Source organism: Azolla caroliniana, unplaced genomic scaffold (genome assembly GCF_043228905.1).
Source record: "Azolla caroliniana isolate FFs.n. ecotype wild unplaced genomic scaffold, voAzoCaro1.0.p SCAF_8, whole genome shotgun sequence".
NCBI lineage: Eukaryota > Viridiplantae > Streptophyta > Polypodiopsida > Salviniales > Salviniaceae > Azolla > Azolla caroliniana.
The window spans coordinates 16794618-16866440 of record NW_028230443.1 but is presented as its reverse complement, the minus strand read 5'-3'; the positions used below and the strand labels follow the sequence as shown (position 1 = coordinate 16866440).

General features: G+C 38.6%; 6 protein-coding genes across 7 annotated transcripts; 3 read left to right on the top strand and 3 right to left on the bottom strand.

Annotated features, from left to right (window-relative positions):
* Positions 1-16403: 16403 nt before the first annotated feature.
* LOC147861123 (UDP-glycosyltransferase 85A5-like) lies at positions 16404-19488 on the bottom strand. 2 transcript variants are annotated; one of them, XM_087323381.1, is made up of 3 exons: positions 19384-19488; positions 18453-19229; positions 16404-17464 (listed from the first exon to the last, which is right to left on the bottom strand). In XM_087323381.1, the coding sequence occupies exons 2-3, from the start codon at positions 19072-19074 to the stop codon at positions 16527-16529; spliced, it is 1560 nt and encodes a 519-aa protein (XP_087179507.1). In that variant the 5' UTR covers positions 19075-19229; positions 19384-19488; the 3' UTR covers positions 16404-16526. The 2 variants fall into 2 exon arrangements, with proteins under 2 accessions (XP_087179507.1, XP_087179508.1); XM_087323382.1 differs by having other exon boundaries at positions 18453-19093; positions 19384-19482.
* A 1807-nt stretch (positions 19489-21295) lies between these two features.
* On the top strand, positions 21296-24081 carry FTA (farnesyltransferase A). Its single transcript, XM_087323984.1, has 6 exons — positions 21296-21321; positions 21489-21748; positions 22620-22729; positions 22803-22923; positions 23126-23221; positions 23561-24081. The coding sequence occupies exons 2-6, from the start codon at positions 21497-21499 to the stop codon at positions 24002-24004; spliced, it is 1023 nt and encodes a 340-aa protein (XP_087180110.1). The 5' UTR covers positions 21296-21321; positions 21489-21496; the 3' UTR covers positions 24005-24081.
* A 2672-nt stretch (positions 24082-26753) lies between these two features.
* LOC147861121 (uncharacterized) lies at positions 26754-29470 on the bottom strand. Its single transcript, XM_087323656.1, has 3 exons — positions 29205-29470; positions 28274-28640; positions 26754-27097 (listed from the first exon to the last, which is right to left on the bottom strand). The coding sequence occupies exons 1-3, from the start codon at positions 29425-29427 to the stop codon at positions 26920-26922; spliced, it is 768 nt and encodes a 255-aa protein (XP_087179782.1). The 5' UTR covers positions 29428-29470; the 3' UTR covers positions 26754-26919.
* Positions 29471-43826: 14356 nt separating this feature from the next.
* On the top strand, positions 43827-47205 carry LOC147861120 (protein IQ-DOMAIN 9-like). The gene is made up of 6 exons (XM_087323398.1): positions 43827-43934; positions 44617-44724; positions 44920-45099; positions 45233-45457; positions 45568-45681; positions 46553-47205. The coding sequence occupies exons 2-6, from the start codon at positions 44659-44661 to the stop codon at positions 46862-46864; spliced, it is 897 nt and encodes a 298-aa protein (XP_087179524.1). The 5' UTR covers positions 43827-43934; positions 44617-44658; the 3' UTR covers positions 46865-47205.
* On the bottom strand, positions 46557-49773 carry LOC147861119 (pentatricopeptide repeat-containing protein At1g08070, chloroplastic-like). The gene has a single exon (XM_087323397.1). The coding sequence runs from the start codon at positions 49604-49606 to the stop codon at positions 47621-47623; it is 1986 nt and encodes a 661-aa protein (XP_087179523.1). The 5' UTR covers positions 49607-49773; the 3' UTR covers positions 46557-47620.
* A 4239-nt stretch (positions 49774-54012) lies between these two features.
* LOC147861118 (Cwf18 pre-mRNA splicing factor) lies at positions 54013-55999 on the top strand. Its single transcript, XM_087323258.1, has 4 exons — positions 54013-54230; positions 54653-54779; positions 55070-55184; positions 55651-55999. Exons 1-4 carry the CDS (start codon positions 54061-54063, stop codon positions 55710-55712), a joined length of 474 nt encoding a protein of 157 aa, XP_087179384.1. The 5' UTR covers positions 54013-54060; the 3' UTR covers positions 55713-55999.
* Positions 56000-71823: the final 15824 nt, after the last annotated feature.

Here is a 71823-nt window from a genome sequence, read left to right as displayed (position 1 = left end):
ACGGTTTGAGAAGAGAACTATGAAAAAAACCGAATGTATCTGTAGTTGCGAAGGTAGATCGAGACAAAAAGCGACATGATTAATTTTTTCGATAATATAGAAAGGACCTAATTGCCGATAATCCAATTTATCGCATGGTCAAGTAGTCTTGATGTGTTGTCGTAATAGCCATATCCGATCTCCAATGTTAAAACTGGATGGAAGCCGATGACGATCCGCATAATCCTTCTGTGTTTGTTGAGCTTGTTGTAAATGAGTAGATAAGTCTACCGGTATCTTGCGTAGCCGCTCCAAACGATCCTCTGCAGAAGGATTTATGGGTAACTCCGGAGTTTCAAATACACACAACCGGGGATGATAGCCCACATAAGCATAAAATGGTGTAACCCTAGTCGATGAGTGGACAGAGTTATTATACACAAATTCTGCAAAGTGGAGAATATCCACCCAATCATCTTGTTGATAGATTAGAAAACATCGAAGATACTTTTCCAGCATTTGATTCGTTCGTTCTGCTTGTCCATCTGTTTGTGGGTGATAGCCGAAGGAGAGATTACAAGTGACCTTGAGCATTTTGAAGAGATGCTTCCAGAATTTTGAGACGAATTGGGGTCCACGGTCGGTGATGATGCTATCGGGGAGACCATGATGCTGACATACCTCTCGCATGACAATTTCGGCGGTTTCTTCACTAGTGATTTCCTTAGTACAAGGCAGAAAATGTGCCATCTTCGTATATCAATCTACTACTATTAAGATCGTATCGAATCCCTTTGAAACTGGAAGATCTGTGATGAAATCTGGAGAAATGGATTGTCACGTCTTACCTGGAATTGGCAATGGTTCCAATAAACCATATGGATGATGTCTTGGCATCTTTGCCCTACAACATGTATCACATGTCCGAACATAGTCTTCGACAAATCATCGCATATGAGGCCACCAAAATTATCGTTGTACTAAATCCAACGTTTTAGTACTACCGAAATGCCCAACTGTATATGTTTCATGAAAGTTTTGGATTACTCAAAGGCAACCTGAACCATTAGGAACATCAAGAGTTTCTTAAAGAATAGTAATCCATCATGACATTCAAATTTGGTTGTTGCAACTGTGAACAAGATGCCCGAGAGGGATCAATTTGTGCTAGAATGGCTTGTCACGAAAGCATCTGTCTTCAAGTCCTCACGTATGGTATCAATAATGTGGGAATCCAATGGCATATCGAAAACACGTGTTGCTTGCAGTCATGTCGGTCCCAGGATTACTTGTTTTATCGAATGCTAGCTCACCGGGACGCGGTGTTAGATACGAGCGTTGTGATAACACATCTGCCTTCCCTTGTTGTTTCCCAAGACGATATGTAATTTTGAAGTCGAAACAAGTGAGGAATTGGGCCCACCGAGCTTGATGTCGATTTAATACACGAGCATTCTAGAAGTAGGCAAGATTTTTGTGATTACTGAATATGGTGACTTGATGAGAAGATCCCTCTAGAAAATGCCTCCATTGCGTAAAAGAGTCCACTATTTCTAATAGCTCTTTATCATGAATTTCATAGTTGATTTCGGCGGTGTCAAACTTGTGCAAGTGGAAAGCCACAAGGTGTAGCTTTTCATCATCGCCTCGTTGTGATAGAATACTACCCAAGACGAAATCCGACGCGTCTACCTCAATGATGAACGGTTTTTTCGGATCAACATGGACTAGGATAGGAGCTGATGTTAATGCCTTCGTAAGACTCTCAAAAGCCTTGTCCACTTCTTTAGACCAAACAAATGATTGCCCCTTCTTGGTAAGTTGTGTGAGAGCCAGAATAAGCTTTGAATAATCATGTATAAACTTGCGGTAAAAATTGGCAAAGCCTAAAAAGCATTGCACATCTCGCAACGAACGTGGAGTCTGCCACTCTACCACAGTTTTGACCTTAGCTGGATCCATAGAGATGCCTTCCGAGGAGATGACATAGCCTAGAAATTCCACTTGGTTGCACTCGAAACTACATTTTTCCAGTTTTGCATAAAGACCATGTTCTCAAAGTTGTTTTAGTACTAACAGTACATGAGAATCATGCTCTTCTTGGGTCTTCGAATAAACCAGTAGATCATCCAAATAGATGATCAAACAAACATCCACGAGATCTCATAATATATCATTTGCCATGTGTTTGAAGACTGTTAGTGCATTAGTGAGACCGAATGGCATGACCGTATACTCAAAGTGCCCATATCTAGTGTGAAATGCGGTCTTCCATTCATCTCCTAGTCGGATCCGTATGAGGTTATATGCTCCTTGTAAGTTTATCTTTGTGAAGAACCTTGCACCATTGATCCGTTCTAAAAGACTTGAGATAAGGGGGAGTGCATACGTATTCCTGATGGTGACCTTATTCAAGCCACGGTAATCTATAACAAGAGGAAGTGATCCATCCTTTTTCTTGACAAAGAAAATGGGTGCGCCAACTGGAGATTTCGAATGTCAAATGAAACCGTTTGCCAAATTCTCCTCTATATAGGCTCGAAGGACTTCTAGCTCGATTGGTGACAAGTTGTAGATCGGTCCCCATGGTGGCTCTTTTCCGGGTTGTAAATCGATGGGACAATCATACGATCAGTTGTGAGGAAGCATATTGGCTTGTACCTTATCGAACACATCGGCATAATGACGATACTTCTCAAGAAGTTGAACTTTGGATTCCTCTTTAGTAGTGTTGGAAGGTTTTACTGATACCGCGAAGACGAACATTGTGTCCTTCCTCACGCAATTGATGTAGCGAAATGGTTGCAATCCTATGAGTAAATCCTCGGGTTTGTCGATACCGGATTTCTCTTGTTCTCCAATCTATGTCTGGGTTATGTAATTCGAACCATGGTAATCCCAAAACAATGGGATGTTATGGACTACTAATTATATTAAATGATACTACACACGCTAAATTATCTCGAACAATATTAACTGGCTCTGACTCTTCTATGATATTTCCGGAAGCAATGGGATGACCATCAATAACTACTCTTGAGGCTGGACAAGGGAGTTTTCTTAGGGATATCTGATGAGCTTGGGCAAAATTCCTATCCATGAAGCAAGAATTAGCTCCGGAATCTAGGAGTGCTAAGACAAGTACCGGAGGGTTACTTTTAGTATTAACTATTACTTGAGCTAAGAACACATTGCTAACTTGCTTAGAGGGAATGGAACCACTAATGGGTTGCACAGATCTAGGGTTGTCCAACCAAACGGCTCCTATTTTGGCTAGACTTAGTCGTTTAACTCTTCTTCTAACTGACTAAGGACATCAAATTTGTTTGATAGACTTGGGCTATTAGTACTATTAGGACTATTAGACACTCCTACCGAAATAGACTCGGGTTTAGTACATGCAACTATTTGATTTACTTGTCTTCTTGGCCTATATGGACAGTGTATTGTGATATGCCCTGGTCCTCCATAGTAAAGACATAATCGATTTACTCGACATCATTGCTTTTCTTCTTCCGACAATGGTCCATGACGACGTGTGGTGTCAATTTCCATCGGTGTTGGAGTATTTGCCGGAGATGCATGATATGACTCCCTTGCAAATGGTTTTTGCTACAACCGGGGCGTATGTGGGCTCCGACTTGGTCCTTGGCATTTGTAACTGGCGTTTCGAACGTTGTTAGAAAAGCCGGTTATCGCATCTTACCGCTCGACTAATTGCCTCTATGAGTGATTTTGGTTCTTCGGAGAAAGTCAGGAGTAAGTCTTTGACATCATTTCGTAGGCCGTATCGAAATTGCTCCATCAATGCTTGGTCTTCCTAGGGGATATCGGAAGCGAGTAGACAGAAATTTGCAGCGTAAGCGGAGGTTAGACGATCACCGTGATATAATCATCAAATTTTGTTGGTTGCCATCCTTATGCTATCAGTATCTCCAAAACAGGCTTTAAACTCGCTTATAAACTCTTCAAAATTATCTAATAAGGGAGAACTTTTTTCCAACAACAGAGCGAACCATGCCAAAGCTGAGACGCTCAGTAACATGCTTACTAGACCCACTCGTGATGCATCAGTGGGATATCGGGAAGAATGCATTTGAATGACTAATCATACCTGATTAAGGAATCCTCTGAACTGTGATCGCGTTCCATCGAATTTCATAGGAAGGCCGATCTTGGGCTCTTTATTAATCCCTTGATTACTTGATCCTTGTTGTTGCAATGCTACAATGGTTGCTTCAAGTTGTTGCACGCGTAACACTGACTCCCCATGTTGTTGTTGCAACTCCCCATGTTGTTGTTGCGCTTGCTACTTTTGTAAACAGATTTGTTGAAGATCCCCCAACAACCATTGATTTTCTTGTTCCAATGCAACAAACCTTTCTTTCAAGCACTGCAGCTCTGAGAAAACATATTGGTATTCTTGAGCGCTAACAATTGCCATAGTATTGGAGGAAGGAAGGATAAGAAGATTAGTATGAAGGGGAGGGACATGAACCTGAAGAGGAAAATCAGTTCAAATTGTCAGGGATAGTACTAGAGGCAAGGAGAAGAATGAGGATTAGTACTAAGAAGGGAAAGAGTGTGTGAGAACCATGTGAGAGGAGAGAGAGAGAGAGATAATGATGACAACAAGAAGTATATTATATTATAAGAAGAAAGATACAAGAACAACTAGGAGGCTTACGATTGACGTTGAACTGATTTGGTTCTTGTTAATGCCATGTGCCTCTTTTTATAATGGCTTTAGGAATACTCTTGACATTTCTAGAATGTTCCAGAGAAATCTAGAATATACATGGATTTCTCAAGTAAAATAATAAATGGAAATAATATTTTTGTATTACAACTTATAGCTTAATGGTAAGGCTTTTGCCCATGTGCCACAAGCTCATGGGTTCAAATCCTTTTGAAGCCATACCATGCTATATCATACTATATTATGACAACTATATTCTATTATGGAGACAATACAAACGGGATAAACTCCAAATACAACCACAAAACCAAAGAACTACTTGATTTCCTATCACCCAAACTCACATCTTTCATTCATTATTTTTCCATCATCTCTTTCTTTCTTCTACTATTCTTGTTCTCACCTCTTCCAACTTTCTCTCCCCCCTTCTTCTATCATGCCTCTTCTCACTTCTTATAATCTTCTTATTCTCCCTCCTTCCTCTCTTTTTCACGCTTTTTTTAGAAGTTTTTTATCTCTTATTTTTAGCTATGACACATCGACCTTCTCATTGACATATCTCCCTCACTAAAGCTCCAAATTTAGAGATGTAAAATTCTAAAGATAGCTCTCTTCACGAGCTTTCAAACCCATATTTGTACATGATATTTGGGGTTCAAAAGAAAGAGTTATAACTGTTATTTTCAGACTGTTTTTAGGTGGCCCGATTTTTCTCCTTTTACTTTTCTTCATGTCTCCTGCTTTTAGTTTAACTTCTCCTTAAGATCTTGGTTCATGTTCTTGCCCTCCAAAAGTGAATACCCCATAACTTATATTCTCCTAGTGTTCAATAGCTTTGATTCTAAAAACACTTTCACAAATATATTTCATTTTCTTGTTCTTGCATTCAATGTTCTCACATAAGATTGAAACTTGCATGCAGGCTTATTGGAGGAAGTTGTGGGCAGCTGACTTGCCTGATAAATGCAAATCCGTTCTTTGGCTTATTAGCCATAAAGCCATCCCGGTTGGTTAATGTTAGGAAACAAGTCCCTTCGGATGGGGAGAACAAGCCTTGGATGGGGAAGAGCACAAGCCGGATCGAAAGGGTTTGAAGGAGAGAGAGTTGGAAAGGAGTCCAAAGAACAAGAGCCGAATTGGCCGGAAGGCATCCGATCGGATCCAGAAGAGGCTACATATGTAAATATGTTTTGGTGCGCCAAGGATAAGCCATACTTGTAAATAGCCCATAGTGTGTATTAGTATAAATACACCTAGGGCAATTCACTTATAATGATGATAGGAGAAGTTATAGAGAGTAACTAGTGTATCAGAGTGTAACTAGTGAGAGAGAGAGAGAGCGAGAGTTGTAACTCTTTCTATGGAAAAAGAAGAGCTCAAGGTCATTGCCTTGGAGTTTCTTGTTGTATTCCTCCTACATATTGATTTGTTCTTGGATTTTGTGGACTCCCGTGGTTTTTCCCTTTCAGGGTTTTCTACGTTAAAAGATCTTGTGTCTCTATACTTTCTATTTTTCTGTTGTCTTGATTTCTGTGTCTCTCATTCGCATGTGTCGACCGGTTGTCACCGGCTTCACATTCCGCAATATTTTGTAATAGTAAAGGGCTAAAGTGGAGAGGCAAAGATGGTGCATGTCGGAGTTGCAACTACAATTCAGAATCGATTGAACATTGTGTGTGGTCCTGCACGTACGCAAATATGATTTGGTAAAGAACTATTCGCATTCTGGAGGCTTGCGGCATGAAAGGCTCTATTGCATTTGGTTATGCTATATGGTGGTTTCCGCAAAAGAATTCATGGATTTGTGGAGTGTAGGACTCCTCCCTAACCCTCATAGTGCACAAAACCCACTAGAAATAGACAACAATTGGATGTACACAAATGTGGGGATCATGAAATCTACAAGAAGCATGGTCAATTGTGGCATCAATTAGGTGGAACATTTGGAAATACAGATGTCTCAATGGTACTTAGGGGAAACACACACAATTGTAGATGTCATCATAGCTATATAGACTGATCTAGTGGTATCCTTGCATGCACAATTCAAAAACTTGACATTCAAAGTCCTAGAGTTGGCACGAGCACAATGTATCTCACTCTATGAAACCACACCATTGGTGGACTTCACATTAGGAGATCCAAAATGGTGCTACCAACCACCTCACTGGCTCTACCCCCTAGCTAGCAAATCACTTGCTTTTGATTATATCAATGTCTAGATGCATTCAAAAGCTTGATAGTTGTGTTTTGATGCTTGTTGAAAAATAACAAGTTTTTTCATGCAACCATTTGTTGATATGTGGAGATCGATTACCCCCCCTTTTTACCTAAGGCATCACATAACGATAGCCAGATATATATGAAAGCCACTTGTAAATAATAGAGTATCTATAGATACTTATATATACTTAGAGTGTACATAGCCTTATCTATATATGTGATTCACCTAACTAATGAGAAGCAGGTTTTTTTCTCAGGAAAAAAAAAAGATTGACAATCAAATGAATGAAACATTCAATTCACAATTTATAAGAGACAATAATGTTTGCTCACTCTTAATTGATAAGCTTCCATTTACATTTAAAATAACAAAGTTCTTCTCTAAATGCACATTTGAGTAGAAAACATATATATTGCAAGATTTTATTACAACATTGTAGAAAAGCATATTGCAATGTTATAGCCAAATAGCATGTTAAATTACATTGCAACTTCCACCAATGCAAGTGATAAAGCTAAAGTGGAATTAGGTTGTCCAGAGGAATGCACATTAAAAGGTTCTTGGGGGCAACTTATTTCATGTGAATCCATGGAAAACCAAGGCCAATGTAATAACACTTGAATTTGTGAATGATGAAGATTCTGGATTACATTCTTTTCTCGCATTCATTCTCCTTCTTATTTATAAAAGTCATGCATTCTATGAGATAAAATAGGGGAATATAGAGAGTTAATTTATGGGGCGACATTGATATGTCATATACCATTGTACAAGAGTTATAAAGCAATGGACATAAATAGATTATGAATGCCTAATATTGAGAAAATATATAATAAATAATGATGAGCTTATGAACACCCTTAGATTTTCATGTTGAACCTTATGCCTATAGTTGCCGCATTTTGCCCAACCACATCTCATCTCATAGAACCATAGCTCATTCTTCAATATAGCATTCTACACTACCAGCCCATCCAGTTTGGTAACCTTACCTTCACACTGCAAATTATGATTCATAAGCAATAACAAATTGAATAAATACTAGTCTTAGTAAGAATGGAGGCAATAGATCTAGTTATTTAGTCTTTCGAAGGAATATGCAACAAACGCATAGTAAGACAAAGACAACAAGGACAACAATGGTGATGAGGAGGCCTAGACCAACACCACCCACACCACCATGACTAGCATTGCCTTTAACGTTGATATTACCACCACTAACATTATTGCCACCAGTACCACCACCTACATATCCATATTCACCACCACCAGTGCCACCTCCACTCCATCCGTTACCTCCTCCAGCACTTCCCCCACCTCCTTCCACTAACATGATGGCCATGGAGAGAATGAAGCTCGCGACAAACCATACAAGCATTACCTCTTGACCAAGCTTCCATGGCCTTGAGTAGCTTCCATAGCCACATCTTGAACTTCTTCTTCCCATCTTTGCCCTTGTGTTGCTCACTCCTCTCCCTCTACTAGGTGCTTACATTTCCTTAGGATCGTATCCTTATTATTATTGAGACCAATCAATTTCTTTTAAGAGAGTTACCCTCCCCTCCCTTTATCCTTTTTAGGCTCCATCAACTTTTGTTTTGTTTGTTTTATTTTTGTTCCTTTTTTTAGACTCTTTAGGCTCAATAAACTTTCATTTTGGTTGTTGTTCTTTATTTCTTTAAGACCCTTTATCATTTTAAGGGGGGGCCTCTTTAAAAAGTTCTTTAACAATAAAAGGGGAGATTCCCAAAGTTCCTTTTTCACTAGTGTTTCCTCACTATTGACTACTGAGATTCCCAATGTCCCATTTCACCAGTGTTTCCTCACTATTGACTACCACACCCCATACTTTATGACTATTTATCTTCGTATCAGTTGAGATGTCACGATTGACAATTATCTTTATGTGTATATCATCATTAAAGAATGCCTTATTCATTATAAAGTTGGTTTGTATGCCTAGCTATGAACTCAAACCATCGATCAAATTAAATATCATGCAAGCAATCTTGTCTCCTTAAATAATTTGTGTGTGTTTTGCATAATTTACCGAATTGGCATGGGTTGTTACACCTCTCTCTCTCTCTCTCTCTTCATAGCTTTGCTACTTGGCCAGCAATGGTATTGTTTTCATTTTTTTTATTTTGGAAAATGTGTTCATGGCAATGCTCGAACAATCATTTTATTAGGATAGGCCATGCATGACCTACAAAGCTTCAAATAATAAGAGTTTCAATACTATCAAACCCATTGCCCAAGGCTTGAACTGACATACCTTAGTTACAAAGAATAAGTTTTTCTCATTAGCACCACCATTATTTATCTATTCACTCTTAGATTAGTAAAAAGATGATCTCGTCCATCTATGCACAATAATCCATTTTTTTTAAAGACAACTATGGCATTGTACTTTCATACCAAATATGTGACCAAACACTTTGATTCTTTTACCTTTCTTGAAGCTCCAAGTTTTATATATCACATAGATTATAAAGCAAAAAACTCACCACGTTGAATCTTGTTGAGGAAATCAATTCATTTAAAAGGGTTTGGAAGCATTTACCTAACACAAAGTCATAAAAGTGTAGAATAATTTATTTGAACCAACTAGTCATGAATGAGTCTATTTTAATACTACTCGGGATTGTGTCCCTAATAATGAAGGAACATGAAAATAAGGCCTAAGAGATATGAAAGAGCATGAGGACTATATATGAACGAACGGCATGTGTGAGTTCATGGGAATATGTCCATTAAGGCTATTAGAGAATCCCTACTATAGTAGCATGATGAACCCAAAGTAATCAATCCTTGACCAATGGAGTTGCATTTCAATCGTCATGTTGCCAAGAGATGGATCCATGACCGTCTCCACCCCCCTCCAATAAGAGAAAGTAAGTTATATGCACACAATTATTTAATGGTTTGCTATGGCAAGCATTCCAAAGTAATAAGAATATTAAATAGATACTCCATCAAAACAATATTGCGGAAACATTTCATAGAATCGGCTATCTATTCTTCATATAAACTCCATTAACAATCAACTCATGTTGAGAATTTTTTGTGAAGGGAATAGTACTCAACGGTATGAAATAGGAAATGAAAACTTTATTATGCATGATAGTCCGACCGCCCAAAATCCACAAGTTTTGGGTTCATTCATCTCATTGTACTATTCTTTCAATCCCTAGATTGTGGAAATGAATTTTTCTAAAGCTTAAATTGCTATTGTCCATGATTTTAGAACTAAAAGATGAAGAGTCTTTATGAAGACCGCAACTCTTAACCCATTGCTCAATATCTAAACCCCTGACCTTAATGTTGTCAAGTCATAACCTTGATTACAACATCATGTTTCTACATTTTAAATATTTCTAGGTAACCTTGTAAAGCTATAACAAATCATTCGTCAAGATGTTTTTTAGGCTCACATGTTATGCACAAAGGCCATGCTTTCACGTTGTGCTTTACCACATGCGTTATCTTCTTGGCTTCATTTTGATGATATTTAACAACAAATTACTTCCTTTTAACATCAATATTGAGATTTAATTATTCTCTTTGGATTTACCATGGGCACATAAACTATCGTTTATAATCAATATGAATCATTTGATACATTGGAAAATTTGTTAGGGGATATGTTTTACGGAATTAGGTTTAAAGGCTGAATAAGAAATTTAAAGTTTATGTTGAATGGGACACTACACTCATTCTACACTATAGATGTTCACACTTGTTCTAATGTGTGTCCAATACATTATGTTGTTGGGTCAAAAACAATAACTTACCTTGAAGATACTTAGAATATTTGTAAGTTTTTAGTTTTGCAAGGCGAAAATGCCCATAAGTGACTTAATGTGTCTAAGCTTCTAGAAATTACCCAACTCTCTATGCTCAAAATTATTAATTACAATCCAAGCATCCCTTAGGATGGAGTAAAATGTGTAGGCTTTAGATTGTCAACAAAGAAAGATATTGCAACTTAGTGTCCAATTTGTAACAACATTATCAACTACCCTAGGTTCCTAGAGTCTTATTGGAGATCGTGGCGGTGTGAACACTACTATTGTGAGCGCAACTATAGCTAATAACCTAATAAAGCAATAAGCAAGAGTTATTCTAGAGCATGAGCATGAGATAAAGGTCAATGATTTGAATGTGAGTTTACATATGCGGTGCATAGTACTTTAAGGGTGATCTAAAACCAACAATTTCAATTAACCCATCATATTGTAGACTTAATCATGTGCAATTTTGCCAAAACCAAGATGTGTGACAAAAATATAGAAAATATATAGCAAATTAGGAACCAAATTGTTCTAAGATATCGTGGTGAATTTTTGCTTAACATGTCTAATTAGTTCAATTTAATCGATGAAACTAAGAAAACATTGAAACCAATGTTTATTGTTGTAATGCAATAAATGTATCATGTATATAAATAAAAATAGCACTCATTCATCTCACTTTAAAATTCAACCTATATTGTAATGAGAATGAAATCATACACACAAGATGGAATGCAGAAGACGATGTTGTAAGCTAATTGAATTCTATAATAACATGTTACATAATCATGATGTCATTGTTGGTACACTAAATGCTATAATACCTAGTGATAAATGGAATGTCATAGATCGTGCATTAAACTACAATAATAAAGCGAATGACCATATATAGGTCTTCGTCTTAAAGCCTAGTTTTTAAAGTGGTTTATGAGAGTTCATATTATCACATGGAGCATTTGTAAGGTATACCCTTGTCCTCAACAACCTTGTCCATAGGCCAGCATTAGGTGGATACAATGATGCCCAAATTTATGGTGACAAGAATTTTTGGAAACAAGTACCAATCAACAAAGACTTAGTTTGAGCTGAACTGAACGACATAGAACACAATTTAACAGTTTTAATGGTTCAGTTCGGTTTGATTGGGTTTGAGCATTTGTAAACAGTTTTGTTTGGCTTAGGGGTTCATGTGTTCAACTTGATTTGGTTGATCTTTTATCAACAAAATTGTTTGCAATTTGAATGGCTTAAACAGCTTAAAGGTTTAGGGTTATGAACTTTTTGTAATATTTATTAAATATGACTTATAGAGTTTTAATTAAGAACTTAATAGCTATAGCTTATTGATACAATAAGTTATAAAATTTAGGTTCAATATTTTCATTATTTTCATTTAGGGCCTAAGGTTTAAGATATAGTGTTTAGGGTTTGAATTTAGTCTCATCTCTTGCCTTTCATGTTTATCACGTGATATTATTATTTTTCAAAATCTTCAAGTTTAGGTGAATTTATTGTTTGTTATGCTCCATATTTAGTTAGTGGTTTAAACTTTAAATCATTTGACAAATTGAATATTTTATTAATATAAAGTATCTATTTGATTTTAATTAGTGGTTTGTTAAAAATATGATTTAAGTGTTTGTTAATAATAATATAGCTTTGAAATTTCAAGTGAATTGTCATCGACAATTTGGTTTACACCAAACCGAACCAAAAAATCATGAATTAATGACTTAATGGTTTGTAAATTTCTTGAACCTTTGGCTTAAACTTGGAAATCACTCAAACAAATTGGTTCGACTGGTTTTAGTTTGAATGATTTTGGTCTAACAAGTTTTGTGCTTTAGTTCAGTTTAAGTTTCAATATGGTTTGTTTTGAAACAATTTGAGTTTGAGACCTCCAAATTGAACCGAACCTATTGTCAATTGCTAGAAAGGAGCTTTGATTTAAGTATCATTACATAATGATGATTGAATGGAAAAAATACAAACTTGGGCATTTTAAACCTAATATTAATTAGAATTATTCATCAAAATGTGATTAGAGCAATAAGACATTGCAAGACATTGCAAAGTGACACAATTCTAAGAGTAGGGAAAATACAACTAGTTGGGCATTTCAAGCCTAGAAACACTAGAATGAATCAATTAAAGGAAATCAATTCGTGACATAGTATTTTTTAATATTCTCACGAGGTTAGATGCATGACATATGAGATCCAAAAGGAGCCATCACATGACGAGTCTTCCTGTGTTGATGTTGAGAGTGTACTAGCGTATGTGGCTTGTGCCTTTTCTTAAGGCTATTCCCATGCTTAAGTAGAGAGCATATAATATTTGTTAAGACAATATGATGGGTCCCCCCAACTTTTGAGAAGTTGTATCAGGTTGGTGCATTGGTTATTTGGTTAAGATGGGAAAGCATTATCAAATTATCATAAACATGTCACATCATAACGTGTGATGCTCCCCACCTCCACCTTGAAAGAGAGATGGACAAATGGATGGTTCTAGAATTCCTTGATTTTGAGCGTGGCGCATGTGGAGATGATGCAATTTATATGTCGGTTCTCTTCATTTTCTTTGCAAGGTTATATGTTGAAGTCTTTGTTTTTGTTGGTGAGATTTTGATTTTTTGTCATTCATGTGTCAATTCTCTTTTACTCAGCTTTCAAGATTAATATATATGAAGGATATTGAGTTAAACATGTTTTTTTGTTGATAATTCAGATTCTTCATTATGCTTTCTTGCATATGGCATTGTCTTTTACGCATAGAAGGTGACATGTGCATGTTCATTATTTTTTGTAATGGAATTTGTGTTTATGTGTTCTATAGAGATCCTTCATGACTTGGGAGTGTGCAAACTTTGATGTTTTTTACCTTTATTTTTTGTCTTGCATCTGACATTTCTACTCATCATCTTCATCACATGTCCACTTAATTTGGAAATTTGCCTTGATTGTCAACTCTTAATATCGATATCCACGCAACCAAACACAAGTTGTGTTTAGAAATCAAAACTTTGGGACAAGTTGTGTTAGTTGAAATGCTAGATTTTTATATGGTGAATTGTAATGGTAGCATATGGATCTCTTGACATTAAAGTGCTTGTCAATTTGCGTTGTTAGCTTTTCATGTGTTAGAGACAACGTGGATAACGTACTCATTGTTCAGAGCTAAAGGGCTCATATATGATTTATTTATCACAAGGATCCTAGACACAATAAGTTAAATTTAGCCATTCAATTAAAGATAACAAAGGCCATTTTTAAGTTTTAAGTGGTAGCTCCATTGCCAATTGTCTGAATTTGTGTAACGTGATTGAATTATATAATTTATCTAAACAAAGTGTGTTGTGTTTAGCTTTGATTGCCTTAAAAGAGCATCACGATAGGAGTTTGGCCTTTGGACAAACTTTGATTCTTAAAGCATAAAGTAGGAATCGACAACAGTTTGGTTTCAACATAACTAGTTTGGCCTTGTCCAAACCAAACCGGTTAAGCTTTAACCGGTTTGGCCAAACTAGTTAAGCCTAAATCGGTCTAGAAACCAATTTCACCAAACCATTTAAGCCTTAACTGATTTGGGAACCAAGTTGGCTTGCGCCTTGCCAAACCAAGCTAAAGCCTGAACCCAACCAAACTAAACAACCAAATCGTTTAAAAAAATGTTTAACAACTCGGTTCAGGTCTGAGCCAAGCCATTGCTGATTCCTAGTATCAAGTATATCTACAAGAGACTTGAGTGTCAAAAAGTGTTTTAATGTTTAGGTTTGGTTACCTTAAACTTATCGTGCCAAGAATTTACATTTGAAGACTTGAGGAATTATTTTTATCGGGTAGATTGCAAAATGATTAAGAATAGTTTTGTGTTTATTGTGTGGATACTTTTTAATCCCTCAATACATCTTCTCCCTTAGTGAAAATTGTGGGATTAGTGGAGTGTTTTTTCCCCATAATGGCGTGCTAAACTTGTTAATACAAAATCAAGTGATTTAACTAGCAAACTTTTGGTTAAAACTTATGTCAAATAGACATCCAGATTATCTATGCAAAAGCAATGTCATATAAGCAAAGCCACGTGTATTAAAGCAAGCTTATATCGATATGTCAATAGCTTATATCGATATGCATTGATAGTTCCTTTAGGATGATTGGATTGTTTACTAACATTACTTATTTGTCATGATGTTGATTACAATTGTTTCCATTGTGTCTTAAAATTTCAAAATGAAAAGCCATATTAAGAGAATATACTAGATGGTTAAGGTAAAATATATTATGATGAAAGATATAACATTCAAGAACAAGATAGTAGATGGTTGAGATATAAATATTTCGATAACTAAGAAAAAGAAGGAACGCTAACTAACATACTATTTCAGAAAAAGAAGGGGGAAGGGTTTGGTTAAGTATTATTCGGCATCCTAGTGTTGTGTTTTAGTATATATTTCCCTAGTGTTTTAGTGGAAATCCCTAGTGTTTTAGTGGAAAATGTACAAAAGCTTTCATGAATGAAGTTATTTGGTTAAGTATTATTCGGCAAAACTTATACTTGAGAAGGATGCAAGACAAGGTGCATATGGAGAGTTCAAAGGACCAATCATTGCTAGTTCTGATATGGACAACAAAATAATGTATGTTGATGTTAGAGTCTAACAATCGTTTAAGCAAATCATAAGGAATTATAGACCAAATAAAGAAAAAAGGGTTGCCAACTACCCAACAACACCCTAGCAATGGTTTGAGATGAACCTGAACCTCCTTGATGTCCCATACCATAGAGTGTTAATGTGATCCGTACCTTGGGTTCCACGAAGATCCCACACGTTTAGCGAACAAGAGTCATAGCCATACTTAACATAGTTTCAGCATAAGTCTTCTTATGTAGGCAAAATTCCTAGGCCCTTGTTTGTTTACGAACTTGACTACTTCATGTAATGTGGTCAAGTGATAATGCACTTAATAGTCATCTCACACTATAGAATTGTAATCCAATTCATACCCATGTTCCTTTTCAGCATTAGGCCACACTTACTCATCATAAGATTAGGCAAAAGTATGGAAAACCTATTTCATGATCATTTATGGTTATGCATGTAACGACCAATGCATTGCAATTGCTCGAAATTTTCATTATCTCAAAACCTCCCCAATTTGAGTAATATAGGTACATCTTTGTTGAATTTGGTGAAGGACAAATTGTTTACACTATTCAATGTACTATTTGTAATGTTATTCTATATACTATCCCTTATACAATTGCTCTTGCAATGTCTGCTTGTTACCTTCTACTTATGGCACTAAGTGCAATGAGATGTTCTTTTATGTAATACTCTACAACATCTTTTGTTAGCTATGTTGAAGGAGTAGACATTGCTTAATTGGCAATCATTTCATATACATGACCATCTAAACTACTAAACAAGCTTTTAAGAAGAGAGTGAACAAGAGAGCTGCATGCTTTCTATGTAAGAAGTTAGAACAAACTTGGAAAACTATGATTGCATTATTGATTATTTTTCACAATAAAAGAGTTCAAAAGTTTATGATCTCAAAATGTTTGTAAAGCTTCCAAATCTCGTGTACTTTACGTGAAACTAGCCACACAACGCAACAAGTACTAAGAGATCTTCTTTCAGTCTTTCACTTATGCAATATTCTATTATGTCTTTTGTTGGCTCTTCATTGAATGTGTGTAAATGTTGCTTAATTAGAAAGCATTTCATAATATTACCATTCAATTTTACAACACAAAAATCTAGGAAAAGCACGATTGCACTATTGATTGTTTCACACAGTGAAAAACATTTCGACAGATTATGAATCTAGGAATGCTTGTAAGGCTTCAAAACCTCATGTAAATTGAGACAAGACGAGCCATGAGGTTGCATTGCCTCTTTTGCTAAACAACTCAAGGCCCGAGCTCGAACCCTCATTTCTTCCCCTTCTTCGTCTTCCATTAGCAATCTCACAAGCCTCTCCACTTCTTCTTTGCTCACCATCCCATCCTTCGAAGCCTTGAAACTCTTCCCAACCTTCCATTCATCCACCATCCACTTCCGATTCATCATTTGATCAGCAAAGTACGGCCAATTCAATGTCGGAACTCCCATGCTTATGCTCTCCAAAGTAGAGTTCCAACCACAATGTGTTAAGAAACCGCCCACACTCCTATGTGATAGAACAAGAGCTTGAGGAGCCCATGATGTAATATAAACTCGACTCTCCTCTTCGCTCTCTCCACCAAGGAAACTTGGTGGAATCAATGGAGAAACAAGCTCTTTTATATCGGGCCTAATAGCCCATAGAATAGGTCTTTTTGAAGCCTCTAGGCCAAGCACAAGCTCTCGGAATTGATCCCGAGATAAGCTCGCGATGCTTCCAAATGAAATATAAAGTACCGAAGAGTCTTTTTGTTTATCAAGCCACGATAAACATCCGTCGTCCTCGGCCCAAAGTCCAGTGCCAGTTCGGTCATCGTCACCACGAGAACCGCCCATTGACAACAATGCCGGAGGAAGAAATGGACCGGCTGGAAGGACCCGGTATTCTTCTTGCAATGAAAGCAACAAGTCTTTCTCGAGGTCATAGAATGTGTTGATCAAAATGAACTCCGCTTCTTGTAATCGCTCGAATGGCCGAAGTTTGAATTGAAACATGTAATTAGATGCATCGGAGGTGGTCTGGAAGAAGGATGGTAGATCGTATGGGTCTAGAGGAGGGTGCCCGGGTATGCTTGTGATAGGTTCTTTTCTTGAGACTTCTGCTCGAGAGCATAAAAGTTAGAATAATCACCACAACAAAAATGCCCAACAAGGAATGAAAATCCTAAATTGGAGATGGCCTTTTTATTCGAGGATAATCAAAGAAAAAACGACTAACAGCTTGCAGTGATATTTGGTGCTCATGGTTAGGAAATGTAAGAATTTATAGTGAATCGAACTAATGACCCCATGATCTCGACTCTCGAACATGATTCTAATTTTGTTGGTCTCTTATAGGGCATTTCTCTTTTCATTCATTGATCTTCTCTCCATAATCTCTCTTCGATGTATTCTCTAGTTTGGTCTCGTAGTTCATTTTGAGATGGGATCGACCAAAGGAATTCTGGGAAATACCTGAATGCGAGTCTCATACGGAAAAATGATGAAACCACAGGGGCATTCCATAGGAATGGAATCGGTTCAGTTTCGGCTTAACTTAACCGGTTTGGGAGTTTTCAAACTTGAAACGAACCAGCTCCCAAACCGGTTAAGCCTTGACCCATTTGACCAAACGGGTTACGCATAAAATTTGTTTAGGAACCGGTTTATCCAAACCGATTAATGCTTAACCAGTATACACACACCTATTAATCTTTAACCGATTTGGGAACTGGATTAGCCCATAATGGTTCGGTTCGGCTTGTGCCATCTCCCAAACCGGTTAAGCCTTGACCCGTTTGACCAAACGGGTTACGCATAAAATTGTTTAGGAACCGGTTTATCCAAACCGATTAATTCTTAACCAGTATACACACACCTATTAATCCTTAACCGATTTGGGAACTGGATTAGCCCATAATGGTTCTGTTCGGCTTGTGCCATCTCAAACCGAGCTGAACTAAACCGCAAAACTGTTTAGAAACGGTCGATCGGTTCAGTTTAGGCTTGAGTTGAGCCAGTGCCGATTCCTAGGCATTCGGGAAATGCCCTAATCCTGATAATACAAAGACAGAAAGAAAACAAAAGAGGCAAAGGGAATATAATTGCCTGTGATAGGTATGTATCCATCGCGAATCAATGCCGGTACATGAAGATTGACCGCGAAGCTCGCTGCCGACTGAAGCCACACAGCGACACGAGGGAGCCCCAATTTGTTGGCAATGTCTTGGGTAAACAACATGAGAACATCCGAAACGATACACACCGGAGGATTAGGGCTGGGTTCAGTAGGGTTAGTACAGTTTTCAGGGCTATGATTATCAGGGGAATTAAGGTTTGGGTCATGGTTATCGACCAAATTAGGGTTTGGGCTTGCGATCCGTGATTGATGGAGGAGCTGAAGCATTAGGGCTTCGAAAGGTGCGGGCATACGCCGATCTATGGCTTCCGAAAGGCGGCCGAGGTCGGACATCCGATCATAGTCATCGGGAAAGCCATCAGGTATGTGAGCCAAACGTATGTCTTCACAAATTAGGTTTTTCGAAGAAGACGAAGAAGAAGAAGCGGAGGCGAGAATCCGATGGTGATTATGATCTGTATTGAGGAAGGTGATGGTGAAGCCCTGAGAGACCATCTGTTTGGCTAGCTGCATGAAAGGGTTGATGTGGCCCTGTGCAGGGTAAGGAACCATGACCACATGAGGCTTAATTAGGTAATCTGAAGAACCCATGAATGACCTAGTCTTTCTTCTTCTGCTGCTTCTTCTGCTTCTTCTTCTTCTTCTTCTTCTTCCTGCATCAGCTGCTTATACTCTATCCTCTCTATGTATCTACACTTCCAAAGATTTGGGCATTTTCTTACTAATCTGAAGAACCCATGAATTACCTGGTCTTTCTTCTTCTTCTTCTTCTTCTTCTTCTTCTTCTTCTTCTTCTTCTTCTTCTTCCTGAATCAGATTCTTCTCCTCTATCCTCTCAATGTAACTACACTATCAAAGATCTGGGCATTTTCTAACAGATCTTTAGAACCCATGAATTACCTGGTCTTTCTTCTTCTTCTTCTTGTTTCTGAATCAGCTTCTTCTCCTCTATCCTCTCTATAATGATCTATGACTTCTCTTTCAAAGATTTGGGCATTTTCTCACCATGATTCTCCTCACTATACATATTGCTTGGCCGCGCCCAAACACGTCTACTCCGGGGGCAACAGAGGCTTTTCCACACATTTGTCCGCCCGGACAAGGGCCATACGGATCGAGGGATCACACAGGAGCTTGCCAGCCTTCTACAGTTATGAAATGGTTGTGGTGTAGTTGTTTTGAACCGGGCTCTAAATGATGGCCGAGAAACTCTCCCTGTCCCACAAAGATACTGCTCATAGAGCTGAAACCACTCGAGGGCACGAGGGACCTCCCTCCCCGATGCACCTCGCCTAACAATTGGCAACTATTCGGTTCGGTTCTGTTCTGTTTGGTTTGAGAGGGTCAAACTTGAATCGTTTAAAAAAATCGAGACTCAAACCGAACCGATACAAAAAATTCAAGCTCAAACCAAACGGTTTTATAGACTCTCAAACCTTTAAACCGCTAAATTGTTAAAATCGCGGTTTCACAGTTCGGTCTTAGTTTTCAAGCTAGGTCAATTTTCAAAATTTATTTCCTTAAACTGTTTGAACCACGGTTTCAAAGCGTTTAAACCGAAAACCGTTAAATAAAAAAAGGCTTGAACCAGACTAGTAAATCCCCAAACCGAACCGAACCATTTACACTATTACGTTGCGGTTTGGGTTCAAACCGAACCATTGCTGATTGTGAACCTCGCCTATAGATATAGATAGGTAGCTTGTGTTTTGAGCATTGCTTGCGAAATGAAGCAAGCTCATGATGGATGACTTTTCTAAAGGACGGGTTTATTTAGTAAGCTTGTGATGGACAACTTTGCTAAGGGAACCATGAGTTTATTAACATGGGTGTTGTATCCACAACCCTAGGGTTTAATCCCCACCTAACCCCTTTCATTACTTGCCTAATACATGTGTAACCCTTACTTGTGAGAATCTAAACAAACACATTGAACAATGTGGGAAAATACTATAAAAAAGAGGACGGGCCCCAGTACATGTAGAGAGAGGTTCATTAGGTTAGTTGTGAGCCAAAAGGAGTTTCCAACCCGGAGGAGTGTCTGTGATTTCAATTTTAGGGTTTAAGGAGAGGTCGTTAGTTCATACATTAGTACCATTCATGCAGCAAAGCTCTAACTTCATACACATGTTCCTCCTTCTTCAAACCTAAAGTACGATTCATGCCTGAACTTGGTGATATGGGACACTAATGAGGAGCTCAAATCCATCTCTCTCACCTTCACCAGGGATCCTTTCTTCCTTATTTTCCCCCTTAATTTTGCTTAATATTAAGGGAAAGGTCAATGTGGGCGGGAAGCACCCACATACAACTTTTGCCTTGTTAACACTAAAAATAGCATCTCAATGAACACTTCTATTTGGCACTGCTTCCAAACCCATCTAATCTAATATGCTTGCCTCTTGGGAGCTTCCATTTGGCAATCCTTCCAAACCCATCTAATCTAATATGCTCGCCTCTAGGAAGCTTCCATTTTGGCAATGGCCACGAAATCCATCCATGTCATTTGCCAGCCAGCCTCCCGGAAGCATCCATGTGGCAAATGCCACGGAAGCCATCTCTTCCTCGGCTGGGATCACGGCTTGGAAAGGCGAGATGTAGGCCCACGTGTTCGGAATGTATGCGAAGGTTTTAGAGATGTGGGTCGCAGGTTCGAGACTTGCCATCGCCCAAATCCTTCTATTCTTATTCTTATTCTTCTTCATTTGTTGTTGTTGTTGTTCTTCTTCTAAGGCATACATTTTAGGTCATAGGTTCGAACCCTGTCATCGCCCAAAACGTCTTCTTCTTCTTCATTTGTTGTTGTTCTTCATCTAAGGCATACATTTTAGGTCACAGGTTCGAACCCTGCCATCGCCCAAAACGTCTTCTTCTTCTTCTTCTTCTTCTTCTTCTTCTTCTTAATGCATACTTTTTAGGTCACAGGTTCGAACCCTGCCATCGCCCTAAACGTCTTCTTCTTCTTCTTCATCATCTTCTTCTTTGTCTGCTTCTGATTTCTTCAGTCGGCGCCATGTCGTCCTCCGGATCCGATTCCGACTCCGAAGGATCGCCATGGATCCCTCTCAGCCAGAGGCCCGAGTGGTCGGACGTCGCCCCTCTCCCTCAGGACGACGGCCCTCACCCTGTCGTCCCCATCCTCTACACCCCGCAGTTCCGTGAAACCATGGATTTCTTCAGAGCCGTGCTTTCCATGGATGAGCGTAGCCATCGCTCCCTCCTCCTCACGGAAGAGGTTATCTATCTCAATGCAGGGAATTACACGGTATTTATCTCTCTCTCTCTCTCTCTCCCTCTCTCTCCTCTATTTTTTTTTTTCCCATTTCCATCAGAAGATTATTGTTTTTGGAATGCCCAGGTAATGGTGTTTTAGAATGGATACGATAAAGTTGTATTTCTTTTCTCTCGAGGTTGAAGAGCTAGAAATGTATATGTCTTTAAGTTAATGTTCTGTCTCTGGTTGGAGCTTTGGTGCTAGGGAGCTTGGTAACAAAGTCCAGCTGAGTGTCTTCATGATTTCAAATTCTGTTGCACTATGGCTATAATGTCTGAAAATTCAGAACATGTATATTGCTTGCTTTCCTGTGTTTATCTTGAATGGAACTTTTTTAAGTGCATAAGATCGTGACTGTGCATGGAATTGGTGGTAATAAAGAGACAGGCCTTCGTTGCAGCCTCTGTATTGTGTTTTGTAAAACTGCACTGGTTCATTGCATTGCATGTCAGAGAATCTTCTTGTTGCATGAGAATGAAACCTCAATGATTATTATAGAAAATGTGGGAGGAATCTGCAGGTGAAGCCTTGATGGTAGTGATAGCAAGTTCCAATTCAATGTTTTGTAACGTACAAGGAGGAACTTAGGGTTTGTGCTTGCTGTCGAGCTTGTATATTCTAGCAATAGCAGATATACTCTCCATAAGTATGAGAGAACATGAGTAAAGTATAAGTAAAATATATGCTTGTAAAACAACGTTTTACTCTTATCCATGAAATAAATTTGTGCAATGAGTTTGGGTTTTAGATCAAGGTATGTAATTGTCCTAGCCTGTTGCTATCAATGTGAGTTTTATTGTTGAAAAAAATATTAATGATGTTTCTTCATCATGGTCAACATAGCTGACAAATGTTTTCCCAGGTTTGGCATTTCAGGAGGCTTGTTTTAGAAGCGTTGTCTTATGATCTTTGGAAGGAGATGGAGTTCATTGGAAGAATAGCGCAGTTAAATTATAAGAATTATCAGATTTGGTAACCCCTAAAACTTGTCTGACAACTAGAATGGCTCTAATTCACAGATTAATGAGCTATACGATATTTCTAGGCATCATCGAAGATGGACAGCTGAAAAATTGGGTCCTGCAGCTAAAGAAGCTGAGCTGAGCTTCACTGAGAAAGTGTTTCTAGATGATGCAAAAAATTACCATGCATGGTCTCATCGACAGGTTTGCAAAGCTCTTTGGCTGACAAACTAGGTTGATAAGGATTTGAAATTTAAATTTTTAGTTGTATAGACAATGTTGTTAAGAATGGATTTTAAGTGTGACCTGGGTAATAGGGGTTTGAATATTCGGGATACTTTTATGGAAGCATTTGTAAACATGCAATTTGGAGATTGCTGAATATGTGTCTTCTATTTGCATGCAGTGGGTACTTAAAGCTTTAGGAGGATGGGAATCAGAGCTAGATTTCTGTGGCAGGTTATTACAAGAAGATATTTACAACAATTCTGCTTGGAATCAGGTGCTATATGTATTCTAATTTGTCATATTTGGTCCTCTATATGTTTTATTTTCTACTATGTAGAGCATGCACTACAACCACCACTGGTCTCTCTTATTGTCTCTACCATTTTGTGGTAGAACTGATCTATTAAGCTGATCAACTCTGCAAAAATAGAAAAGATAATGCCTGCAGAATAGGTCTACGAAAGACGAGGCTTACAGATGTTTTAAGTCTGGATGTATTATGATCTAGTTATGGCAAGCCTAAATGTTTTTCATCCCTATGAAAGAGTGACTTTGAAATGGAAAGGAACAATGTCAGTCTATAGTGAGCTAAAGAATTTCACTTCCTTCGCAGCGATACTTTGTTATAAAGAATAGCCCATTGCTTGGTGGATTAGAGAGCATGCGGGAATCAGAATTGAAATATTGTGAAGATGCCATAGCTATCGATTCTGGAAATGAGAGTCCATGGAGATACCTCAAAGGACTTTACAAAGGCGACAATGTAGAGCTTGTCAAGAGCAAGGCTATTGCGAATATTTGCATCCATGAACTAAGAAAGAATAGTGCTTGTATATTTGCATTAGATCTTCTTTTGGATCTCATTTTGTTGGGATATGAAGCTTCTCGTCATGACTTGTGTGGGCCACTTGGTTTAGATGATGAGATCTCTAATCCTTATGAGATTGCTTGTTTTGTGTGTTTGCGCTTGAAAGAGATCGATCCTATGCGTACTCTTTATTGGAGTTGGCGTCGAGCAACACTCCCTTCTACGCTTTCAGGTGGACAACAAGTTTAACAGAAGAGTCTTTAAATGTTGTTTACTTATATTACTCTTGATCAATATGACAAAAAGTTTATGGGGGTTGTGTATAACATAGAGGAGGGAAGCAAGTGGGATGACGTCAGGTCTCAAGGTAGGGTTTTATTGCATTAGTTATCTCTTTCTTTGAACTAACTTGTCCTGCCTTAATTGATTATTGAGAATGCATAAAACTTCATCGACCAAATTACTTTTAATAACATCAAATGCTATAACTGCATTAGTTTTCATGCCATCCTTTTTTGGGATGCTATGCAGAACAATGAAAAGGGGTAAGTGTCAACAAAAATGAGGTTTGTTTTTTTTGAAAAAACCTGTGAGTACTTCTTTGAAATTCGTTGTAATTGACTTATTACAGATGAAAGCCTTCTTTATCATTGTCACGCTTTGAAGGATTTTGGAATAATGTTGTGAAGTTCTCAGAAGATTCTAACGTGCATTTCTTTTAAGAGACCCGGTTTCAGCTCAAACCGAACTGAACTGTTAAACCGTGGCTTAATGGTTTATTGGTTCAAAAATAAATAAACCGTTTGGTTTGGTTTGGTTTTAAATGTTATGATCTGGTTTGGTTTTGGTTCGGTTTGGTTTTGAATTTCATGGTTTAGCGATTTCGGTTTAAAGGTTTGGTTTAACGGTTTAAAGGTTTATAGGTTAAAAAATATTCCTAAATTTTCACCTCTAGGCTAACTTTCAACTTTTAATTTTAAACCTCTAGGCTTTAACTTATTAAATTTTATATACATTATAAGTAGAGTGTCCTTTTGATGTATGATTATCAAATTTATGATAAGTACGATGACCAAAATTATAATATGTATGATGACTAAATATATGATAGGTATGATGACCAAATTTATAATAAGTGTGATAACTAAATTTATGATGATTTTCACATAGATTTATGATAATTAATATCACAAAAAAATGATTTGGTTTGGTTTTTATTATAAATAAATGGGCCTTAAAACCGAACCGAACCGAAATCGAACCGGGCCCATTGCTATTTATTGGTTGGCTTTGCCTTACTCAGCATGTTTTTAACTTGCTTGTACTTAGTGTAAAGAGGATTCGACAAATACAATCATCTTAATAGTCTCATCATTAGGCCCTTGTGAAGTAAATCTTGTCATGATCTAGGTTGTGGCTAAATTGTTGATAATTTGCTTGAGTTATGACAGTTGGTATCCCAGAAATAGTGCTCGGATCTGCAATGATGTGCACTTTTGCAACAAAAATGATGAGCACCATGTAGCTAAACACAAAATGTGGTGGACCCTTCTTTAGAGACCCTATTATGAGCTTTTTTCATATCACATTCTCAGCCATATTGCAAAAATACAAACAATAATCACCAAATATACCTGGTTGTTAGACATTAAGAATAGGAGGTTACACTTTAACTCCAATAAATTCCATTGTACCTTCTACTTTGGTAAGAGTTTGTGCATAAGTAATGGATGAAGAAAATCTTCAATCTATTCACAAATCTATACTGTACAGATCATGATCACAAGTGATCCTCTTAACATTACCAAACAAGTGATTTTCTCACTTAAAAGCTTTGGAACTCTTGGTGGTTTGGTTTTTATCACAATACAAAGTCATTATGCATACTTGTGTTAAAAAATGCTAATATAACAAACTACAGCCATTTGAGTATTTCTCCAATGGTCACAATCTGTTCCTAGAGCTTATGGACATGTGTAATTTACTGTCTGCAGTTGGGTTAAAAGCACAAATATATCAAAGTACGACCATTTGAGTATTTCTCAAATGGCCACAATTTGTTCCTCAAGCTTGGTTGTGCCCTTTGTCGGACTCTTTTTTACCTTACAATCCATTTTTCCTACTGCTCTGTATGGTTGGCACAATCTCCCACCTTTTCTTTGGATTTGCTGAAGATTGTTGTTGGACAAACTTTGCTTGTATTTCTGATCAATCCCTTCATTAATGTGTTCTATTCCTGTAATGTCTGAGTCTGATGATATACTTTAGGAACAAGAAGAGGAATTTAAGCTTCACCTTCATGGACGAATTAAAAAGAGAATGTCCAAACCAAAATGTCATGGAAAAGACAGTTCAATGGTGTTTACAATGCAATGAATATCCTTTACAAACAGGAAGTTAATATGTGAACTCTATGAGAAAGGATATGGCATGATGGGTTTTCCTTGAACAATATATTGCTCATGTGGAAACATGTCTTCTTATTACCTCTTGAAAGTTTCCAAGAGATATACGGCCTGATTGATTTACCTCTTGCATGTTTCTGTATGAACAATACATTGTCTGAGATAAATCAATCAGGCCATTCCATATACCTCTTGGAAACTTGCAAGAGGTAATAAGAAAACATGTTTCCACATGAGCAATATATTGTTCAAGGAAAACCCATCACGCCATATCCTTTCTCATAGAGTTCACATATTAACTTACTTATAAAGTTATGAATACACTTAACACCTTTCTGAAATATCAAACATACATATGCTTTGCACCAACAAATGTTGGTGTGAGCAAGTTCCGTAAAAGATTTGCATTACAAGAGAATGGTTAAAGAATATGAAAAGATGAAACTCAATCAAATTATCTTTGAAAAAGAACTCTCAGCTCCCTCATAATTAAAAACTTTAAACAAACCACCTTTATCTAGGATTTTTTTTTAAAAACTCATGGAAATTATCATTGAAAAAGAGTACTCATTATAAGTGTCCTTTCATCTTCCCAATATATCTGACAATCAAAAATTGTGAGGCATGTGAAATATACATGTTGGTTTGTACCTCAAAATGTTGGGTTGGGTAAAATTCGGTAAAAGGCTGTTATACAAAGGAATGGGTCCAGCATCCTGAAAGATGAAACTCAAGATAATTATCTTTGCAAAAGAATACTCAATTCCCGCTTTGTGGACTACTTTGGATAAATCCCTCTATTTTCCGGAGCCACCTTGAATACTCTTCTTGATCCTTGATAGGCATGAAATCGAGAAGAAACTTGCTGAGGTGATCATCGACTCCTCGCACAGTGAGATATTCTACAAAGGCTGCCTTTATCTTGTCATTCAATTTCCTAAAATCATCAGGTGTTCATTAAAAGTAGATCAAGTTATTTGATGAGGGAAAATAAAAGTCCTTAATACAAATAAATTAGGAAATAAAAGACGATACAAACGAGTATGATCTTCATTGATTTAACAAGAAAATAGGACTAGAAAGACTAGTTTTCAGGAAAAGATGCCCTCCTTGAATAAAATGCTAATTTCATTCTAGTCAGAAACATATTTTTCAATAGAACAATATCAGATAGAAATATGCAGATTTTCTTCTAAGACACTACAAATTCCCAGCATTTTCTCATAATTCCATATTAATTTGTGATGACTAGGACAGAAAACAATTCTCAAACATTGTGAGAAAGACAGACAATACAAATACTCAAGACAGACTAACGATATGTCAGGATCTAGGGCCACTTCTATATTGGCCATTTTATGCGGATCATGATCCCGAAAAAGAAGTAGATTACCATTAAGAAACACGATAAAGAAATGAGATAGAACCTTAAGAGATGTCTAGCTCTCATATAGCTTCATAATATGGTCTTTACAGTATGATCTTCACAATATCGTCTTACCAGGTGAAATGATGGGCATTTCCCTGGACCTAATAATTTCAAAAAAATCATGATCCGAAATCTGAGTAAAATAAGATTAAGAAAGATGATATAGTCAAGCAATAAACATGCAAAAATATGTCACAATCAAGTAATCAACTTTAAAAAACGATACAATCAAGCAATTAACAAAATGAGAGACATTAAGAAAGACGACACAATCAAGTAATTAACATTAGCAATCAACAATAAGAAAGGGAAATCTAAAATCAAATATTTAAGCCTAAGAAAGAAAATCCTAAATAAAAAACGTTACACTACGAAAGATGATATAATCAAATTCTTAATACTAAGAACTGCGAGAAACAATACAATCTAAGGAATGAAGCTCATTAAGAAAGATCATGCAATCAAGAAATTAAAATTAGTAAATCAACATTAACAAAGGGAATCCAAAATCAAATATTTAACACTAAAAAGAAAATCCCAAATAAAGAAAATTACATTACAAAAGATGATATAATCAAATTCTTAATGCTACGAGAAAGATTATAAAATAAAATAATTAATATTAAGAGAGACTACAATCTAAAATAACCATTAACAAAGGGAAAACAAAATTTTGATCCTTACGATATGTCAGGACCCTCATAAGGGCATTCTCCAAGCTTTGAACTGTGGTCTCCATCCTTTAATAACACTTTTTCAATTGTAGATTTGTTCTCAAAAGCACAACAAACTATCTCCAGGAAAGGCATCAGGGTACCTACTGAAATATGGATAAACATTTGAACCATCTTCATGGGTACATTCGGGTCCCGAGGATCAAAGCCGTCTTCCTCTTCATCATATTCTTCACCGTATGTTTGGTCATGATACACACATGAAATCTCAATGTTTTCCTCTCCGAATTGCCTATGTAAGAAGAGCTCTTTTGTGTTCGGCCGATTTACCATGTGAAATGGATGTGGTAGTTGAATTAGGGTTTCCTTCAAAGAGCCTAATAATGAATCATGCTGATTAAAAAATAATATGTCATAGGGAACCATTAAAAATGTAAAGCCAATTAAAACATATAGACCATACTAACTACAGCATACCTCAAATTGAAACCCTAAACATGCATATAGAAAAGAGAACCATTAAGTAGAGTAAATCATGGTAGCAATTAAAAATAATGCACTGTAAACCCAAAGAGATGCAAAAAAATAGAAGCATTGAATAGAATCAAACATGCTAGTAAAAAACATCACATCTCATATTGAAACCCTAGAAAACGTATAAATGCTACTAAATATAGATACATGCCTGAAAATGTATAAAAAATTATCCATTTGGAGTTTTATAGAGTAAAACTTTAAACGCGCATAAATAAAAACAGAGTGAATAAGCATTTAGAAGGAATGAAGAAACCCTGATAAAAAAATGCACAGAAGAACAAGATTAAACGAGAAAGAAAAACCTAAAACAATCTTATAAAACCCTAAAGAATGACGCTTAAAAAAAAAACTAAAAGAGCTTAACAAAACGAATTGTGTCTTAAATGAAGTAACAGATAGATTACCGATCTGGGACTTGTTCTGGATTTGCAGCTGCAGAGATTTGAGCAAATCAAGATCATCCTCAGAAGAAGAGGAGGGGGATGATGATGATGATGATGATGATGATGATGATGATGAAGAAGAAGAAGAAGAAGAAGAAGAAGAAGAGAGGGAATGGATGTAGCGGAGTTCTGCCTGAGATGTAATGAGAAAAAGACGAGGGATTTGTCTGAGAAACCTTGACATCTCTTATTAATCTTAAACCCTTCTTCTTCTTCTTCTTCTTCTTCTTCTTTTCATCAGTTAAGGCTGTCCTCACAAGAATACCCCTGAGTTTTCCTTTATTCCCTCAAATGCCCCTGAGCCTTTTTCTTTGTTTTTCTTGCCTTGTCCTGCCCAGGCCCCAGATGCGATTCCTATGTATCGATCGAATCCGCTCCCCACTTGTTCCTCCCTTTGCATTCATGAATTCGAACAAAATGGACATTTTTGTCTTGCCCAGAGGCGATTTCATATGTATCGATTGATTCAATCCCCACTCGTCCTTTCTTTGCGTTCACGAATTTGAACAAAATGGCCACCAAGTCTATAACAGAAGACGACATTGAAGAAGTTGTCGTCATCGGGAATGCAGTCCATCACACACAGATGATGTGGTGCTTTTCCTGAAGTTGTAATCATTGGGAATGTAGTCCATCAATATAGATGATGTGGTGCTCTTCCTGAAGTTGTAGTCATCAGGAATGTAGTTCATCGATACAGATGATGTGGTGCTCGTCCTGAAGTTGTAGTCATTGGGAATGTAGTCCATCAACACAGATGATGTGGTGCTTTTCTTGTCTTTCTCTCTCTTTCTCTCTTTCTCTCTTTCTGGCAACTACTTGGAGAGATGCACAGAAACTTATGAGGGCATCAGGAGAGTTTTGCATACAACATATGAAAGAGTTGAATGTTGGTATAGCTCTAAACCAAAGGTTATGTTTGTGACATTGTTATTTGACACCAAGATGGTGGGTGTTTGCACAATTCACGTCGGTTGACCCAAGATATGATAGAGGAGATCATTTTCCTATTTCCGATTTGGGGGTTGCATCTTAATTAGGATATACACAATGCTTTTGTATTTGATGGTCGGCATGGAGTTAGCACATATCTACAAAAGTTGAAGGATGGGACGATGTGGCAAATTTGTTTATTGGGACAAGTCGGATTTCTTTCCTCAGTGGAGTGGTCATCTTGCCTATTGTTGATGCAACATGTCCCAACTACCCATGTAGTGGTGACCACACTAAGTTTTTCGCACACATTTATTGATATAATTGTGTGTTTTTGTCAGAGATTATTTCTAATGTAAGCATGAAATAAGGAAATAAATGATAGACAGTAAAGAGAAAGAGAGAGACAAAAGGGTGTCAATCCACCCAACCACCCCCGAGCGAAGGGACCGAGACAAACCCAACCCTTGATCGACATTAGATACCACCGTCGTGGCTTTGAGTCAAACATGGTACTTGCACATGCTCGATACAAGAGTTTGTTCACCACAAGATGACAATCTCAACGTAATTGAATGATGTGTCCAATGATATTAGCTAGGCCTCATATTTATAGCCATATCTAAAGCCCCCAATCAAGTTCACACTTGACCCTTATGGGTTGTCTCAATCCCTAGGATTAAAGTAATCCTTCCTTCTTTACACTCTCAATTAATCCTCACACTTTTATCCCCATGTGTAGAATACTACAATACAAACTACCATAGGATAAAATATGGTCATGCTCGTAACACATTTCCCGTCTTTAAAACTATGCACTCTTGTAACATGCAAAGTTAGGGAAGTTAGTTTTAATGGTGTTTTCTTGTTCCCATGTAACTACTTTTATAGACCTATCCATCCATTTAATTTTAAATTCTCGTTTATTTTTGAATGCATATGTTTTGTTTTAACATCAAAAAATTTCTTTAGTACATGTGGTTGAGAAGCTAAATCTTCAGAACTAACCAGAGTTTCAGTTGTAGCTATATTATCACTAGAACCAAAAAGGTCTTTTAGACAACTTACATGAAAACTTGGATGGATTTCAATACCATCAAGAAGAGCGAGATGATAGGATGATGAACCAATGTCTTTGAGGATTGTGAAAGGTTCACAAAGCTTCGGAGCTAACTTAACGCACTTGCTCGTAGACAATGTCTTAGAATCGTGAGGTGCACATAAAAAGACGTTCTGTCTAGGGTTGAATATACGAGGTTGCCTGTTATGGTCGGCATAAAAAGACACTCTATCTTGAGCTATTTTATATTATCTCGTGCAGTATGCAACATATCTTGCATATCCCTTAGAAAGTTTTATGTACTTTTCAACTCATCACGATGTATATTAATATCAATTAGGGCTCATGGCTGAAAGCCATACATCAACATAAAATGACTATATCCCGTCAATGTATGCTTGGAGATAACATTCTCATTTTGTTGGCTTCGTAGCAGCGCATACTCAAACCATGTCCTCAATAATTTGATTTACCCGTTCTATATGTCCATCGAATTGAGGATGATCCGTGGAGCTCATGCTCAAGGTAGTTTCCAACTTCTTAAAGACTTAATGCGTCCAAAAGTCACTAGTAAACTTTAAATTGTGATCACTCACAATATCCATCTGTAACCCATAAAAACATAATATTAACTCATATGCCAATTTAGGAGTTATTACCGTGGTGCTAGTAGCAATAAACCAAACCATTTTAGTTAGATTGTCAACTACAACCCATCAAATGTTGGATGTGTGATGGTAATAACATCTTCGATTTCATGTGAAAATGTTTCTTTTGTGACAAATAATGGGAAAGTTTCCTTTGGTAATGGCCTTAAAATGTTGGCAAATCTTAGATGGCAAATATTTTTCTAATAATAAAAGGACGAGGAGAATATTGGGTACAAAGGCCTTACACATTTGATTATTGAAGTCATTTGAGCCATGTTGCAACTTTAAATATCATTATTTTGAAACATTTTGTCACATCATCTTCTAATCAGTTTATGTGTGTTTGGCTTAGGAGTAGGTGTTACAGGCATGACCATTTAATATCCCGTGGTGAGAATTTACCGTAGTATTCTATACACGTGGATAAGTGTGAGGGTTAAACGAAAGTGTAAAGAAGGGGAGGATTACTTTTAATCCTCGGGATTGAGACAACCCATTAGGTCAAGTGTGAACTTACCTGGGGGCCTTGGGTATCGCTATAAATAAGAGGCCTAACTAGCCTCATTTGATCATCTTTTGACTACATCGAGACTCTGCTCTTGTGGTGGGTCAACTCTTGTAGCAAGCGCGCCAGCACCAGGTACGACTCGACGCCACGACGGTGGTATGGGACGCTGATCGAGGCTCGAGTCCGTCTCGATCGCTTCGCTCGGGGGTGGTCGGGTGGATCGGCACCCTTCTTTCTCTTTCTCCTTTCTATCTATCATTAGTTTATCCTTATCTTAAGCTTACTTGAGTACCTAGATCTCTAATATTTGGTATCAGAGCTATGTACTAATGTTTCTTTGTTTGTCTTTTGTCTTTTGATTGATGGTGATCGATCGATGTGCGGTCGGCCTTGATCCAAACAACGATCAACAAAGAACTTCGGTAACTCTTTCCGTATTTTTTTTTTCTATTCTCTCTTCTCCCATCTAATCATGTGTTTAGTTTATATGTCATTTTTTTTCATTAAGTCAATGATGTTGTAGTGGTCTTTAATTGATTATCTAAAATGTTTACATATGTGCACAAGGTCAATACCTCGTTTGACATATAAATAATATGTGATGAGTGTCGTATGCGTACAAGGTTAATACCTCAATTACGTATTATGTTCACGAACATATGTTACGTTTGTGTATGAGTTTAATACCTTCAATTGTTGTAAAGGATATGTGTTTGGTCTCGTATGCGTAAGAGGTCAATACCTCAATTGTGTATTACGATGATCTCTTATTTGTGGATGTTTCGTGTGCGTAGAGGTATATACCTCGATTACGTATCTCGATCACATCATTTGTGGCTATTTAATATAACGATATGTTTAATATAGGCATATGTGGTCACGTATATACGTATTTGATCGTATATATGTGATAAGTAAACATATGGTGTATATTCATTATTACGTGATTATATCGAAAGTTGTCCTTGTCGGGAAAAGGATGTTGGTGGCCGTCCTCACATTTTTGTGAGAATGGCGTTGTCACCATCCCTTTTTCAACAATTTTTGATTGTTGACAACCCCGTTGATGACCTCAATTTCGTTACGTAAAGAAACGCATATAGCCATAATGATGTTGAGTACGTAGGGCGTGACCCACTTCAAGTGAGGTCGCTCCAATGACACATGTATCCAACATCCCTCCCTCGTTACATGGATACGATGCCACCATGAGCTCGTTCTTACGAGAGGCATTCATAATGACGTGATCATGTGATGGGCCACGTGGGCCTACTACGAAACGAGGGCTCATTTGGCTTGACCATTAGGTTGCACTTTGGCGTATGCCATCGTAATTACGAGACTTGAGGTTAGGTAACGTACCAACATAGTTTTGGTAAATGAGGGCGAAATAAGGACCCTTGACATATATGTTCTTTTAAAAAAAACGTATATGATCAAATGCCTCGCATATCTCTTATACGCATCAAACATTAAGCATTCGAGAAGAGCAACGTACTTGGTTAGCTCAAGTGTTTAATGTATTTGTTCTCGAGGTCTCGAGTTCAAATATGACCAAGACCATACAATATCCTTCATACATATGACTATAACACATGTTTAGACTTAAGGTCTAAGTGCACCTCGGGGTCCTCGTAATAGGACTTAAAGAGCCGAAACCACATATGTTGGCAAAGAAACATAGTATTGTTAACATTTTTTTCGTGTATAAACTACTCATGACGCGAACATACATGGTTGAGCCTCGGGGAGCCGCCATGAAAAAATCGATATAGAGATTAGGGAAAGACATTAAATTGTCACCCCCATGGTTTTTAAAACACCTTTGTGTTACCATAGTAACCTGATCTTGAACCTCATCTCATACGTCTAGAGGGGTATTAACGTGAGATCATGATATCGATTAATGTTTTCCCATGATATGTTTACATCACGACATGATGTTATGACTATCTCTCTGACCTTATCCTATTTCTTTTCCAGAAATAATCTTTAATGGCTCAAATTAACGACCCGATGTCATCCGCTCAAGCGGAAGGAACTCAAGGGAATCCTCCTAGACAAATGTCCACTGAGATGTATTTGGCACAAATAAGCCAATACCTTAGTTTCACCGCTCAACAAATGACCGAACTTCGGCAATCTCAGAGTGCTCTTGAGGCGCGTGTCATTAGTCTACAACATGAGACTAATAGACCTGATGAGCGACAAGGTGAACCATCATTTGTCGTTAAGCCATTTACGGGAGACAAAAAGGAAAGAACCGAAGAAGCAATCTGCACATGGCTGGGACGATGGGAGTCTCATTTTGAGCTCTATCCCACGCCAGATAGTACGAAGATTGTATATGTCGGCCGAGAACTCGGGGGTAAGGCCGCCGCCTGGTGGTGTGGGCTCCGTACTATGGGGAAATTGCCCGATACCTGGACAGATTTTGTCACGGTTTTTAAGGGCCAATTTCTGCAACCTCCCTCTCGAACCGAGGCAGCACAAGCTTTAATGAACCTCTCTAGTAGGAAATTTTCCTCGCTAGAAGACTATGTTCACCATGCTAGAACCCAAATCCAAAAATCGGGTCTAGAAGGGGACAATTGGTTGATAGCTTGTTTTGTCAATGGAATCCCCAATTCGGACTATCACTGGATAGTGCATGATAAGGATCCAAAATCCTTCGAAAAGGCCATTGAAATAGTTCTTCGCTATCAACACACTTCGAAGAAGGACCACAACAAACCCAACGAAGCGCCCGGGACTAAGCTGTCGCAATTTGTTGGGAAACGCAAGACACCCAACGAATTCCTGGATCGCGATTGTAAGCGACAACATCCTTTTTGCGTATTCTGCAAAAAGAAGGGTCACACAAAAGAGCAATGTCGAAAGCTCCAACGGAAAGAGCACGACAGCAAACCTAAAGCTTCAGACCATAAAGGTTAGATTCCTAATGTCCTTCAGGTCTATACACATCATTTAAGTAATTGTCAATGTTCTTTCCCTCACTATGTATTGGGTCCCAATGATTTACTACGTGCAAACGGGTATATCAATGGATCTCCCGTACAATTTTTATTTGATTCGGGAAGCTCACACAATTTTGTGAATGATCGTTTGGTTCAGATATGGGGAATCCAACCCACCGTAAGTGATAACACCTACACAATGCACTTGGCTGATGGAAGAGTACAATACATCAACGGGGTGATTCATTCATTAGGAATTTCTACTGATACTTATATAGAGGATGTAGACTTCCATGTAATGAATCTTTGTACCACCAATGTAATACTGGGTTATCCCTGGTTTTATAATAAAAACTCTTCTTTATTTATTGATTGGGTTCGCCATTCCATTTCTTTAGTATTGAACGATTGTACACATTTTATTCAATGTATCAAAAAACAATCCCTCTCGATTGTTTCCTCGTGTTCATCAAAATCCGAGTTGTCTTGTTCTACGTTATTTTATTGTGTACTTGATCTGGACATTCACGTTTACAATATCGATAATGTTCCGGTTCAATTAACATATTTTGAACAACAACAACTTGATGAAATCTTAAATGATTTTCATGATGTTTTTCCAAGTGAACTACCTGATGGGTTACCTCCTAAACGTAATATAGACCATTGTATAGATATTGTACCTAGTGTTGCACCAATAAGTATACCTCCGTATCGCTTAAGTCGATCCGAAGAAGATGAGGTATCTAAGCAACTCAAGGACTATTTACGAATGGGTTATATACGTTATAGTAAATCTCCAGGGGGTGCACCAGTTCTCTTGGTAAAAAAGAAAGAGGGCACATGGCGTATGTGTATTAATTACCAACGCTTGAATAAAGTGACGATCAAGAATTCGTACCCATTGCCCCGGGCTGACGATCTAATTGACCGTCTCCAGGGAGCTCGGTATTTTACGAAACTTGATCTCCGTACTAGCTACCATCAAATACGAATAAGTGAGGACGATGTTCCTAAAATGGCATTTCGTACGCGTTATGGCCATTACGAGTTTTTGGTTATGCCTTTTGGTTTGACCAATGCTCCGACTACTTTTCAACAAGAAATGAATGACATTTTCCGAGAATAACTTGGAAAATTTGTCGTTATTTTCTTGGATGATATTTTAGTTTATAGCCGTACATTAAAAGAACATGCTAGACATGTCCGCTTTGTTTTACAAACATTGCGTGACAAACAGTTTTATGCGAAGATCTCAAAATGTGAGTTCTTCAAGAAATCAATTACTTATCTAGGACATCTCATAACTGAACGAGGAGTTTGAAATTTATCCTTCTCGCATTGAGAAAATCAAGCTTTGGCCCACTCTTCGGAATATTCGAGAAGTTCGATCATTCCTTGGTTTTGTCGGGTTTTTGCGAAAGTCTCTTCGTAATTACCCCCAATTGACGACGCCGTTTACTAATCTTTTAAAAGGTCAAACGCGTAAGTCTACAAAACCTATTGTGTGGAATGCTACATTAGACCTCACCTTTAAGGAACTCAAGGACCTGGTTTGCGAGGCTCCTTCACTTCTTTTACCTGATCCTTCAAAACCTTTTGAGGTTGAAACCGATGCAAGCGATTATGCTATAGGTGTTGTCTTGTATCAAGATGGTAAACCAATAGCATTCGAGAAACTTGATTCTGCTCAATGTCAGTATACCGTTCAAGAAAAGGAATTATTTGCAGTTATACACGCGCTCAAAACATGGCGCCATTATCTTTATGGAAATCGCTTTATGGTAACTACGGACCACGAGTCCTTGAAATATTTTTGTGACCAACAAGACCTAAAAGGTCGTAAGGCACGATGGACTAATCTCATCCAAGACTTTGATTTTTCCATACGATATCGTAAAGGTTCCATGAACACTGTCGCTGATGCACTAAGTCGCATCCGTGAAGTTAACATGCTTAGCTTCACTGAAATAACATCAGATCTTTATGATCACCTTCGAGGAAAGTATCCTGATGACAGTTATTTTGCAAAATACTGGGCAAGAGTTGAGTCTGGAACAGACACCACCACATCCTCGAAGGAATACTTCCACATTGCTAACGGTTTGCTCTACCGTAATGGGAAGGTTTGTGTTCCAGATTTACCCGAGGTCAAAAAGAGGATTCTTTTTTAATGCCATGATGCACCCTCAGTAGGGCACCCTGCAATACATCGTACACTCGTTCTCATCTCCACTCAATTTTATTGGCCTAAGATGCGTCCTGACATACATAGCTATGTGACTAAATGTCACCAGTGTCAGGTTAACAAAGCTGAGCGGCTTAAAGCCACAGGACTTTTACATCCCTTGGACATTCCTAATAATAAGTGGGAAAGTATATCCATGGATTTTATTGTTAGCCTTCCTCGCACCCAAAAAGGCCATGATGCCATCTAGGTTGTCGTTGATCGACTAACTAAAATGGCCAGATTTATTGCTACTAAAACCACGGTAATAACTCCTGAATTAGCTTACCAATTCGTTGACGAATTATTTCGTTTTTATGGGTTACCGATGGATATCGTGAGTGATCAAGATCCAAAGTTTACTAGTGATTTCTGGACGCAAGTCTTTAAGAAGTTAGAAACTACGTTGAGCATGAGCTCCACGGATCATCCTCAATCCGATGGACAAACAGAACGAGTAAATCAAATTATTGAGGACATGCTTTGAGCATACGTTGGTGCAAAACCAACAAAATGGGAACGTTATCTCCCAATTTTGGAGTTTGCTTATAACAGCTCCAAGCATACGTCAACGGGATATAGTCCTTTTATGTTGATGTATGGTTTTCAACCACGAGCCCCGATTGATGTTAATATACATCATGATGAGTTGCGAAGTACACAAAACTTTCTTCGGGATATGCAAGATATGTTGCATATTGCACGAGATAATATAAAAACAACTCAAGATAGAGTGCGTTTTTATGCCGACCATCATAGGCAAACTCGTGTATTCAACCCTGGACAGAAGGTATTTTTACGTGTACCTCACAATTCTAAGACATTGTCCACGGGTAAGTGCGCTAAGTTAGCCCCACGGTTTTGTGGACTTTTTACAGTCCTCAAACGCATTGGGTCATCAGCCTATCGTCTCGCTCTTCCCGATGGTGTTGGAATTCATCCAGTCTTCCATGTGAGTCGTCTAAAAGAACTTCTAGGTTCTGGCGACAACATAGTTACAACTGAAACTCTGGTTACTTCTGAAGATTTATCTTCGAAACCACATGTACCAGAAAGAATTCTCGATGTTAAAACAAAAAAGTTACATATTAAAGAAATCCGAGAATTTAAAATTAAATGGATGGACAAATCTATCAAAGATGCCACATGGGAACGCGAGAATACTCTAAGAACAAACTTCCCTAACTTTCCATTGCAAGAGTGCAATGTTTTAAAGAAGGGGAGTATGTTACGGGCATGACCATTTAATATCCCGTGGTGAGAATTTACCGTAGTATTCTATACATGTGGATAAGTGTGAGGGTAAACGAGAGTGTAAAGAAGGGGAGGATTACATTTAATCCTCAGGATTGAGACAACCCATTAGGTCAAGTGTGAACTTGCCTGGGGGCCTTGGGTATCGTTATAAATAAGAGGCCTAACTACCCTCATTTGATCATCTTTTGACTACATCGAGACTCTGCTCTTGTGGTAGGTCAACTCTTGTAGCGAGCGCGCCAGCACCAGGTACGACTCGACGCCACGACGGTGGTATGGGACGCTGATCGAGGCTCAAGTCTATCTCGATCCCTTCGCTCGGGGGTGGTCGGGTGGATCGGCACCCTTCTTTCTCTTTCTCCTTTCTATCTATCATTAGTTTATCCTTATCTTAAGCTTACTTTAGTACCTAGATCTCTAATAGTAGGCATCTATGGTAGGAGTATGAGAAATGGATTTTCGCTTGACGATCTCTATGGAGTACCACAATGTTATGTACATAACCATAATTGCTATTGAGATAGGTTTATCATTGGTTCCCCTAATCTTATGATGAATACGTGTGTTAATTATAAATTTATAAATCTACAAGACTACAGTGTCAGATAACCTTAATCACTTTACATGAAGTAGCCAACTTTGTGAACACACAAGGTCTTAACATTTTTGCCTATATTAGAAGGTGGGTTACCTTCTTATCAAGGAGGCTTGACCTCTCAAGTCTGTATTAACGTGGTTATGGTTGGCAATGGGCCCGATTCGGTTCAGTTTCTTTCCCTTGAAACCAAACCAAACTGTTTATATAAAACAAAAACCAAACCAAACCGTTTATTAACTTTGAAGCCATCTAAAACAAATCGTTTAAGAAAAGGTAAACCAAACAATTTAGGGAAAAGTTGAAACCAAACCAAACCATTTAATAAAAAATTTAAACTTAACCATTTAAATCAAACTAATTAAGAATCCAAATAAACAAAAATACATTAAATTGAATAAGCATTTAAACTATATTTATTAGATCAATAAAAAACGATTAAGGGGGAAAAAAAGTTAACCAATAAACCTTTAAACCAAACCATTTAAACCTATAAATCAATAAACTTGAGTTGTAGAACCAAACCTAACTAAAACCGAACCGTTTATTAAAAATCCAAACCATTAAATTTTTTTGGAACCAATAAACCATTAAACCATGGCTTAACTATTCTGTTCGATTTGAGCCAAAATCAAGCCCATAGCTAATATTGCTCTTTTTAGCTAAGCACGTGTGATCCTCTCATAACCCAAAGTACAACCTACATCAACATTATGTGGTATAGGACAAGACGGAGATTTGGGTCCATCTCACGTCGTCGCAAAGGGGTGGTTAGGTGATACATCACCCCTCTTTCCTTTCTTGGTCCACATTTCCTTACAATATGCTTAATTATTAGTTGTCCTCTAACACACAACTTGACATAGGTCGAAAGGATAATTGTTTTAGTCGTTCTTCAACTTAGTTATATGGGCACCTTATCCTCAAAGGGAAATTCCTTTGCTTAGCATGTCTTACAAATACCAAAGACGGTTTACCTTGCCATAAGATATCCATTAGTGTGGTAGCTAGCAATGGGCCCGGTTCGGTTTCGATTCGATTCGGTTTCTTGGCCTTGAAACTAGGGATCGACAACGGTTCGGTTTAGGCTTAGCCGGTTTGGCTTGATCTCTCCCCTCTATGTAGTTCCTCTCTCTCTCTCTCCCCTCTGTGTAGTCTCTCTCTTTCTCTCTCTCTTTTTTTCTTTTTTTTAAAATCGTAATTAGCTTACCCTAGTGGTAAGTTGATAACACTACAAGTATTGTGTCTTGGGTTCGAAACCCAATTTCCTCACCTCTCTATTATATACTTCATATATATCTCTATTTCACTAGATGCCACTGTGGAATGTAGGGATTGAACCCATGACTACCTGGTCTCTATTGGGCAACCTTACCAACTGAGCTACATCCATTTGGGCTTTCTCTCTCTCTCTCTCTCTCTCTCTCTCTCTCTCTTTCCCCTTGTTTATTGTCTCTCTCCCCCTCTCTCTAAAGTTGATAGCCGACTTAAACAGTTTAGCCGGCTTGGGTCGGAACGGCTCGGCTCAAGCCGAGCCGAGCCGTTAAGCCGTTAAGTCGTTTTCAAGCCGACTAAGCCAAACGGTTTAGGCTTGAGCCGAGCCGTTGTCGATCCCTACTTGAAACCAAACCAAACCATTTATTTATAATAAAAACCAAACCAAAACGTTTACGGGAAATTTAGAACCAAACCAAACCATTTTTAGAGATATTGATTATCATACATATTATGAATTTGTGTGAGAAAATCATCATAAATTTGGTTATCACACTTATTATAAATTTGGTCATCATACCTGTCATAAATTTGGTCATCATATTTATCATAAATTTGATAATCATACATCAAAAGGAGACTCTACTTATAATGCATATAAAATTTAATAAGTTAGAGCCTAGAGGTTTAAAACATAAATTTGGTCATCATATTTATCATAAATTTGATAATCATACATCAAAAGGAGACTCTACTTATAATGCATATAAAATTTAATAAGTTGGAGCCTAGAGGTTTAAAATTAAAAGCTGAAAGTTAGAGCCTAGAGATGAAAATTTAAGAATATTTTTTAACCTATAAACCTATAAATCTATAAACCTTTAAACCGAAACCGCTAAACCACTAAACCATGAAATTCAAAACCGAACCGAATCGAAACCAAACCAGATCATAACATTTGAAACCAAACCTAATGGTTTATTTATCTTTGAACCAATAAACCGTTAAGCCACGATTTAACGGTTCGGTTCGGTTTGAGCCGAAACTGGGCCCATTGCTAGTGGTAGCCACATCAAAGGTAAAATATTTGTGGGAAAAATGAAACATTTCCATGTGGGTATAGAGTTTTAATAGTGACCCTCAATGTTCATAAATTTTACTAATATGTGTTTGTGATTAAGAGGGCACACAATGATTGTGAACAAATGTGTGTAGGGATAGTATGAGATTGACGATGCGTGGAAAGAAAAGTCAAATATGATAAAAAGTAGAGCACTTACGAGAGTGTTGATACTCAAGAAATTGTTTAGGGCCAACTTTCAAGGGAAACAAATATCCAATTTTAAGGGTAAAAAATGATATTGAGCACAACAATATGAACGAAGAATAGAGACATTGTAGCTATATCTTCTGACTTTCCATTGATATTCCGTCTACTTTTACAAACATTACTAATAATATTTTCAATTTCCCGTATTACGTGGCAATATTTTAGAAATCTTCCTCATAAAATATACCTAAACATTTCCTAAAATATACATTGGAAAAAGGCATCCAACAAGCATTTAGCCTTATCTTTTTTCATAGTTTAGAATAGAAAAGTTAACACGTTGATTGTAAGCCGACGGAAATGTCATGATTCATTCTCTTTGAATTTGTAAATGGGAAAGGTGTATAAATGTGTTCATCTAAAATGAAGGCCTTAAGAAGTGTATATTATTAGATGCATCATGCATATCACTGAACTCTTTGATGAATCATCAAATCATTAGGTGAACAAAATTTCAAGAGGGCCATGACTAGAACATTGAAAGCTACAGTTTACCTGCTACCGAAAAGTTATTTGTCGATTCAATGATCGACTAAATTTTGTTTTATTACATGTGTTTGTCCAAGTTGTTGCCGGTGTGAAAGTGAGTTTGGAACTAATAAGATGCTTCTACAGTGACTCAACAACAAATTGTGTGTTGTCATGAATGACTGGGCACCCTAAGTATTCATTATTCCACTCTATAACTAACAAACAACATTTTTCTCTAATAAAATGTGTTTAAGTATCTTTAATGCTAATCAATAAGTAACTGAAAATGCCATATTTTAAAGACATCATGCGGCGATTATTTGAGTCAAACAATTCTTCAAATGTCAATCAATACAATAAAAGGTCAATTATTCAAGTATAATTCCATGATCATTGTTTATTTATGATAGCTCAACTTTTTTGTGTTATGGCATATCTTTAGCGTTGGTTAGGCCTTGGTTAATTGAAACCCACCGATTTCTCTATTTCGCTAGATGACCCTAGCTAGCTTATACTTATTTTCATGTTTTCTTCTAGGTCATGTGGATCATATTTGTTGGTCTATCGAGAACCATAACATATTATATATATATATGTGATGTTTATTTTAGTGCCCAATGACAATTCTGCGACAATTGGATCAAAGTAAGGATTCAAAGCCTTGAACGGAAAACGCAGGACATAACATAATCAAGCCCCACCTGAAGAAAACACAAAGCTTGCAAAAAGCGTTTGACAAAACCCGAACCCACCTTGAATAGAAAGCTCAAAGGAAGTTATTCAAATGCTGAACCCAACATGAGAGCTTAGATGGCAAAGCATTCTTCGAACCGTCGAACAAGGACCAAAAAAGGTCAGAATCGGCCTCTGGAGGTTCCCCTGCTCCTATTGTTGCGGCCTCCCCAATAGGGCCGAGGTGGGCACGATAACTGGTACACCAGAGGTGCGTCCTTCCCAGCCCAAACAAACCCAAATCTGGGACCTCGATCCAAGTGTGGATGTGAACAGAAAAGCTCTCAAGTTAAGTAATCGAACATGAAGCCGAAAACAACATGCCAAAGTTAGGATATGGAGGCCCAACCAAAACAAAAGGCTGGAAGTGAGTATTCAGGCCAGAGGCCGGACACGGGATACAAACCCGGACCCGGACACAGGATAGTGGACACATGACATGAACCCGGACCCGGACACAGGACACATGACATGAACCCGGACACGAGACAGTGGACACATGATGAACCCGAACCCGAACCTGGACCCGGACACAGGACACAGGACACATGCTCGTGCTCGCGAATCGCAAATGGGGGACAAAAGAGACAAGTTTTGGGGCTTTTAAGAAGCAATGATATAAAGAAGAAGAAGAAGAAGAAGAAAGAAGAAGAAGAGAATTGGGGGGTGGGGAGGGGGCGCTCACTATTGGGAAGTTCAAGAACAGTCATGGAAGCTTTATTCTGCTCATTCATTCTGAAGACCTTCCTGTAACATGTAAGTGTCTTAAAACTCTCTCTCTCTCTCTCTCTCTCACCTCTTCATATGCCCTCTCTTCAACCGGATTAACCATCCTAGGTTCCTTTTCAAGGCTCTTCTTAATGAGAAGCTTTTAATTTTTTGTCATTCCCCCATTGAATTTCAATATATGTATTTATCTTTTGGGGGGGGGGGAATGGGGGTTCTTATAAGAAAAGGGTGTTTTTTTGGGCTTAAATTTGGTGTGTTTTTTAAAACATTTTAATGCATAGGTATTGATAGCTTAATTTGGTCTCTGAGATTATCCTTCTATAAGGGGAATGATTCAGATTAATCTCATTCTTGAAATTCATAAGCTTATTCACCTGTGATCATCATGTTTCCTTAATGAATCAGACCTGAATTACCCATTGTTGCAATCAGATATGCAATTGTGATTTTGAAATGATCGAATGTGTAATTATTGTGATTCCAAATTATAGACATTGCAATTTTGTGATTCATTTGGAATCACAAATTTCATCTATTTATTGGAGAAGATGTTTTTCTCTTCTTCTCAAAGTTATAATTGTGATGCCATTAATAAATAATCTATGCATAAAAAAGTGAAACAAATGATGATTATAACTTGAAGAATTAAATAAATCCCCTCAAATTAATGGTTAGAATAGCTGAATTTCATCTTTTGTTCTGAATGTAGAACCATTACTAGTGTTGGATGCCATAATAGAATAACTTCAAGATGGGTTCGTGGCTTAAATCCATTGTTCGGAGAAAAAAATCGAATCGTGGAAAGACTACATCCAGTGTAAATTCTCCGCATTAGCCAATGCCATTGTTTTAAGTCTTCATATCTTATTCTGTATGTCAAATATTCAATTTGCACTCAATATGTGTATTACACATGTGTGTTGGGAAAGTGAGATCATTTATATGGGGACTTATAGGGTTCATCATTGTATTTTGTCTCCTAAATGTTTGTTTTTGTTTGATCTGCAAATAGGATAAGGATAAGCCTCGAACCTGGACTTTATGGAAATCATCCAATGATTTTAAGAAAGGATTAGCTCAAAATGGTTCCCAGGAAATTGAGGTTATCATTTCAAAAAAAGAAAATGATGAAGAATATAGCCAAGAAGAGCGAGCGGCAATCCGGATCCAAACTGCATTCCGTGGGTTCTTGGTTAGATTCATCATTTCTCCTTTGACATAAACCTCTTACTAGGATATTCAAATTTATTTTGTTTTCAAGTCCAAACCAGACAAATTCTTCGTAATTTGTTTTTGCACATATATATTCTATTATGCTGAATCAGGCAAGAAGGGCACTCCGAGCCTTAAAGGCGCTTGCATGCCTACGAGCAACTATCAACGGGCGCAAGGTTCGTGAACAATCTCTTGCAAGTTTACGTCCAATCCGAGATTTTGTGCGGATTCAAGCACAAATTCATGAACAACGTGCATTAAAGAGGCGAAGCACATTAGGAGGACCTCAAAAACATCCCGGAAATACAATATCACCATGCACTGTGGAATCAGAAGTGATATACTGAATCTAAGTTCTTTTATATGAAGAATTTCAATACTTTACAAGAAAATGTAGTATTATTTTCTTCTTTGCTTATAGAGGATATAGATATACGTTTGACAGGCAGAGTGGTGTGATGCCACTGGAACACTTGAGGAAATCCATGCGAGAGTTCAACAAAGACGTGATGCAGCAGTTAAACGTGAGCGGGCCTTGGCATATGCTTTCTCAAATCAGGTAATGTCATTCTTACAAAATCAAGAAATTCTAATCTCTTTCTCTGCAAGAGGAAGGAGAGAACAATGTTACGCATACTTGGACACATTTGGAGATTCAATGGATTCCATCGGCTGTTTATTAGTCCACAGTTCTTATGTTGTCTAGAGAGGGAAGAACATATACCCTCTCATTCATCGCTCCTCTTTCTTTGTCTGAATTTGAGAATGAAATGAAAACGGAAGTTACTCCAAAGGCCAAAGTTACTTAATGAAATTGAAAGTTACCTCATGAAATCTTATAAATTTGACTCTTAAGTGCATGGTTTTCTAAAACTTGGCTTACCACTAGGGTAATCCCTAAAACAAGATAGAGCCAATTGGGTCATTGTTGAGATGGCTGTGTCAACTGTTTGGAGACCGCAAGGTTAGTTTGATATACTGATGTGGCATGTGATTTAGTAGAAGTGATATGTAGTGTAACAAAAAATGCGTAGAAGTAAGGATTTGAATCCCATGACCTTGGTTGATAGCCTAGATGGCATACACCAGGATAAGGCATGACAAAAAAAAGGATAGAGAGGGAGACACATGTAGCTTACTTGATAAGGTTATCCAGTGGGAATCAGATAATGTATTCCTCTCCTACATTCTGCAGTGGCATCTACTAAAGTAGTGCATATAATGAGATTTGAACCCAGGTGCATGGGTTAGTAAATACTGGGATTTCCTCTAGGGTACAGTCTTAATACGAAAGAAGAGACAAAGCAATGGCTGTCACGATGGTCGTATGACCTATTAATTTTGTATTATAATTGTAATGTGATTAAATACAATTATACGATTTATAAAGGAAAGAAGAAAACCCATTCAGATTGTGCTTTTTGTGACAGTGGAGAGCAAATTCATCATTCAACTCTGATTATTTTCTTGACTATGAGCTTGATAACTCAACATGGAGCTGGATCTGGCTGGATCGTTGGATAAGTGGTGTAAACGATTCTTCAAAAGAGAGATCTAAACAAGAATCCAAAGATAGTCGGATAAGGGGTGTAAATAATTCTTCAAAAGTGAGACCAAACAAAGAATCCAAAATGAAAACAAAGGAACAAAATACAAGAAAGAAAGTAGTCCTAAAAAGGCCGGCTCCAGTTGTTGCTAAAAAGCGTGTTCATTCTAAGGTAGTTGACACAATCAAAGAGTAATGACAAGTGATATGGAAGAGAGCCATCACCTGAAAGACGTGTTTATTCTGGTATTATTTCCAAGTAAATCAGCCTTCCACATAGTGTTAATGTATTGCGTCACAACTGAAAGCATATTCCAAACACAAGGATTTTAGCAAATTCCCATTGACATAAAGACACAGTCGCTAGAACCCATGCTGGTATCCAACACATGTTTTGTATTATTTGTAGTGTTGATTTCATGCTATTCTTTATTCTTGTGATATGATCCAACACCTGATATGTAAGTTTTTTTCCTTTTGACTTTCAGAAGTTGTACTTGTATATACAATGTAATGAATTGTTGAAGGTTTTGTAAACTATGGATCACTTCTTGTTCTCAGTATTATACTTTGTTTCTTGAGATTATTGCAAATTTTTCTCTCTGATCAGTTTTTAGATGTTACTTGATTATCTACAAATAAGTTGCAACCCATCATATTGTGCCTTGCAAGCAATGTCTTGTTTTCTTTTATTATTGATCACACATTAAATTATATTTCTATTTCTAGGAATAATTTCTCATGATACACCAATCACTAAATATAATAGCCACTCCTTTTAACTATCCAGGTTCCCCTTCATTTATCTTGAAATGTATGAATCATGGAAGTAGATTAAAACATTTGATATTTTCAATCAGAGGATATGCTTTACTTAAAGCATCTTTAATGCCTGATACCAAATTGCATTTCAAAAATGGAATACTTCCATCCAGAGTGTTGACATCATCATTTAGTAGAACCATACATGCCCTTCCACCTTAAGGTGAATGGTTAAAGCATCCAACTTTCTATATATTTCTTCACATTGAGGATGTACATCATCGCCAACCACAAATCCATGCAACCCACTATCAATCTCAATATAAGCTCTTCCTGGTTTTTTCCATGCATTAGAATGTTGCCTCATTTCCTTTAATATACATGAATAATGACCCATGCCAGAGGTTGAATAAATGATTGACATAAGTGCATAAGCCGAAGCACAACTCTCATCCATATCAACAACATGCTTAAAGCAATGCTCAGCTATATCTACATCATTGAAGATCCTACAACTATTGAGCAAAGAAGTCCATGGCACAATCGTGGGTTGATGTGGAACTACATGGAGAAAATCCTCTGCCTCTAATAGAAAACCAGAACCACCAAGAAGATCAACCATACATCCAAAGTGCTCATTTGTATGAGAAACTCCATAGGTTTCCCTCATTGAGTTGAATAACTTAGAACCTTCATCGACCAATCCAAGAAAACCACACGAAGAGAGCAAAGAAACAAATGTAACACCATCCGGGGCCAAACCTTTACTTTGCATATCTTCGAGCAATTTATCAACCGGCGGATAGTCGCTTGAAATTGCATATCCAGCAACCAAAGCATTCCAACTAGCTAGATCAACCTTAGGCATCTTATCAAAGATTTTGCGTGCATCTTTCAAACTTCCAGATCCAGCGTACATGTCAATGAGACTACTTGCAACATATTCATCTACGTCCAAACCACTATCTATCATACTAGAATGGATTATCATTCCAATATTCAATGCCGATGTGAGAGAGCACATTTTGAGGATGCTAAGGAGAGTTGTAATATCAGGCATGATTCCCTCTGCTTGCATCTGCTGAAATTTACAGAATGCATCCATCCCACAACCATGCAAGACATACCCTGATATAATTGTATTCCAAGCGACAACATCTTTCTTCGAGAGTTTCTCAAATAGACACCATGCATTCTCAAAGCTTCCACATTTTGCATACATATCAATAAGCGAGGTCGCGATGACCACACCGATATCAATGTCATCATTGATCATTTGATTGTGTATTAGCTTTCCAAGTTGTAGATCAACTTTACTGGCACATGCTTTCACTAAACTTAGGTAAGTGACTTTATCGGGTCGATGATTTCCTCCGAACATTTGGCTGAAAACTTGTATTGCCTCCTCATTGTGTCCATGCAGGACATAACCTGAAATCAATGCATTCCACGTGACTATATTAGGTTCTAAACCCTCATATGACATTTGTTGAATGAGTTGAGATGCATCTTTATCATGACCATAGTGGGCATAACCCGAGAGAATGGCTGTCCAAGACCTGTGGTTAGGCTGAGGTCCTTGTATTTGCATAGAATGAAGCAACTCTAAAGCTTGACAACAATGTCCATGTGATGCATACCCGGATATCATTGTGTTCCAAACCACCACATCATTGGTCGGCATTTCATCAAACACATTACATGCATCTTCGAGACTCTTGCATTTCGCATACATGTCCACAAGCGAGCTTCGAATGAACACATTTTGCTCCAATCCACATCTTATTATATCACAATGCACTCTCTTACCATCTATAAGAAACTTTGCGCTTGCACAAGCCTTGAGAGCAGCTACGAACACGCATTTGTCCGGCCGGATGAGCACCGTTTGCATTTGATGGTAGATACCGATTGCTCTCTCACTCTGTCCATTGTTAGTATTAGCCAAAATAATATCACTCCATGCATAAACATTAGGTTTGTAGAGCTTAGAAAACACGGTATTTGCACAGGATAAGCTATCACATGAGATGAACATGCGAATCAAGTAACTGCCCAAGTAAGCATCACAGTCATAGCCATTACTAACAAGCAAAGCATGTGCTTTTCTTGCTGATGTGAGATCTTTTCTCTGAGTGCATTGTTTGATCTCATGAAGAAGGTGAGATGCTAACATGGATAGTTTTTCAACATGTCCCCATGAATTGGTGAGAACCCATCATTCCTTTTCATCAGAAAAGTGGTTTTGGGGCATGCCATGGGTTCCTTGGCTTGATCCATGTCTTCAAGTTTTTTTGGTAGAGAAGCATACAGAGTCCAAGGGAATGCATAAGCCATGGGATATTAAGAGAATTGGGCATGGAATGAAAGTAAGCTTACAAATTGGTATATATATATATATGCTTGTCTCAAATGAGCTGACTCTATGAAAGGTGTGTCAGGGGACACACCTTGGTAGGTGTTGGGGGCGCGCTCTTTTGCTAACCCTACATTTGTCCGCCGAGCCCTCTGCATTTGTCACTTCCAATTATTCGTGAAGGCATGGACAAGAATAAGTTCATGGATAGAAAGAAAATCATCCCTATATTTGTCCGCGGAGCCCTCTTCATTTGTCGCTTCCAATTATCCATGACGGGATGGGCGAGAATAAGTTCATGGATAGAAAGAAAATCATCCCTCGCTCGTTGAAGTTGCCCAATCAGTTCCCTCTAAACCTACCCCATGCCAAATGCTTATGAAGGGACAAACGAGAGTAGGATGTCGGTGTATTACATCTTCTTTCACAAAAGAATGCGCCCTCGTTCGCTGAACCCTCCAAAAACTCGTGGGTTTGGAGATACTTTTGAAAGGACGAACAATAATAGTAAGATATATATATATATATATATATATATATATATATATAATCTCCATTCACATAATTAAGCGCTATCATTCACTGAAATTTGTCCTTGTTTTCCATTCTCTCTATGAAGTTGTCAAATGCAAATGCTTGTGAGGGGACAGATGAGAATAATATATTCGTAGATAAAATCTCTATTCATTGGAAAGGGGCACCCTTGTTCGCTAAACCCTTATTTCTACATAGTTGATGTCTGAAATTGTGAGGTGCAAATATTTATGAAGAGACAGATGAGAATATGAATATATAAAATCTCGACAAAGAAAGAAATGTGTCCTTATTCACTAAACCTATTAGTGTCTGTTGAGTAGTCCTCTAAACTTGTCAATTAGAAATATTCATAATGGATGGACAAGAATCATGCATCAAAATATGAAATTCCCTACCCAAATCCTACAAACTTGAGTTGTTTTCTCATGATCTCCTATTGTATAATGCATGAATGGGAAAACTCAACATAATTTTGTAAAGCAACATTTCTTTCAATGTTGGTCATGGTGCCCAATATTACCCAGGACAAAAATGTTTGAATGACCATGTCAATATTGTCTATCACATACAAATTGTATTAAAATATATTGATTGCAAATAGACTACACCATAATTTGTGATACTTATGAGTACCTACCATAAAGATCCATACTGAACAATGTATGTACATGCCCAAGCATGATGCTTATCTAATTGCTCATAATATCCAAATATCCTCTTTTTTCCAACATTCACTAAATACTTTTGCTTTGTATCTTCAATAAATAATCTTGATAACATGTCCCTAAGATTTCTCCATTTTTATGTGTATTTCTATAAAACTAGCTATAAACACCACTTTTATCAACCCATGCACTATGGGACAATACATAATGTAGGTGTTGAATACACAACCATGTAGTCTCTTTGTTAGACCTTATTGTGTTCAATCTCTCTCTCTCTCTCTCTCTCTCTCTCTCTCTCTCTCTCTCTCTCTCTCTCTCTCTCTCTTCCATGAAAGAAACCATAGAAAATGATTAAGATATAGAAATAGGAAGAGAAATTCAAGTAAGGGAAGATTGTATGACCTTCAAGATCTTTGTTGGACAACCTTATGAAGTGACTAATGTCAAATTATCTCCTTTTCTCCCTATCTTACAAAGATCATAAAGTTCAATGTGTTAGAATTCCAAGCTATGCATATATGGGGTAGAGTTATGAAGAAGTACCCATTTAGATTGAACAACATTGAGAAGTATCCTTCTAGTCATGTTATATGGGGTAGAGTTATGAGGAATGGAATGCTATTGAGAAGGTACCAGATATGTTTCTATAATACTACCTTGGGGTCAAGGTGGCCACACCCCACTCAATGATGCTCCTTAAAACCGGGTTGATCTCCACCATGGTCTAAGAGATGGAATGTTGTGACACTACTTGAGCAACACATATGCACATGATATGGTTACAATAAACCTTATAGCCAAATGGAACTAGGTTGCTAGGTACAAAGGATTGTGGTAGTAGTTCAAATGGGCGCATCTTCTCACCCCTGATTGTCAGCCCATTTAACGCAAAAAGAGGGCGATCAATGTCCTTTGTACTCATAGTCTTGAGGTCTCGAGGTTAGGAAAGGGATCAAGCAAGACAAGGTGAACATAGAATTGCATTTGGAGGCCATGGCAGCAAAATAGGGAGGTCTGTGGATGAGGAGAACATTTGATTGGACGCCAACCAAGGGTGTGAAAGAAAGCTCATTTGTGAGAGAACAAAAGAGAGGCGTTTTTGGGAAAACAAAAGGGAGGGTGGTATTTTGGCAAATATATATAAATATGACAAAAATGCTTTGTTTTTTTGTTTGAGAGATAGGGTTATTTTGGTAAATATATACAAAATATGAGAAAATGTTTGAGAGAGAGGGGTATTTTCGTAAATATATACAAAATATGAGAAAATGTTTGAGAGAGAGGGGTATTCTCGTAAATATATATAAGTATGAGAAAATGCTTAAGAGAGAGGGGTATTTTGGTAAATATAAATATAAGTATGAGAAAATGCTTGAGAGAGAGAGGGGGGGGGGTAATTTGGTAAATATATATAAGTATGAGAAAATGCTTGAGAGAGAGAGAGGGGGGTAATTTGGTAAATATATATAAGTATGAGAAAATGCTTGAGAGAGAGAGAGGGGGGTATTTTGGTAAATACATATATATAAGCATGAGAAAATGCTTGATAGAGAGAGGGGGGGGGGTATTCTGGTAAATACATATATATATAAGCATGAGAAAATGCTTGAGAGAGAGAGAGAGAGGGGTAATTTGGTAAATATATATAAGTATGAGAAAATGCTTGAGAGAGAGAGAGGGGGGTATTTTGGTAAATACATATATATATAAGCATGAGAAAATGCTTGATAGAGAGAGGGGGGGGGGGGTATTTTGGTAAATACATATATATATAAGCATGAGAAAATGCTTGAGAGAGAGAGAGAGGGGTAATTTGGTAAATATATATAAGTATGAGAAAATGCTTGATAGAGAGAGAGAGAGGGGTAATTTGGTAAATATATATAAGTATGAGAAAATGCTTGATAGAGAGAGAGAGAGGGGTATTTTGGTAAATATATATAAGTATGAGAAAATGCTTGATATATAGAGAGAGAGAGGGGTAATTTGGTAAATATATATAAGTATGAGAAAATGCTTGATAGAGAGAGAGAGGGGTAATTTGGTAAATATATATAAGCATGAGAAAATGCTTGATAGAGAGAGAGAGAGGGGTAATTTGGTAAATATATATAAGTATGAGAAAATGCTTGAGAGAGAGAGAGGGGGGTATTTTGGTAAATACATATATATATAAGCATGAGAAAATGCTTGATAGAGAGAGGGGGGGGGGGGGGGTATTTTGGTAAATACATATATATATAAGCATGAGAAAATGCTTGAGAGAGAGAGAGAGGGGTAATTTGGTAAATATATATAAGTATGAGAAAATGCTTGATAGAGAGAGAGAGAGGGGTAATTTGGTAAATATATATAAGTATGAGAAAATGCTTGATAGAGAGAGAGAGAGGGGTATTTTGGTAAATATATATAAGTATGAGAAAATGCTTGATATATAGAGAGAGAGAGGGGTAATTTGGTAAATATATATAAGTATGAGAAAATGCTTGATAGAGAGAGAGAGGGGTAATTTGGTAAATATATATAAGCATGAGAAAATGCTTGATAGAGAGAGAGAGAGGGGTAATTTGGTAAATATATATAAGTATGAGAAAATGCTTGATAGAGAGAGAGAGGGGTATTTTGGTAAATATATATAAGTATGAGAAAATGCTTGATAGAGAGAAAGAGAGGGGTAATTTGGTAAATATATATAAGTATGAGAAAATGCTTGATAGAGAGAGAGAGAGGGGGGTAAATATATATAAGTATGAGAAAATGCTTGATAGAGAGAGAGAGGGGTATTTTGGTAAATATATATAAGTATGAGAAAATGCTTGATATAGAGAGAGAGAGAGAGAGAGGGGTATTTTGGTAAATATATATAAGTATGAGAAAATGCTTGATATATATAGAGAGAGAGAGAGCGAGGGGAATTTTGGTAAATATATATAAGTATGAGAAAATGCTTGATATATATAGAGAGAGAGAGAGAGAGGGGTATTTTGGTAAATATATATAAGTATGAGAAAATGCTCTGTTTCTCTGTTTCTGTGTTTTGTGTGTCTGCGTGAGTGTGCTTTGTTGGTGGCTATGGCGGAGGAGGATCTCGAGAGCGCAGCGGTTCAGAGACGAGAGAGGCTTCGAGCTCTGCGCGCTGCCGTGGAACTCGTGGAAAACAAGGCTGAAGGTGAAGAACAGCAAGAAGAAAGACACGCAGGAAAAGAAGATGATGATGATGAAGAAGAAGAAGACCATTCACAGTAAGCTGTTTCTTCGTTCGTTCCTTTTTCCCGTCTATACATACTGAAAGAGAAACTTTCGTGCTGAATAGTCTGAAGTCTCGTAAAAAGATTCTTCCCGCTGTTTTTTTCCTTTTCTTATGATGGTGTTGTTGTTTTGAAGGATCTCGAAGGAGAATATTTTTCTAGTTAGATGGAAATAAGATCATATAGACAGATTATTTTCATTATTCCTTTGTTTCAATGATTAATGCTCCTTGTTTCTATGATGTTGTTGTTGTCTTAATTGCCTTACATTGATAATGACAATTAGGATGATGTTGTGTTGTCTTAATGGCTTTTGAAAGAGATTTATGTGTAAATGTATTTTTTTGTGACATTTAAAACTGGCACAGCATATCTATCCTGTTTCTTTTGACAAATTGTTTGGTATATTGTATCAGGGAAGGAGTGAGATTCCGGAATTATATCCCGCGCAATAAGGAATTGCAACCGAATAAAGTAATTCCTCCATCCATACCAAAGTTTGATGACCCTGTAGCTGCAGCACCTATATCGAATGGCACAGAGGTACTGACTTATGCAAAGGATCTAATACAAGCTTTTAAGTTATGCTTCGATCAGTCATTTAATAGTGGAATTTATTAAGCTAACTGTGTATTCTTATTATTATGCAACGACTGTGTTGGCTATATTTTGAATTAGAGGTAGTGAGTTGAGTTGTAGAAGCATGAAACACAAACTTTAAGATTAATTTTTATTGATAGTATTGAAATAGTGGAATGAAGTCATGTATTGTTTTTTGTAAGATACTGTATTATTCCCCTCAGTAACCATCTAAAACTTTGTCCTTTTTGTAGGATCCTTTTGTGAGCATTGCACCAAAGAAAGCTAACTGGGATCTGCGAAGGGATATAACAAAGAAACTGGAGAAGCTTGAGAGGCGTACACAAAGGGCGCTCATTGATCTTATGCGTATGTTTCTCGCTTTCCACGTTTTGAATTGCAAGTTGGAGGCAGGGTTCATGTTAAAGGGAAACGCCAAAATATCCCGAAATTTTCTTTCATTCCCCCAAATACCCCTAAGTTTTCATCCATTCTCGAAATGTCCCTGGCGTGCCTTGGGAAGAGAGAAAAAGTGGGTGAACTGGTCATATAATTTCTCAAATGGCACATATATAATAAAAAAAGGTTGAATTGACTACATGATTGCAGAAGTATGTGTGTAATTACTCCTTTGGGATTGAAATGGCATTTGGGGGGGGAAAATGGGAACTAAATGGGCATTTCAGGAAGTAAAGACAATTCTAGGTATTTCTGAGTATTGGCGGTATGATATTTTCTTTAATTATTTGTAGTTGAAGTGTGACAATCTTAATACAAGTATTATAATCCTTTTCTGGAACTTAAAAGATTTCCTGCTATGATCAAATTAATGCAGAAGAGGAAGAGAAACGGCGACAAGAGCTTGCAGAAGCTGATGGGCAATCAGTAGAAGGATGAGAGAAATGAGCTTTTCTAATGTAAATACAGATTAAATATCAGCATAGAGCATCTATGACTGTAAATTTATCTGTGGAGGGCAAGATGGACATGGGTGATGAGATTCAGCTATATTGGTGGTATTTAAACTCGAGAAAGGTCTCCAGCTCAGCCGTATTGCAGGCATACAAAAACATCTTTTCTTGATGCACTTGCTAGCCTATGTCATCTTTGTTCTCATTTATAACATTACAGCAAACTCAATGACTTTGGAGAATGTTTTATATGGATGGCGTGTTCCGTTCAAACTGTGTTGTAAGGATTTTGATAATGTGATCTCTGCGATTGTTTTGGTCATTACAGAATAGGATAATAGAAAGATCATGATTTTTTATGAGTTAGAACAATGCTAAAGTGTTATGTATGGCACATAGTTGTGTGAGGACCTTGAATCGGACCATGTCTTCATGCTGCATGAAGCCCTTTTTGCTATGTCATGAATGATGCTATATACTTCAATAAAAAGACATGTACTTTAATTGTTCAAATGAATGCAACACTATAAGCAGTATGGACATCTCATTGAAGGTCTTAAGAGATATATGGAGTAGCTAGCTCCATATTCAAAGGCTAAACAAAATGCAATCATTTGTAATGTGGAACTTGCATTGATCGATCGACTCACAATGAAAATAAATTTGGCAATGATTGTCTTGCATTGGCAAGAGATTCTTGGGGGAAAAAAAAAGAGTTATCAAGCTTTGGCCATTTGAACAATGTAGTAACACTCTTGTAAAGTCCATCCAAAAGATATCTATCAATTCAATAAGCTTAGACACACTAAGCCCATTAGATAATTATTATTGAGCTTATTGATCCAATTGATCATCATTTCCACATTATTATATTCTCAAGTATATAATCTCCTCTATTCATTACTTTGCTTTTACCTATGTTTTATTCATAACCAAGTTGTTAATAAGCTTTATAAACAATAATAACATAATGATTGTTATCATTGGGATTGAACATTTTTCCATGAAATGCATCCCATCCACGCTTGCTCTTCTTATACTTTCAATTTGCGTTTTTCTCATTCCTGTTTTATTGCATTGCTCATCTTGATTGGTCAATTTCTCAATTGTTCACGAACATCAACAAAATATTAGAACATGCGTATTTCTAGGTCAACGCTCCCAAATGGTCCTTCTATTTCACGGCATTCGATGCTTGTGAGGCATGGCATCATGATGTGTCAAACATTGTTGGGATTTCTGAGTACTTTAATGTATAGAAAGATATAAAGAAGCATATATATGTCCGTTTCTACCATTGGTAATTTCCACAATGCACATAGAGGATGGTTTCCCACCAACAAAAGAAAGCAGGGGTGGAAAATACAGAATACCCCTTGCTTATTTCTTTATATTCTCAAATGCCCTTCATCAACCATGCTATTTGATTCAACCATATATACTATGTACACACCCCCCTCCACTTTGTTATTGGTTTTCCGTCAAGCTCTCAAGGCTTGTTTTGGATCTTGGTTGCCCCATTCAGGGCCTTTCTTGAGGATACTCCAAATATCATCAACCTCATAACTCAGGGGTCGATGTCATGGAAATGACGGAAAGCTAAGACAAGAAGGAAGGTAAGGGGGATGTGGTGTATAATAGTATATGTATGCATTGTATTGTATGTATTTTACCGTATTGTATCGTATGATATTGTATTGTAATGTAATGTATTGTATGTATATGTATTATGTATGTATGTATTGTATGTGCTCGTGTCTATGCTGCATCAAATCATAAAGAGGGCTGGCAAGGGAAACGCGGCCACAGACGGTGCAGGTCGCTTAGAGGAAGGCGCGTGCGATTTGCACCGTCAGATTTCGATAAGGAAGAACGCGCGAAAAAAAAAGTTGTCAGAGGTCGCCCAACTCTGTGTCGATGGTTACCCAACCCTGTCAGAGGTCGCCCAACTCTAAGTCGTTGGTTACCCAACCACAATTGGTCGCCCAACTGTTTTAGGTCACCCAACCTTGACATTTGCAGGTTGCCCAACCAAATGTATCATTTTGACCAAAATCTTCAAATAAGCTTGTTCATTACCCTTAAAACTTACAATAACATATCAAACAGTCACAAAATCCAACCTTAAATTATTCAAAATCGATGATCTTTACCATACTTATGTTAAAACAAAAATAATCATATAAAACATAAAAGTTAAAAGTTAAAAAACATAAAACTTAAAACAGAGAACGTAAATCCACTTTAAACACCGTAAACCCAAATCAAAGGATGACATACTTGAAATAGGAAACTTAAAACATAAATCAACATATGACATACTCCCAAATGCACTCATAAATCAACATAAATCCACTTGAAACATTGTAAACCCAAATGCACCGGTCCGCAAAACCACTCAAGCTATGTTTATGGCTCATCCGGAGATGATGGCAAGATGCAACCACAATTCTTGCAACAATCAACATTTGAGTTCCTTGATCTAAAGGTCAAGGCATTGCAATGCAAGCATTGCATCTTCTCTGTCGCACATATTGGCAACTGCCTCCTAGCTCGACTTGTGCTTCTTTGCATTTTTCCTGTGTGTGCCTTGGAAGTGTTTGGGGAGCTGCCAATAAGATCTTGTGAAATGTTGATTGATGCTCCCCTTTTTGCACCAATTGCTTGCTTATGCCCTCTAGATCCACGGTCTTCTTCATTGGTTGGTTTCGGTGCACCTAGGTGATACACCAACGTCTGACCTATTTCTTCAATGGACTCCGTACATGCCAAAATTGTTGCACGGTCGAGGGATCGTAACCCTTGCCTAAGACATTGAATAGCCCCCTCATCCGTTTGTATTTTCGACTCCCATTCCTCCATTTGTGATGTTATAGGGTTTGTCTCCTCGACTGGTTCTACCTCTGTCTCCATTTTCGTCTCTGTGAAATGGTCATTGTGCATATGGGTTGCATGATCTATAAAAGGCAACGACCCACATAGATGTGGCATGTGCCTCTCAATAATCATCCTGATGCCGAGTATATGCTTACATTTACTCGTACGGTCTTGGCAATCACAATATGAACATTGGAGCGATACATTATACCATACATTCGATTTTGTCAAGCTCAATATTTTAAACCAATATCGGGGCTCGTCCACAATATGCATTGTCGCATCATTAGTTTCATACCTCTCTAGTAGCCTTTCGGCCTCTTTAAGTCTTGTTGTTTGATCCCTACAATTTGCACATGGTGCAAATCTACCACTCTCACATATTTCTTGTCGTTGCTTGTACCATTCAATACTAGTACCCCCGATGCAAGTGCCAATTTGATTGTCCCCGATTAAAACATGCACAAGATCGGTAATTGATCGGTTTATCCTCCCTCTTAAGGCAGTATATTTGATAAACTACCAATGTTTCTCCACAAGTTTGGTAGTGTCAACATGTCCGTAGTTGAACATTCTACCAAATTTGGGCCACAGTTTCCTCCACACACATATCAAACCACACCATCCTCCTTCTATATATTGCCAAACACCTGGTTTGTAACATATTCTACCTTTAACTCCCCACAACAAAAGTCGACAATGTGTTTGCGACCTTTGCCCATTTGTACTATCCAAGATAATTGGTCTATTGCAACCACATTACTTATGGCATTATATGATGTCCAACTTTTATCGATGACTATGGCCTTTGGCCTCACATTGGGCATCCGTGCGAATATGACTCTCAAGCAAGTTTCTAAAGCTACTTGCTCATGGTTAGACCCCTTATTAGAACTACATATCATGTACCATAATGGGATACCAACTCCCATGGCATTTGGGGCCACATCTGCATATAATGGCAAGCCAAATTGGTTTGTTTTAAATGTGGAGTCGATTGCCCAAGAGTTGTTTATTGACAATCACTCACACATCTCTAACATCCATTCATCTTGGAGTACCAAGATGAACGGTTGCCTTGTGGGAGATCCATATTCACCAGGCAAGTAGGGTTGGACATGAGCAACCTTCCCAAGATCTCGGAGGGCATAAGCTAGAGAATGTGATTAAGTGAATTTGATTAAGACAAAGATTATGATTAAGATAGAGACGATGATTATAAGAATCTGATTAAGCTAGAGAATGTAATTAATTGAACCTAATTAAGATAGAGAATCTGATTAATTGAACCTAATTAAGATAGAGAATGTGATTAATTGAATCTGATCTTAAAAGGTAATTAATTGGAGATGGAATTAGCTCTGATTAAAATGACGACGAAGGGTTTAATGTGACTTAAAATGTGATTAATTTACATGTTAATATGACTGTTTTTTTGGCCGTTTAGGTAATAGGTTGGGCGACCTGGATTATCACGATATACAATGAATCGATTCTCGCTATACAAAATTTGTGTGGATTCCAAAATATAGTTACAACATCAGCTCTATAGCAAAATCTGTGCTGAAAACAACATTCACAAAATTTACAATATCGAGCCACCAGTCACAGGTGCAAATCCTAGTACCCTTCGTGCCCACTCGTCCACATGAATCCGAAGTGAATCCACTTCGCGTTTGGTGAACCACATATATGTGCCCTATCGCCAAATATGTATAAGAACACATCTATACACAATCCACATGAATAAGGCATTGCAATTACACTTACAAAAGTCGAAGATATCCATCCTTGTAAGAACTCCCCCATAAGCATTTGGATAATCTTCATCACGTTGTCACGAAGTTACATGCGTGCGTGTAGAAGGGGCGGGACCACAAGGGTCTCGGACGAGGGAGAACGAGATGCCAAGAAAACCGACTCTAGACACGACCTGGAGGCAACCTGAGAGAGAGAGAGAGAGATAGAGGAAGAGGAAGAGAGAGAGAGAGAGCATGCGCGTGCAACACCGACTCTTATGCACATGAAACAAGGGGTTGTGCTCCCGACACCACCAAATACACCAATATGTACAAACAGATATGAGTATGTATATTACAAGGGAAAGAATACAACCCCAGCTTCAAGCCGGACCAAGGTAGGTTACAGCCGCAGTCTGCTGCCAAGCCGCCGATTGGGGAGCTCACGGGCTCGTCGCGCCGAGTGGGGTCTTGCACAGGAGACTGAGCAGAAGCAAACCCTAAACAAACACGAACTCTCAACCCTCACGACGAGGAAGAAGAAGATGAAGGAGAAGTCCGCTCTGCGTGGTTCTTGTTCGGGTCTGTCCATCATTCCCTAGATTGCCGGGTCCCGTTCTCCTGCTGCCACTGTTAGTATCTTGGTCTTACGTCGGATCCGATGCCGACCGTCGAAGTCTCTAGCCCGGTGTGAGGTGATCCATAGGACCGGTCTTTGTTGTTCGCTTTGTCCCTTGCAATTCTTCCGAACTAGTTGTCGCTCTCCTTGTTGTGCTCCCGCCTCCATCTTCCATGTCTTTCGGTCTCATGTTGCCACGCTGGCTGACTTGCCGAAGTCTCTGGTAAAGTTGTGAGGACACCGATTTCGTAACGACTCCCGACGACTCATTCGGGGCCACCGACCCTTTTAGTGGTATCGGTGGAAAGCATTCGCTCTATGATCGATCAAGCCTAGCCTGGGCTTGATTCTCCAATGTCCGGAGTTTCGGCTCCGATGCTGATCCTGCTGGACTCGTTCCGTACCCTTGATCATCTTCCTTTTGATTCTCGACCTTCGCTCGGTCGGTCTATCTCCCCATGTAAAAGAGGGTGGCTCGTTCTGCACCCTCCCCCGTATCGGCACCTTCATGCCGATTCTGCCCCCGGTCGAACAATCCACGACCGGATCGCGCTCCACCTGAATCAGAGCGCCGCACGGTTCGGTCCTCGGTCAAGTCGTTTCTTGGTCTCTTCGTCGACCTTCTCGTGGGCCATCTCCCATCCATCTTTACTGGCATCGTGCCAAGACTCCTCGATATTGTCATCCTTCTCCTTGGTCTCACGTGGGCGTAAGGGCCCAAATGCCGAGTTCTTTGGAATCGGTTCCGAGGGCTCTTGTCCATTCCTTCCCCGTATCGTCTCGCCGGCGATTCTTGGTCTCACGCCGCCGCCTTCCTCCTCTTGGGACTCACGTAGGCACTCGGGCCCGATTGCCATTGTCTCGGGAGCAAGTGTGGGAAGATGCGTAGAATCGCCCGTCCTATTTACACCCTTGTCCGTAGCCACTGGCTCCTCGTGGTCGGTGGTCAACTTCTTTCTGATCGCGCAAGCCCCGCCTGGGCTTGCTTCTCCAATGTCCGGAGTTTCGGGCTAACGTGCCCGAAACCGCTGGTCCCAACGTTCTGATCCTGCGATCGGTATCTCGGTCTCGTCCTCGGCCGTTCTATCTCCGCAAGTCGAGAGGGCGTTTTATTCCGCACCCTCTCTCGTGGCACCGTCGTACCGATCTTCTACCATCTCGTGGGGAAGTTCATCTCCTCGGCGTCGACTCGCAACCTCGATCTTTCCTCTTCCTCGAGCATTGCCTCGAGAGTTGCGTATGCCTCCGCAATCCTGGCCTCGAAGCTGAGCCTTGCCAACTCTCTTTGTCGTTCGGCCTCTTCTCATTGTGATGGCACGCTGTCGTGCGCCTTCCTCCTAGCCTTCTCAGCCCGCTCGTCATCCAACCGTTGGCATACCCTTCCGACCTTCGACCAGTCCTCCGTAAGGTTATTCGCTCCATCCTCGTCTTCGAGCTCAATCCCGATGGCCTCCCATTCCGCTCGGTCGATCGACTTAATGAACAACAAGACTTTGTCCACCCCTACCAAACCTTGTTCCCGCTCTGGGAGCCGAGCCAGCCGTCACTTGAACTCTCGGAACACCTTCATTGTGCCCCAGTAGGTCTTCGCCGATGCCACCCACTAGTCGAAGCCGCGTCGTCCCCAACTCTTCCGTCGTCCTCCATATGCCTGCAGGAGCGCCTCTTCGAAGGCCTCCCACGAACTATTAGCTTCTCGGAGCCCCTCCACTTCCGCGTGCATACGGACGACGATGACTCGACAGAAGAACTCCAGCCTCAACGCCTCATCTACATCTCGCTCCTCCATTTCCGCGTTGTAGGCTTCCAAGTAGAATGGGACATTGTCCCCGTTAAAACGACTGACTCTTTCGACCACTCGTTCAATCGCTTGCTGCGCTGACTCTTGTCTTGCTGTTGCTCATCCAAACTCCCTCAACGCTTCGACAAAAAGTTGCGCGAAGTCGTCTTCTTCCAACTCCATTCTCCGTTGCCGCCGTTTCACGTCGGGTTCACCAAATATTTTGCGAAATAACGTGCGTGCGTGTTGAAGGGGCGGGACCATGGGGGTCTCGGACGAGGGAGAACGAGAGGCCAAGAAAACCGACTTCGGACACGACCCGGAGGCAACCGAACACGAGAGAGAGAGAGAGAGAGAGAGAAAGAGGAAGAGAGAGAGCATGCGTGCGCAACACCGAATCTTATGCACAGGAAACAAGGAGTTGTGCTGCCGACACCACCAAATACACCAATATACACCAATATGAGTATGTATATTACAAGGGAATGAATACAACCCCGACTTCGAGCTAGACCAAGGTAGGTTACAGCCGCAGTCTGTTGCCAAGCTGCCGATCGGGGAGCTCACGGGCTCGTCGCGCCGAGCGGGGTCTTGCACAGGAGACCGAGCAAAAGCAAACCCTAAACAAACACGAATTCTCAACCCTCTAGACGAGGAAGAAGAAGATGAAGGAGAAGAAGAAAGAAACTAACTAACCCTAAATCTAACGGTATACCCTCCTAACTCAAAACGGGCAACCCCTTCACAAAGGGCGCTCCCTTCCTTTTATAGAACAAGGAGAGGGATGCGTAACAATGTGGGATAAATCCCATATTACATGGGATCCTCTGTCCCGAATTAACTATTGTCCGGCGCCATGATGGCGCCCCTATCATTTACACGATTTGTACAAGGGTGAGTGCACATGCTCCACCTCGCCGATTCTTCCGATATTCTCCGATTTCTCATTGTGGCCTGAAATCTTCATGACAACGTAAAAGCCACAATCCCAACAATTTGGTTGAGTTGGGTGTGGTCTGACGGTTCAGATGAAATTTTCCGAATCGCCAACTCTGCCATTCTCCGCATGTTGTCAGTCGCTGCATTGTTCAATGGATCACAGAAGACTACTTTGCTAGTTAGCTTAGAAACTTTCTGTCGCATCTTCGTCCACAACACCCAATGCCCATCAAGCACGATCGGAATGAACATAAAATCACATTCAACCACCTTCCTAAGATCGTCAGCTGATGTAGCGGCACCCACAGTGGGTCGACGACGGTGAAGCGTTTTGTCACCTCGAGTGGCAACGAGTACTCCATCCACAACGTGAATAAGGTCATAGTCTACGTCGATGCCATTTCATGACACTTGCACATGGTCTCAAGATCTGACTCGGTAACGTCAAGGGCTAAATCGATACGTTGGCAGGTTAGTTGGTACCTGAATGAATAGAAATATGTAGTTTGAGTAGGTACATCACACCCCATGTAAGTTAATAGGATACTAGTTTATATTTCACATAAACCCTACTTAGAAAAGTGTTGATTTGGTGTTTGGATCCATAACCTTATGCCCTTGCCATGTTGAATTTGAACTATGGCCACATCCGGTGCAACGTCATCTAAATCTTATGTTAGGGAATAAACATCCTTCTGTCGGACTGGCATCTTCTGTTGTCTCCGTCTCGGTGGAGTGGACACACCACCCTCAGATGGGTTTAGAGCCTCATCCACATCCGTGGACACGCCCTGCGGTTGGGTGGATATCCCCGCCTTTTTACACAGTTTCACCACAATAAGACACATGTTATTATCTGAATTCTGCCAATAAACTCTCCAACACATATCTGAAATGAAATCCTCGCTCATACTTACATAAGAATCCAAACCGGATGTTATCTTCTTCGTCAACATCTCCAAACGTTCATCCTTTTTGGAGTTGTATATGGCCATCTCGTTCTCCATAAATCGCGCCACGAACTTTGCCTCTGTGTCAAGACAGAGTTCAGTTGGAATAGAGTTGTATCTCGGAACAACCCTAACCTTCAACTTCCAGATATATGTTTGCCGATTTCTGTTGTACTTGATTTCGGGGTCCATGAATCTTCTGAGTGATCTCTAATGCTCATAACTATTAAAGCATGCCCCCAGAATACCCTCCTCCTTCTCTATACGCATCCCTCGCGGTAGGACTATGTCTATTCCATGTTCCCTGCGTAAATGTGATTCCATGTCACTTTTTTTGTGATACCACCTTGGCGAGAGGTGGCAATACTCAGTATAAATACACGCACGAGACTTGTTCCCATTTGCATCTCTTCCAACCTTATACAACAAATCTGGGCGTGGAGCATCTGTTCCTTTTGTATGTGTTACATATTTAAGATTGACATAAAGATTGGCATAAAGATTGACATATTGCAACGACACCAAATCCACATACCATTTGGAGGAGCATATTGGTCGAATGTTGCCATGGCATGTATGGGCTCGATATGAGGCGCATGTGTCTGATCCATTCTGTCCCCACTTGTACACATGTCGGCTAACGAACTTCGCCAATGTCTTCTAACGAAGACCCTTTCACAAATCACGAGTCAACATACATGCATCAAACCCTAAACCAATATTAGGGGAGATTGGTTCGTGACATACCTCTCTTGAGTTGGATATATGTCACTGTTATCGAAATCCCACCAATCTTTGTACTTGGACTTGGAAGCCATCTACCACCATTCAAGTAATCAAACATTTTTTGAATTTAATACTCAAACACACAAGATTAAGTTTAAGCAATCAAATCATTAAACCCTAAACCTGAAACCCTACTCCCTCACTTCCAAATCTCCCCATATGTTATATCCTACTTATCATGTTGCAATAATTAGATTAAGTAGGAATGAGACTCAAATCCCAATGTCCTATAAGATGAGTACTTTTTACATGATTAAATTTATGTAGGATGAGGCCCTAGTCCCTAAAGATGAATAGTTTTACATTAATTTGAATTTCAACATTTGTCTAAGCTGTAACAATGTCGAATGAAACCCAAAATCCCCCCAAAAATGGTTAGTATTTTTCTATAATTTCAATTATAACCTAAGTTTCTAGTAATGCAAACTGAATCCCCAAAAACAAGCAAAAATCATCATCATAGCCCAAATTAGGGATGATGGATATTGTACCCTGACGTGATGAAAAACCATTGAATTGTGCATAAAACACATACATGGAAAAGAATGATTATTATGGAAAGACGAGAAATATTATTACAAAAATAATGTGAAGAACGGATAGATTGTTAATATCCCTATTTTTCCTGGAATCCTCTCAATATTATGATACAGAATGCTTGAGATTGTGTACAAAGTAATACATAAACAAAAACAAATTAGAGATTTATAAAGAAATACATTAGAGATTTATGAATACAAAATTTGTTGCAGAAGTACATGAAAAAAAGAGAGATATTTCTGCTAAGAAGAGAGAGATTATTGTAAAAACAAACATGAAAAAGAGAGATGATTGAATAAACTTTCATTGAGTTGCATCTTTATTGAGTTGGTTGGGTGACCAACTCAACCTACTTATCATTGTAATCCCTCAACAAGAAACAAAATCCCTCAACTATTCCTACCACATGTAAAAAAAACAGAAAAAGTGATGTAATAGGGTTTATTACATACCTGGGAATAGTGATGGAGGAGATTGATTGTTGTGTATGTCGGTTGCAGGCCGCTTGACGCCCAACTCTTTCCTGGCAAAAGCAACCTGTCAATCTCGTTTGAAAAAATGAGAGATAATGACAGGTTTCAAGCTTTTATAGTCATCGGTTGGGCGACCTGCATCTTTTATGGGGTTGGTCGGGTGACCAACTCAATATAAACCCTAAAGCAGTTGGGCAACCTGCTTAAAGTGGTCACCCAACCGCTTTAAAAATAAACGGTTGGGCGACTTGCATCTTTTATTGAGTTGGTTGGGTGACCAACTCAATATAAACCCTAAAGCAGTTGGGCAACTTGCTTAAACTGGTCACCCAACCGTTTTAAAAATAAATGGTTGGGTGACCTGCATCTTTTTATTGAGTCGGTTGGGCGACCCTGTTAAAAATATATTTCGGTTGGGCGACCTCTACACAGCTTTATTTTTCGTGCCTTCTTCCTTATCAAAATTCGACGGTGCAGATCGCATGCGCCTTCTCTGAGCAACCTGCACCGTCTGTGGCCACGATTCCCTCACCAGCCCTCTTTATGATTTGTGTCATAATAGACACGTCGTATGTATATGTATTATGTATGTATTACATCGTGGTGTCTAACTACTACCAAATATTAAAGAGGGCAAGTGAGGGAATCGCGGAGAGGGACGGTGCAGGTCGTTAGATGAGGGCGCGTGCGATCTGCACCGTCCAATGTGGCTGTGGAAAAGGCGCGAAAAAGCGTGCCAATTAAAGAGGGAGCCCGTCTCACAAAAAAAGGAGCCCGTCTCATTAAAGAAGGGCTCCACTTTGTGAAAGGGAGCCCTTGTGGAAAAGGTGCGAAAAAGCGCACCAATTAAAGAGGGAGCCCGTCTCATAGAAAAAGGAGCCCATCTCATTAAAGAAGGGCTCCACTTTGTGAAAGGGAGCCCTTGTGGAAAAGGCGCGAAAAAGCGCACCAATTAAAGAGGGAGCCCGTCTCACAGAAAAAGGGCTCCACTTTGTGAAAGGGAGCCCTTCTCATTAGTTTGAGGGAAGTATAAAAAGCCTTTTTCTGTCATTTTTTTCCTGTTTTCAAACAAGAAGCGTGAGGTTGAGGGTTTAGGGTTTTTGAGCGCGCCGCACCACCTGTTGTTTGGCAGCACCTGTTGCAGACATCTTCCGTGAGGCACAACACCGGTTGTCCGCGAGCACCTGCAATCTAGAGGTAGGTATCATATTCCTTCTATTAGGTTTAGGGTTTTATTAGGTATCATATTCCTTCTATTAGGTTTAGGTTTTATTCCATGTCATAAAAACCATCAACCTAATATGGATGATTGCTTGAACCTAATATGATTTTATTCCTTCTATTGTGTCTTCAAGCAATCAACCATGGTTTTGAGTAGACATGGAATAAAAATAATACTTGTCCATGTGTATTCAAGCAATCATCATCCATATTAGGTTTGAATGTCATTATTTGAATGCTTGAATTTGCTCATGTGATTCATGCATTATTGGGCTTTTTTATGCCCACATTTAGAGGTCAAATCTCAAATCTTGTATACATTCTTTGCGATGGCTTGACCCCAAATAATAATAATGTAATGAATGCCTTACTAAAAAAAGTTGTGTGCTATGTAAGTCTACGTAAGTATGTTTTAAGTTGGAAGTAAAACGTTGTGTCCATTATAGTATTCTAAATGATAAATGATAAATTCTTGCTGAATGAATTTAGGATTCTCCATGAAGACCAACTATTTGTCATGAACTCATGAACTATGACTATGATTTAAATACGTATCATTATTATGGCTATCTCCCTTAATTTAGAATGTGCCCTCTATGTATATATATTACAAAAACTAAAATAAAAACTGCAAGTAGCATTCATGAATTTTAAATTATTGACATTGATATGTTAGAATTTGTTAAGATTGATCTATTTTTTGAAATCATTGACAATTTTTGTCCATTTCAAAATCCTTAACACTAATGTATTGTGTAGAAACAATAGGATAGACTCAAGTATTCTTGAATTTAAAGACAAACATATGGTAATGTTTTGGCATGTGTTTTGTATAGATGGCTAGTTGGTCCAAGACCTTCATAGACTTTGATGCGGATTGGGGTGAAACAATACCCTATGAAGGGAGGTATGGCATGAATCATTTCTCAACTTTATATTGTGTATAAATAGTGATGTTTGTGTGCTAACTTGAATGATGGTTTAGGGTTTTTGTAAGAAAGGGTGCTAGGTGCCCCAAATCCAACAATATGGATGCTGAAAACATCATTACTGAAGACTCGAACATGGATACGAACCCCATACATGACGTGGGGCCAGGTGTTGAAGATATTAGTGTAAATGGTGAGTTGATGTACATTCTTATAATCATTATTGAAGTAAGTATATATTGGGTTTTTCTAATGCAAATGTCACACCATTGTTGTAGTGGACCCCATGTCCCTCTTCAAGGCGGGAAGAGACTCAACAGGTATCAAATGTCGCACATGTATCGTTGGAGATTCATGTAGAAAAGAGGTACGATGGTTTCGCAAAAAAGTTGACATGGAGGCTCACTTACAGAAGGCACATGGCATCCGTGTAGTACTGCCTCAAGGGCTAAATATAGAAGAAGAAGAGCAATCGACCTCCATGAGGAGTACAACCACGTCATTCTTCAGCCACTACGAAAGACAACGATCAATAAAGCGTTTTTTGGATCCGGAGCTAAAGTACAACAGGTCACGCCAATCACACATGAGGAAGTTGAGGACAAGAGCGATTAAGATCTTCAAAGCCACTCCGAACGCACTTCAAACATCCAAGGAGGCCGATTTCATTGCCCAATTCGTCAGCCAACAGATGGCCAGGTATGACGAGGGAAAGGAGCATAGGATAGCAAAATTGAAGTTGAAGATTGCGGTTGTGTCTGAAGCTTATGTAAGTAAGGTTTATGATTATGTGTGCATCTTATGTGAGTCTAAATCTAGTGTGTGAATGATTATGTGTGAATCTTATGTATGAATTTTAGTGTAAGAATCATGGAATTCCCATGCCAGAAGATGAGACACATGTCGAGATCGATGGTGGTCAAGACCAACTGTCAGAATCGACAACCCAACAACCAAGGAGGCCTAAAATCCAAATCCGCAAGAAAACAGTGGACCCTAGTAAGTTGTCGTTCATTACATCATCTGACACAGATGAGGGTGCGGACATTGGGATTGTCTTTATTGGTCCTGGGACAATCACAAAAACATGGGATAACACAACAAGAAAAAAGTTCACTAGGTATGCCGTTATGGTGGGGGCATGAGATCAATAGTTAACTTCATGTTTTTTTTGTAGTTACTAATCTGGCCTAATAAACAGGTTTCAGGTGGCTTGTCGACGATTAGATCTAGCGGTCTTTTTGACGGAGGTAGAACTATGTTCGTTGTGCACTGTAGGGGAGATGGCATCCACATGGATGATTACCCTCTTCCACTTATGGATGGAGTACTCGTTGCCCCCCCGAGATCAACAAGCGGTTTCATATTGTGGATCCACTATGGGTACAACTAGAAGGCCAAAGTGATAAGGGTGAAGACATACTCACTCGGGTCCCTGAACGGGAATATGTCTTCATTCCGATATTGCACTCAGGGCATTGGGTGCTTTGGTTGAAGATGCGACAGACTCCTATAGGTCTCGATGCCAAGGTGAGGAGCCATATTATTTTTTGCGATCCACTAAATCATCATCCGACTGCCGGCATGAAGACATTGGGTGATTTGGCTGTACGACATATCTCTAGCGCCACACATGACCATTGCATCATCAACAACGAGCGGTTCCAGGTATTGCATATCCCAACCCAACCTAATGGGACGGATTGTGGGTATTACGTGATGCAAACCATTCGAATGTTGGTCGAGGAGTTCATTCAAGGATTTGAGTCTGATCAATTTGTAAGTATTTATGAGAATTGAATTTGGGCTTAGGTTGATGGCATCTTGTGGTGTAGGGTAAGGAGCAATGGTTTGGATTCGAAGATGTGCAACTCCTTCGGAAAATCATGGCAAAATGGACACGAAAGACTCTGGGCATAGGGTTATTTTAATCACTAGCATGTTGTACTTTGTAACATCAAACATATGATCTCGATTTACTATCTCATGTGGATTGTCAACTTTTTTGTAATATCTAGTATATAGTTGAATCTCATTTTGGTTGTATATGACTCAATTTGATGTACATTCTGGTTGTGAGTCTTATTGTGTGAATCTCATTTTGGTTGTATATGTCTTTGTTGATGTACATTCTGGTTGTGAGTCTTATTATTTGAATCTCATTTTGGTTGTATATGACTCAATTTGATGTACATTCTCATTTTTGTAATATCAAATCAATATTTGAATCTCATTTTGGTTGTAAATGACTCAATGTGGGCTCTATCTGAAAATCATTTTGTAATATCTGGTAAATAGTTGAATCTCATTATGAATCTCATTTTGAATCTCATTTTGGTTGTATATTTGGTTGTATGTTTTGGGTGTCAAAAGAATAAAACTAATAGCTTATTGACAAGTAGTCACGGCAATGGTTTTTGAGAAAGGCCAAGAAAGAGTAAGTATATAGAAAGAGTGTTGTAATCAAAGAATGTTGTTGTAGAAAGAGTAAGTATATAGAAAGAGTGCTTCGGTCTGTTGTAGGTTTTAGGGTTAGGGTTAAGGATGATGAATGATAAAGATAGACATGGTGGTCATGATGAGGATGATGAAGAGCATGATGATGAGAGATCGTATAGAGAAGCATAGAGAAGCATTGCGGGGTGGGGGGTGGTGCCTAGAATGGCTCCAGCCCCCTCCCAAGGGGATTCAACGTTGAGGGGAGAGAGAGAGAGAAAGAGGGATGACAAGAGAGAGATTAGGAGAGAAATGGTTTATTCTTCATTCATTCCCCATAAGGGGTTAAATAGTACAAGAGGGGGTAGTTACAAAGGGGTGTAAGCCCCATAGAGCATTCATACTGGACACTCACTCACACCTCATCGTATCCCTCCACATGCACACACGTGTGCATGTGTTCACATACATATCAACTCACAATTACATTTATGTTCCCTACACATATACAACATCATCATGATAATATTCGACCCTCGCTCATCACACTTGACTCTCCGTACAACTCGTACGGGGTAACACGGTCCTTGTTGTAAACAATACGAAAGACATAACAAGACTCAATGTCAATCTTATTCAAAGACATAACAAGACTCGATGTCAATCTTCTTCAAAGACATAACAAGACTCAATGTGAATCTTATTCAAAAGGGAGCTTGACTGATTAGTGTGGAGCTCGACTCATTCATGTTCATTAAAAAAGGGAGCCCCACTCATTAAAAAGGGAGCCCGACTCTGGTAAAAAGGG

Excerpts from the sequence above, each read along its gene's own strand:
- LOC147861123 (XM_087323381.1), bottom strand. The coding sequence starts at position 19,074 with ATGGGTTCTTCAGATTACCTAATTAAGCCTCATGTGGTCATGGTTCCT. Across the intron at positions 17,465-18,452 it reads TGGATACATACCTATCACAG|AAGTCTCAAGAAAAGAACCT; the intron begins GCAATTATATTC and ends GCTCTCGAGCAG.
- FTA (XM_087323984.1), top strand. The coding sequence starts at position 21,497 with ATGTCGTCCTCCGGATCCGATTCCGACTCCGAAGGATCGCCATGGATC. Across the intron at positions 22,730-22,802 it reads TATAAGAATTATCAGATTTG|GCATCATCGAAGATGGACAG; the intron begins GTAACCCCTAAA and ends CGATATTTCTAG. Across the intron at positions 23,222-23,560 it reads ACAATTCTGCTTGGAATCAG|CGATACTTTGTTATAAAGAA; the intron begins GTGCTATATGTA and ends CTTCCTTCGCAG.
- LOC147861121 (XM_087323656.1), bottom strand. The coding sequence starts at position 29,427 with ATGTCAAGGTTTCTCAGACAAATCCCTCGTCTTTTTCTCATTACATCT. Across the intron at positions 28,641-29,204 it reads CCAGAACAAGTCCCAGATCG|GCTCTTTGAAGGAAACCCTA; the intron begins GTAATCTATCTG and ends ATTCATTATTAG. Across the intron at positions 27,098-28,273 it reads TATGAGGGTCCTGACATATC|GAAATTGAATGACAAGATAA; the intron begins GTAAGGATCAAA and ends TGATGATTTTAG.
- LOC147861120 (XM_087323398.1), top strand. The coding sequence starts at position 44,659 with ATGGGTTCGTGGCTTAAATCCATTGTTCGGAGAAAAAAATCGAATCGT. Across the intron at positions 44,725-44,919 it reads GTGGAAAGACTACATCCAGT|GATAAGGATAAGCCTCGAAC; the intron begins GTAAATTCTCCG and ends ATCTGCAAATAG. Across the intron at positions 45,682-46,552 it reads CATATGCTTTCTCAAATCAG|TGGAGAGCAAATTCATCATT; the intron begins GTAATGTCATTC and ends TTTTTGTGACAG.
- LOC147861119 (XM_087323397.1), bottom strand. The coding sequence starts at position 49,606 with ATGTTAGCATCTCACCTTCTTCATGAGATCAAACAATGCACTCAGAGA.
- LOC147861118 (XM_087323258.1), top strand. The coding sequence starts at position 54,061 with ATGGCGGAGGAGGATCTCGAGAGCGCAGCGGTTCAGAGACGAGAGAGG. Across the intron at positions 54,231-54,652 it reads GAAGAAGAAGACCATTCACA|GGAAGGAGTGAGATTCCGGA; the intron begins GTAAGCTGTTTC and ends ATATTGTATCAG. Across the intron at positions 54,780-55,069 it reads CTATATCGAATGGCACAGAG|GATCCTTTTGTGAGCATTGC; the intron begins GTACTGACTTAT and ends TCCTTTTTGTAG.